The sequence below is a fragment of the Mustela lutreola genome, chromosome X, assembly GCF_030435805.1.
Source record: "Mustela lutreola isolate mMusLut2 chromosome X, mMusLut2.pri, whole genome shotgun sequence".
Classification (NCBI taxonomy): domain Eukaryota; kingdom Metazoa; phylum Chordata; class Mammalia; order Carnivora; family Mustelidae; genus Mustela; species Mustela lutreola.
In genome coordinates, this window is record NC_081308.1 from 83,520,078 (window position 1) to 83,592,166 (window position 72,089).

A 72,089-nucleotide genomic window follows, 5' to 3' on the forward strand; every position below is an offset into this window, starting at 1 on the left:
ACGTGTCTACACACTCAGATCCTGACTTCATGTACACAAAAGAAATAAGAACAGTGGGAGAAATCATTAGTTATAATTGAGGTACTAGATCCCAACGCTGAGAAAAATTATTTTCAGATGCTGAGATGGTGAGGATCAGACTACTGATACAATTCCTGTACCTCTTGGTATTGTTTCAGGAACTAGTACAGGCTTATACTTGCAGATAAAGCTTATCAATGAGACCAGTTTCAGGGAGTAGAAGATAAAGGTAGGTAAACTAAAAAGATCCATATTAAATGTTACCTCTTTTTAAAATATTTTTCTTGTCTCTGTAACCAGATGTGAGCTCTCTATTCTTTGAACTCAACATAAAATTGTGTCTATGTATCTTGATAGCAACACTGAGTATAAATCATGTGCTCTACACTGAACTATTCAATAATATGCTTTATTTAATTTAAGTCTTCTAAAAATCATATGAGGTAAGAACTACTTTTATCTTTATTTTATAGATGGAGAAACTAAGACTTAGTAACTAGCCCACAATTGTACAGTTTAGAAATGGCAAAGCTGAAGTTATAAAACTAAACCTACTTGTAGAGCCAATGCTTTTAATATTTTTACTATGCCACCTTCCAAAGTTAGTCTATTTGATTTTGTACTATAGTTATGTGGTTTATTAGTTTCCTCTTTACAGGATTACAAATCCTTGAGGACAAGGATTATGTTCAACTTTGCCTGTAACCATGAAGTTAGCATGGAACTTTAAAAATATTCAGACCTATTTTAAAACATGGCATTAATTTAATGTCTTATTTCCATAACTACAGTATAATTCCCTGAAAAGAAAGGATTATATCACAATATAGATTCAGATGAATGAATAAATATTCTTTTAATGATTAACTAAATAAAAATATATCATACTGTCTTCATTACTGTAGCTTTTGAGTAATTCTTTAAGTTGTGTAGTGTTAGTTCTCCAATTTTATTCTTCTTCAATATCGTGTTGACTATTCTGGGTCTTTCCCTTCTCCATATAAACTTCAAAGACAGTATGTCAATAACTTGCAGGGACTTCAACTGGGATTGCATTAAGTCTATTGATCAAATTGGGAAGAACTGACATTTCAGCCTTTTTATCCATGGTTTTCTAAAGTGTTTGTTTCAGTAAATTGATTATTTGTATTTATTTCTCTTTCTAATTTTGGAGGTAGCATCTTGTCCTGTGACCTCATTTCTCTGACAGATCTAAGAGGAGTTGTTGATTTTTCAGTTTATTCAGCTTTTCACATTTTGTTAGGATGGAATGGCAACTTCCAAGATCCTTACATGCTAAATTGAAATCTGGAAGTCCCCATGTGTGCTCTCTTTTCAGCTTTGTGATGATGCTATGACTTAGGTGCTACTTTTAGCATTCTCCTAGGGATGAGAGGCTTAGGCTCAAATTGTTTATGTGACTTTTTTAAGGTCACAGAGTTACTACTGATAGAGCCAAGACTTAAAATTGTCTGCCTAATTCAAATGTTTGTATTCCAGACCTCTACCCTCTACTATGCTAACATTATTAGCTTAGAAGAGGGTTGTAGAATTAATTACAAGTTTGTTTCACTTTCACATCCAATATAAATCCTGTCCATATTTTAATCTCTCTTCAAAGTGCCATTCATGGTTTATCTCCCTCAAGAGACTTACCCAAACCTCTGATATCTTGATGTTTTGTTGATGTGAAAAGCAGAATAGTGTCCCTTCCAATCCCTGGAAGCTGTGCATATGTCAGGTTTAATGGCAAGGAGGAAATATGGTTGTAGATTAGAATTAAGTTTGCTAATCAGTTTACCTTAAATAGGTTCCCTTGGATTATTAATGTAGGACCAATGTTATTGCAAAGGTCCTTAAAAACAGAAGAGGGTGTTAGTTAAAATAAGATGGGAATATGAAAGAAAGGCACAGACAGCTGCACATTTGCTGGCTTTAAAGATGAAAGAAGTTACAATCCAAGGAATCCAGAAGACATCTAGAAGCTGGAAAAGGCAAGAAAATGAGTTCTCCATTAAAGTCTCTAGAGTGGAATGCAACTTTCTCAACACTCTGATTTCAGCCCAGTGAGACCCATATCAAACCTTTAACCTACAAAATTGTAAGATAATAAATTTGTATTGTTCTAAACCACTAAATTTGTGATACTCTTTGAGAGAAGTAAAAGGAACCTAATACACCTGAGCCTTGTGAACTCCTGCTACAGTACTGACTGTCTTAACCACATATCCATCAGGTCTTTAGTGAGACAGTCTTGCATTGATATGCAGCTTTTAAGGTATATGATTTTTCCCTCCACAATTAGAATGTACATCTTAGAAAGCAGGGGATATATTACATCTTTTGTTATCCATCACAATAAGTATACTGCTTTGCACACACACACACACACACACACACACACACCAATAATACTGGAAGTGGTGCCACCTTACATGGGTAAAGGATACTATTTATTTCCTTCTAAACAAATATTTCCCCCCCACTTCAATTTAGGTGGTTTGAGAAGTCATTATGTGAGATATTCTTCTCTTCAGTTTCTAATCTAGAGATGTGAAGACTCTTTTATGAATGATGGTTTCAGGTAGAAATGTGATGTCTGCAATTCCTTTTTCTTAAAGCTACATATAAGGCCAATTATTTTTAAAAATCAACATAAAGTGAAAAATATCAGCTTACTTTCCAGTTATTAAAGCACAAGCTAGACATTTGAATGTTTTGCCAAACTTCAACTGAAAATTCGCTCACTTAGAAAAACACAATTTTCCTGTTTGCCAGGTAGTTTTTTTTTTAAATGTGGAATACTGTCTGAGGATATTTTATATTAGGAGAGAGAATTGTTTAAACAAAATAATCACTAAATATAACCAGTAATTGCTTATCAGGACTTTAAGTTTCTTTTTGGGAGAGAGACAGAGAGAAAGAGAAATAGAGAGAGAGAATAAGATGAGAGAGGAGCAGAGGGATAAGAGACTCCCTGCTGAACAGGGAGCCCAATGCAGGACTCAATCCCAAGACCCTGAGATCATGATCTGAGCTGAAAGCAGATGCTTAACTGACGGAGCCACCCAAGCATCCCATACAATACTGATTTTCTGTGCAATTTAATTTAACATTTATGATGTTAACTATCTCATAATAACTTCAATGAAAGTCTACAGGGACCCAGATATTATGCCATTTATAATGAGAAATAAAATGGGAAAGTTCATAAGGATGCAATTCCAAAAATAATCCATTTTGATGCCAATTTGATGACACAATGAATTTGATGGCCCAACTATTACAGGGTAAGTCTTTGGATAACACACATTGAAAGGCATAATTATGAAAGGATGTTAGTATATATTGCTGTACATGTATTAGAGCTATACTGTTATGCAGTTAAATAATGGCTCATATATCAATACATAAACCACAGAAATGCTAAGACCAGGCCTCACTCTAATGCCGTTGCAAGCATCAGTGAGAAGTAAGATACCCGACAGAGAGTGGTATGTAAGTCAATCAACAGTGCTACCAAACTTCATTAATCATGAACGTGGGAGCTGAAAAGTCCTTCATGGTGGCATATATCTGTTCAACATGGTTTATATTCAAAAGTCCCATGAACTTCCTGAAATTGTATACACAATTTTATGTGAAAATGCACATAAATATTTGAAAGTGGTCGTGGGATGTGTCCTGGTAATTTTCATGAGATTCTCAAAGGGTCACTGATCCAGAAAGGTTTAAAACACTGGTGCATGAGACCTTGTCTGTTTCAAAAGTCAAGCAATAAAATTACTGAAAATCTAGAGCACAAAATATTGCCATTCATCAACTACAGATATCTAAAATGAAGGGAAATACACTTGTATGGTATAGTTTGATGTATGGAATCATTGAATGGAATTGTTGAATCACTATATTGTACACCGGAAACTAATATAACATTGTATGTTAGCTAACTGGAATTAAAATAAAAACTTGAAAACAAATAATTGCAGTGACAAAAGTGTATCCTCAGGTAGGAGCAGAATGAAATAACATACCATTATTTTTTAATGAACATTGTGTCTGGAATGTTATGACGGTATAGAGTATGAATTCCCTCCTTAAAAATGCTTTCTGATTTACTCTAAGGTTTCAAGATATAAATGGGGTCATTTTTGGATAAAAGAACCAGTTAGAACACCAGAAAAGCAAAGTCTGGTTAGTAATGAGTCAGAAGCCAGGTAGGCAATAAAAATCAAGAGTTTATAAATAGCACAGCCCAAATAAGTACAAGTTATACAGTCATCAGTCAAGAGATCTATAGATGATGTAATAGAGTAAGATAAATGATCAAATGGTTACAATAAAAAGCAAACAGAAGCCCTAAATGAATTGGAAGTAAAATAATACATCAGGCCAGCACAATACCAGCTGCATAGCACTGATTGGAGAAAATGACTACTATTATTGAGCACTGGCCAGACACTCTACATGCATTATCTCTACTGTTCTCAATAATCCTGTCAGACAGCTTTTACATCTATTTTAGATGGAAGGAAATAGAGGCTTTATGAGTCTGCTGTGGCTACCATAACAAAATACCATAAACTAGGTGGCTTAAATAACAGAAATTATTTCTCACAGTTCTAGAAGTTTGAAGTCCAAGATCAAGGTGCAAGTCTGTATTTTTGTTCCTGGTGGGGACTCTCTTCATGGCTTGCAAAGATCTCCTTCTCACTATGACCTCACATGAACTTTTACACCCATGCAGGTGTACACACACACACACAATCACTTCCACTGGTTATAAATCCATTAATTCTGTCATGAGGATGACATGCTGATATTCTAATCTAACCATAATTACCTCCCAAAGGCTTCAACTTTAAATATCATCACATTGAGAATTAAGAGCTCAATGTGTGAATTTGGGGAGATACAAATATTTAGTCCATAAGAGAGGTCCAAGCTCACGTAGCTTGTAAGGGCCTTTTCCATCCTGCAATCTCTTCCCTTGCATTTCACCTCTTTATTTCTATCTTTAAATGGTCCTTTTTTTCTAATTTTTTTTTAATGTTTGCCTTCACGTTGCTTGACCCTCTCTTGTACTTGGCATTGTTAACTTTCCTAGACCTTACTTAATCAGTATTCTTGGAACATGTGCCAAACCTTAGGTTTAGTTTGTTAAAGTAACCAAACTGAACAAGACACAGTTCTTGCTCACAAAAAAAGCTGCAATCTTGTGGGGGTAAATAATGGGGTAGGGTAGGAGAAACAGTTAATAAAACGGAAAACAAATAAGAAACAGCATATGTGGTACAATTGGAGCATTTCTCTCTGATCAAAAATTCATTTGATGGTAAATGAAATATAGCAATGGGCATGTGTTCATGAGATTCCTGGTCTTACTGTGTTTGCCATTACCCTGAAGCAGTTGGTCTGGTAGAAGAGTGGAACAGCTCTTTGAGGAATCAATTATGATTCCATCTGTGTGGTGAGGATAGCATTCTCCAGGATGCAAATTATGTTCTATTCTGGTGATCTATATGGTCCTGTTTCCCCCATAGACAAAATTCATGGGTCCATGAAATAAATTATTCCAAGTAATTTTCAAGAAAAATTTTGTTTACATTTTCATCATTTTGGGCTCTGCTGGTTTAAAAGTCTTTAGTTCCCAAGGGAGAAGTACCTCCCCCCAGAGAACAAGACAATGTTTCCATTAAACTGCAAGATGAAACTGCTCCCTCTTCCCTTTAAGCTTCTGGTGCCACTGAATATACAGTCAAAAAGATTACTATACTAGCTAGGGTATAGGATAGTGACTATCAAAGGTATATTTTGGATTTATCCTTCACAGGGAGAAGGGTAAGGAGGAATATGTCTGATATGCAGGACATCCTGATACAAAACTAGTTTAAAATTTCACCAAAAACTAAAAAAAAAAAAAAAAAAAAAAACAAAAAAAAACAAACCTCAGTGCAGGCAGTACTGCTAATGGTCTAGACACTTTACAACTGAAGGCTTTGATTCTTCACCCTACCAGGCAAAGATCAGTCAAGATGCTTACTGAGGACAAAGGGAATATTCAGTGGGTAATAGATGTAAGAAATTATAAATTCTTGCTATGACCACACAACCAATTGTAGAAAGGAGAACTATTATGAGTTTTTTTTCTAATTTGGATATTTTTTTTTTTTTTGTTATGTTCTTTTTTTTTTTTTTTTATTTTTTATAAACATATATTTTTTATATACATATATTTTTATCCCCAGGTCTGTGAATCACCAGGTTTACACACTTCACAGCACTCACCAAATCACATACCCTCCCCAATGTCCATAATCCCACCCCCTTCTCCCCAACCCCCTCCCCCCGGCAACCCTCAGTTTGTTTTGTGAGATTAAGAGTCACTTATGGTTTGTCTCCCTCCCAATCCCATCTTGTTTCATTTATTCTTCTACCCACTTAACTTCTAATCACTCTCCTATTTCTCTACCATCTAACAGAAGGTATAGTAATAGTAGTTAACCTTTAGATCTTATCATTTAATTTCCAGGAAATCAAAGGCATAGGAGGTGTATGGGCTGAATAGTGACCCCCCCCACCATTTTATATGTTGAAGTTCTACTCCCTGTACTTGAGAACATGACTGTACTTAGAGATAGGACCTTTAAAGAAGTGATTCATTTAAATGAAGTTGTTAAGGCTTTCCTTAATTTGGCATCCTTATAAAAAGAGGTCATGGGCACAAAAAGAGACATTAAACGTGTATGTGAATGGAGGAAAGACCATATAAGGTGGTAATATCCAAGCCAAGGAAAGAGGTCTCAGAAGAAACCAGACATGTTGACATCCTGCTCTTGGACTTTTAGCTCCCAAAACTGTGAAAATTATTCTGTTGTTTCAGCCACTGAGTCTATGGTACTTTGTTATGGCAGCTGGAGCTGACTAATGCAGGGTCTATGATTCAGTTAGAAGATGAATAAATATTACCCAAAGATGGTAAGTATCCTCTTTTAGCTAATCTTTTTTTTTTCCAGTGCTTTGGCAGATAGTTCAATCATGTTGCTATTATTTTTATATGGAAGATAAACGTGATTAAGAGAGATGTATATGGATGCCATGTTGACAAGGGTCAGTCTTTGGGGTTTTTTTTGTTTTTTATTTTTTTCTTGTATCGAGGAAGTACTCTACTTCCTAGAATTCCCTTCCCTGCTTGCTTCTAAGTTAGTATTGACTTCTAGGGGAAAAATGTGATATTTGGAAGGTGAAAGTAAAACAGCAGTCATCGTGCTCTCAGGGCTGGTATAGGTTTAGGGATCCAGGAACCACAGCTAATGCACATTATGGCTGATCTGCTGACCCACTTTGTTAGCTTCTGGGTATGCAGCATCTGGGTATGCAGGTAATCTACATCTTACCAGATATCCTTCAACTTCCCTGTGTCCTGGGCCAGGTACAGGTGTCCCTCCATGGCAAAAGTTGCCAGTTCCTTCTGCAAGTCCCCTGTGTTGATGAAGTCAAAGGCAGAAAAAGATGAACATGGGATCCAGTTTGTCCTCTTTGCTTTCTTTTAGTCTTTATGGATTACAATCTGCCCTAACACTCTTCTGCATCAGGTCATAGTTTCTTTCTCAAATATGACCATGTTGATCCTTAGCAAATTTAGACTCATCATCAGCTGTTGAGTTATCAACCTTAGTCTTGTGCATCAGCTCCCACAACTGCCTAAGATCCAATACATATAATAAGTATCTTATTCCATATCACTCAGGGAGGTTCTGATTCCCTGATCAAATCCTAATACACTCTGCCTTAAATCTCAACCTCTCAACACCCACATTTCACTGAGTTTCTCCACATCTGTGTTTATATCATTTACACCTTGGTGAATATCTCTAGAGAAAAATCTGCTTGAACTGTGAGATTTACTTTTCCATTCCTTCCTTTTCTTTGGGATCTTTGCCAGTCATTTATTGGATGTTTTCATAGGTGTGAGGTACATTTTTTTCTCTCTCAACCTCATGAGACTGCCAAAAATCTCTGCAGACCCTCTGACTCTTAACAGCCACTTCTACACAGCTACTTTTATCAGCCTTTGTATCCATGCCTTTTTTGAATCAGAAAATTTCTTTGAGGAAAATAGAAGGTAAAATATTTGGCATATGCAGGGAAATTTTTTTATTTTCTCTTGAATTTTGATTCCTCAATTCTGTCTTCCTTGTTAGCTCTCCAATGCCTCCAAACAGGAGGGTTGTTTTTTGTAGGTTTTATTTGTAATTTTCAGGTTTTTCTTTTTAAATTTTCTTTCTCCTTTTCTTTCAAGATTTTGCACATGCAACATTTCTCTTATCAAAGTTTCTCTAAGAACTTCCCTTTTCCCACCCAAGGCAAACAGTGGCTCAATTATTGGTATTTTAATAACACTCTGCACATGGCTCTTTTGGAATTTACCTCACTCTACTATTTTTATCTGTTTATCTATATCTATAGCCCCCATTAAAATGTGAATTTCTTCAAGGTGAAAACTATCTTATTCAACTTGCATCCCTGATCCAGTGCAGAGTATCTGGTACTTAGGATGGTTCAATATTTAGTGAAGGAATTGATGAATTATATATAAATGTTTAATAAATGGCTTTTCACTGACTTTAGAAGTTGACAAAGTTGACATTGCCATTTCCTTTTTTTTTAAAGATTTTATTTATTTATTTGACATACAGAGATCACAAGTAGGCAAAGAGGCAGGCAAAGAGAGAGAGGGAAGCAGGCTTCCCGCTGAGCAGAGATCCCCATGCGGGTCTCTATCCCAGGACCCTGGGGTCATGACCCAAGCTGAAGGCAGAGGCTTTAACCCACTGAGCCACCCAGGTGCCCCTTCCATTTCCTTTTTTAATATTTATAATTAATACTTGCTGTTTTAAAATATATTGGTAATTGAGGGAGGCAGTATCTAAAATTCCTCACGTTTTTATTTCTCTATTTTATACCTGTTAATTCCATAATAGCTTATAAAGTTTTAATGAATCAATACATTTATTAAAAAAGAATAAGCAATAGGATTTTGAGAAGAAAATAATTTTAGAGTCAAGATGGCAGAGAAGTAGCAGGCTGAGACTACTTCAGCTAGCCGGAGATCAGCTAGATAGCTTATCTAAAGATTGCAAACACCTGTAAATCCATCGGCAGATCGAAGAGAAGAAGAACAGCAATTCTGGAAACAGAAAAACAACCACTTTCTGAAAGGTAGGACTGCTGTAGAAGTGAATCCAAAGCGACGGGAAAATAGACCCCGGGGGGAGGGGCCGGCTCCAGGCAAGAAGCAGAGCAACGGCGCACAAAATCAGGAATTTTAAAAGTCTGTTCCGCTGAGGGACATCGCTCCAGAGGCTAAACCGGAGCAAAACCCACGCGGGGTCAGCGTGGCCTCAGGTCCCGCAGGGTCACAGAAGGATCGGGGTTGTCTGAGTGTTGCAGAGCTTGCGTGTATTGGAACGGGAAAGCCGGCTACAGAGAGCAGACAGTAAGCTCACAGCTCGGTGTTACCTTGAACCAGTCGCAGGCTCGGTGAGCTCCGAGCGCGGCCGGAAGGTCAGGCAGACGGGAGTTACTGGGCGCTGTTCTCTGAGGGCACACTGAGGAGTGGGGCCCTGGGCTCTCGGATCCTCCGGGCCGGAGAACAGGAGGCCGCCATTTGTATTCCTGTCCTCCAGAACGCTACGGAAAGCACTCAGGGAACAAAAGCTCCTGAAAGCAAACCCCAGCGGATTACTCATCCCGGCCCCTGGTAAGGAGGTGCAATTCCACCTGGGGCAAAGACACTTGAGAATCACTACACCAGGCCCCTCATCCAGAAGATCAACAAGATCCAGCCGAGACCAAGTTCACCAACCAAGGAATGTGGTTTCAATACCAAGGAGAGCAGCAGAATTCCAGAGGAGGAGAAAGCAAAGCACGGAACTCATGGCTTTTTCCCTGTGATTTTGTTTAGTATTGCAGTTAATTTAATTTTTTTTTCTTTTTCATTTCTTGTTTTTTTTTTCTCGCCTTCTGGTAAAATTTTTTTTAACTTTTACCTTTTTCTTTATTAACGATTTTTAACTAGTTTATCTAATATATATATATATTTTTCTTTTTTATATTTTTCTTATTCGTTTTCTTTTTTTAAATTCTTTTCATTTATTTTCTTTTTTCTTTTTTTCTTTCTTCCTTTTTGAACCTCTTTTTATCACCTTTCTCCCCCTTAAGGTTTGGGATCTCTTCTAATTTGGTTAAAGCATATGTTCCTGGGGTTATTGCCACCCTTTTAGTATTTTCCTTGCTCCTTCATATACTCTTATCTGGACAAAATGACAAGACGGAAAAATTCAACACAAAAAAAAAGAACAAGAGGCAGTACTGAAGGCTAGGGACCTAATCAATACAGACATTGGTAATATGTCAGATCTAGAGTTCAGAATGACAATTCTCAAGGTTCTAGCCGGGCTCGAAAAAAGCATGGAAGATATGAGAGAAACTCTCTCGAGAGATATAAAAGCCCCTTATGGAGAAATAAAAGAACTAAAATCTAACCAAGTTTAAATCAAAAAAGCTATTAATGAGGTGCAATCAAAAATGGAGGCTCTCACTGAGAGAGTAAATGAGGCAGAAGAAAGAATTAGTGATATAGAAGACCAAATGACAGAGAATAAAAAAGCTGAGCAAAAGAGGGACAAACAGCTACTGGGCCAGTAGGGGAGAATTTGAGAGATAAGTGACACCATAAGACGAAACAACATTAGAATAATTGGGATTCCAGAAGGAGGAGGAGGAGAGAGGGGAGCAGAAGGTATACTGGAGAGAATTATTGGGGAGAATTTCCCCAATATGGCAAAGGGAACGAGCATCAAAATTCAGGAGGTTCAGAGAATGCTCCTCAAAATCAATAAGAATAGGCCCACACCCCGTCACCTAAGAGTAAAATTTACAAGTCTCAGTGACAAAGAGAAAATCCTGAAAGCAGCAAGGGAAAAGAAGTATGTAACATACAATGGTAAAAATATTAAATTGCCAGCAGACTTATCCATAGAGACATGGCAGGCCAGAAAGAGCTGGCATGATATTTTCAGAGCACTAAACGAGAAAAACATGCAGCCAAGAATACTATATCCAGCTAGGCTATCATTGAAAATAGAAGGAGAGATTAAAGCTTCCAGGACAAACAAAAACTGAAAGAATTTGCAAACACCAAACCAGCTCTACAGGAAATATTGAAAGGGATCCTCTAAGCAAAGAGAGAGCCTACAAGTGGTAGATCAGAAAGGAACAGAGACCATATACAGTAACAGTCACCTTACAGGCAATACAATGGCACTAAATTCATATCTCTCAATAGTTACCCTGAATGTTAATGGGCTAAATGCCCCTGTCAAAAGACACAGGGTATCAGAATGGATAAAAAAACAAAACCCATTTATATGTTGCCTCCAAGAAACTCATTTTAACCCGAAGACACCTCCAGATTTAAAGTGAGGGGGTGGAAAAGAATTTACCATGCTAATGAACATAAGAAGAAAGCAGGAGTGGCAATCCTTATATCAGATCAATTGGATTTTAAGCCAAAGATTATAATAAGAGATGAGGAAGGACACTATATCATACTCAAAGAGTCTGTCCAACAAGAAGATTTAACAATTTTAAATATCTATGCCCCCAACGTGGGAGCAGCCAACTATATAAACCAATTAATAACAAAATAAAAAAAAAAAAACACGTCAACAATAAGACAATAATAGTAGGGGACTTTAACACTCCCCTCACTGAAATGGACAGATCATCCAAGCAAAAGATCAGCAAGGAAATAAAGGCCTTAAACTCTACAGCTAGAACTCAACCATAAAAGGAAGTTTGGAAAGAACCCAAATACATGGAGACTAAACAGCATCCTTCTAAAGAATGAAAGGGTCAACCGGGAAATTAAAGAAGAATTGAAAAAAATCATGGAAACAAATGATAATGAAAATACAATGGTTCAAATCTGTGGGACACAACAAAGGCAGTCCTGAGAGGAAAATATATAGCAGTACAAGCCTTTCTCAAGAAACAAGGAAGGTCTCAGGTACACAACCTAACCCTACACCTAAAGGAGCTGAAGAAAGAACAAAAAAGAAACCCTAAGCCCATCAGGAGAAGAGAAATCATAAAGATCAGAGCAGAAATCAATGAAATAGAAACCAAAAAAACAATAGAACAAATCAACGAAACTAGGAGCTGGTTCTTTGAAAGAATTAATAAAATTGATAAGCCCCTGGCCCGACTTATCAAAAAGAAAAGAGAAAGGACCCAAATAAATAAAATCATGAATGAAAGAGGAGAGATCACAACTAAAACCAAAGAAATACAAACAATTATAAGAACATACTATGAGCAACTCTACGGCAATAAATTTGACAATCTGGAAGAAATGGATGCATTCCTAGAAACATATAAACTACCACAACTGAACCTGGAAGAAATAGAAAGCCTGAACAGACCCATAACCAGTAAGGAGATTGAAACAGTCATTAAAAATCTCCAAACAAACAAAAGCCCAGGGCCCGACGGCTTTCTGGGGGAATTCTACCAAACATTTAAAGAATAACTAATTCCTATTCTCCTGAAACTGTTCCAAAAAATAGAAATGGAAGGAAACTTCCAAACTCATTTTATGAGGCCAGCATCACCTTGATCCCAAAACCAGACAAGGATCCCATCAAAAAAGAAAGCTATAGACCAATATCCTTGATGAACACAGATGCGAAAATACTCAACAAAATACTAGCCAAAAGGATTCAACAGTACATTAAAAGGATTATTCACCACGACCAAGTGGGATTTATTCCAGGGCTGCAAGGTTGGTTCAACATCCGCAAATCAGTCAATGTGATACAACACATCAATAAAAGAAAGAACAAGAACCATAGGATACTCTCAATAGATGCTGAAAAAGCATTTGACAAAGTACAGCATCCCTTCCTGATCAAAACTCTTCAAAGTGTAGGGATAGAGGGCACAAACCTCAATATCATCAAAGCCATCTATGAAAAACCCATCGCAAATATCATTCTCAATGGAGAAAAACTGAAAGCTTTTCCGCTAAGGTCAGGAACACGGCAGGGATGTCCATTATCACCACTGCTATTCAGCATAGTACTAGAGGTCCTAGCCTCAGCAATCAGACAACAAAAGGAAATTAAAGGCATCCAAATCGGCAAAGAAGAAGTCAAATTATCACTCTTCGCAGATGATATGATACTATATGTCGAAAACCCAAAAGACTGCACTCCAAAACTGCTAGAACTTGTACAGGAATTCAGTACAGTGTCAGGATATAAAATCAATGCACAGAAATCAGTTGCATTTCTCTACACCAACAGCAAGACAGAAGAAAGAGAAATTAAGGAGTCAATCCCATTTACAATTGCACCCAAAACCATAAGATACCTAGGAATAAACCTAACCAAAGAGACACAGAATCTATACTCAGAAAACTATAAAGTACTCATGAAAGAAATTGAGGAAGACACAAAGAAATGGAAAAATGTTCCATGCTCCTGGATTGGAAGAATAAATATTGTGAAAATGTCTATGCTACCTAAAGCAATCTACACATTTAATGCAATTCCTATCAAAGTACCATCCATCTTTTTCAAAGAAATGGAACAAATAATGCTAAAATTTATATGGAACCAGAAAAGACATCGAATAGCCAAAGGGATATTGAAAAAGAAAGCCAACGTTGGTGGCATCACAATTCCGGACTTCAAGCTCTATTACAAAGCTGTCATCATCAAGACAGCATGGTACTGGCACAAAAACAGACACATAGATCAATGGAACAGAATAGAGAGCCCAGAAATAGACCCTCAATTCTACAGTCAACTAATCTTCGACAAAGCAGGAAAGAATGTCCAATGGAAAAAAGCGTCTTCAATAAATGGTGCTGTGAAAATTGGACAGCCACATGCAGAAAAATGAAATTGGACCATTTCCTTACACCACACACCAAAATAGACTCAAAATGGATGAAGGACCTCAATGTGCGAAAGGAATCCATCAAAATCCTTGAGGAGAACACAGGCAGCAGCAACCTCTTGAACCTCAGCCGCAGCCACATCTTCCTAGGAACAAAGGCAAAGGCAAGGGAAGCAAGGGCAAAAATGAACTATTGGGATTTCATCAAGATCAAAAGCTTTTGCACAGCAAAGGAAACAGTTAACAAAATCAAAAGACAACTGACAGAATGGGAGAAGATATTAGCAAATGACATATCAGATAAAGGACTAGTGTCCAGAATCTATAAAGAACTTAGCAAACTCAACACCCAAAGGACAAATAATCCAATCAAGAAATGGGCAGAGGACCTGAACAGACATTTCTGCAAAGAAGACATCCAGATGGCCAACAGACACATGAAAAAGTGCTCCATATCACTCGGCATCAGGGAAATACAAATCAAAACCACAATGAGATATCACCTCACACTAGTCAGAATGGCTAAAATAAACAAGTCAAGAAATGACAGATGCTGGCGAGGATGCGGAGAAAGGGCAACCCTCCTACAGTGTTGGTGGGAATGCAAGCTGGTGCAGCCACTCTGGAAAACAGCATGGAGGTTCCTCAAAATGTTGAAAATAGAACTGCCCTATGACCCAGCAATTGCACTACTGGGTATTTACCCTAAGGATACAAACGTAGTGATACAAAGGGGCACGTGCACCCGAATGTTTATAGCAGCAATGTCCACAATAGCCAAACTATGGGAAGAACCTAGATGTCCATCAACAGATGAATGGATCAAGAAGAGGTGGTATATATACACAATGGAATACTATGCAGCCATCAAAAGAAATGAAATCTTGCCTTTTGCGACAACATGGATGGAACTAGAGCGTGTCATGCTTAGCGAAATAAGTCAAGCAGAGAAATACAACTATCATATGATCTCTCTGATATGAGGAAGTGGTGATGCAACATGGGGGCTTAAGTGGGCAGGAGAAGAATAAATGAAACAAGATGGTATTGGGATGGAGACAAACCATAAGTGACTCTTAATCTCACAAAACCAACTGAGGGTTGCTGGGGGGAGGGGGTTTGGGTGAAGGGGGTGGGATTATGGACATTGGGGAGGGTATGTGCTTTGGTGAGTGCTGTGAAGTGTGTAAACCTGGTGATTCACAGACCTGTACCCCTGGGGATAAAATATATGTTTATAAAAAATAAAAAAATTTTAAAAAAAGAAAATAATTTTAAATGCTCAACTGTTGTTTCATTACAAAACAAAGAGAATGGCACTGATCTTTAAGGATTTTATGGAACAAACTAATCATAGTTGTCATGTAATCACTTCTTCTTCTGTAAGATCTCATGAACCATCTTTTGAATTTTTATGACTGTCTACCTTCCCAGGGTGCCAGATGGAGTAATCTATTCATGTTAACTGTGAGGATGAACAATTCATTCAATCATCTGGAATCTTTGTCTAACCAACACAAAGCATCTGGATATTTAGAAACATCTAGATGATTGACTACATTTTTCACTTTGCATCCAGATGTCTTGGTATCATGTAGACACAGTCTATTGCTCACAATAATATAATCTTGGTGTAAACATTAACAAAAGAATTATGATTTACATTACTGTCATTTTCTTATGACTGAAATACATTTTTTCATGTTTCTAATGTAGGCTAAACATCAGTAAACTAAAACCATACTACGCACAAACACTAAGAACTTTGCGAATATATCAGGAAAAAATTTTGTTTCCTGAGAAACTTCATAAATCAGATGATGTTATTTATTCATGTCCTTGCTGTGTGTTTATACATATACACACACACACATATACAGCATATATATGTATGTATGTGTGTGTGTATATATATATACATATATATATATATGGCAATATGCATATATATGTGGCAATATGCATATTACCACATTTTGAGTTTGCTCAAAACATAAAAAATAACACAGTAGGAACACCATATTTTTGACAAAGAAGAGATCATCCTGTGGGTACAACATGACTACAACTTCAAACAAGAAAGATCTACAAGACTCTCAAATTCCTGTCAAAATAAATTAACACATTCTGGGAAATTTACACTCCTATTCTTTAACTTACCAAGAGAAAAGAATGAAATATCATTGAAGAAAAACCTTTGAACTATTCATGAAGCCTTTTATGTGCATAAATTGCTAAACCGACATGTTGTTTGCACTTAATACATATAAATTTATAAGAGCAACAACCTTTTCCACTTATTTTTTAGTTCTTGGAACCAATCACATAACCTGTGATGCATCATATTTCCAACTTTGTAATCTTTTCTGGGATGGACTTACTGTTAAAGTACTTTACAGTAAAGCTGACCAAATCTGTCATATAGGCAGTAGTAATAGCTGTATATAATGAAGTCCACTCATTCGCATTTCTAGGTATACAAATTTACCCTTAATCATATGACAAATGATCTCATAATTTACAGTGTGGGTGTGTAGTGTACCATTTTAGATAAATTTCATTATCTTACATTGTTTAAAGGTCCTTCATTCCCTGTGACTGTGTATCTACCCAGTAAAAATCTGTAACATATCACTTTGTTCTATAATCCATTAATTTATAATAATTTTACATATGTCAGTTTTGATAATTATGGTGCTGTACAATCTGAATCAGTTGACAGTACTTTGGCAGAAGCAGCCATTATTATTATTATTATTATTATCATTATTACATGCTAATTTCAGCTTCATTTTTATTTTCATTGCATCCACAATTATCCTCTTTGGTGATTTTTCATACAATTGAATAAAAATGGCTACTCTTACTTGATCTGCGTCATTACTAGTGAATGTAGTATTCTTCAGCAATTTAATATTTTTAAGTTAAAATAAGATTTTTTCTCATTGAGTGAGAAGTACTGAAGTTTTGCTTGAGTTTAAATCATATAAAACACTCAATATTGCTTTATATTATTTAATCCCCTTTGGTCTTCCTTCTTTAAGTTATATTTCGACAGCCTTCCTATAAGAAATTTTACTAGAAATCTTCAATGAAGTTGAGTTTTGAGATATGGGTGAGGATAAGGAAAAGACAAGTACAACAATGTGTTTGCTTTCATTATTTTCCTATAAGTCCATATCTTGCTGTTGAAATAATTAATATATTTTAATTCTAATTATTACCTAGTGCATATTTTTATGTCAGGTTATTATTGATTACTATTTGTATAACACAGTTTACTTGATTCTTCCTGAAATGGAGGGCATTATAGATTGAATACATAATTATACCTTGGCTAGAATATTGATGAATTATTTTACATGTGTAGTTGTCATACACAACAGTAAGTATTTATTGTCAGGTAGACCTCCAGGGTTGGTTGAAAGCTTTCTGCAAGCTCTTGAAACAGGTTATGAACTAGAAGTGCAGGTATATTGGATGTCGTTACCTTCTTTGTAGGAAAATATATAATCCTGTATATATATATATATATATATATATATATATATATATATCAAACTGGAAGCTCCAAATTCACAAGAATTAACAATATTTCAAAATTTATTCTCAGAATAATTAAATCAAGAGAAAAATCACAACAGTTTAGAATAATTATTTGGTATCAAGTATACAAAAGTTTAAAATGCCTTTAATATTATTTCCTTTTCAATTGACTCTTGAGATTGTAGACATACTGCCAGAGTCACATGATCCAAAGAATTTTGTGGTCAGGAATTATGTCCTCTCTCTCTCTCTCTCTCTCTCTCTCTCTCTCACACACACACACACACACACACACACAGTCCATCTGACCATTACTAATAGTCACTCAGGGAGAGTGTGCTGAAGACTGGACATGTCAAATAATGGCTGTCTCTTTCCAGTTCCAATTTTTTATTGCTAGATCTAAAGCTGATGTATTGTGCTGCTGCAGTAGAATGTTTATCATGATCCAGCCCACAGACATCCTGGTTACACTAGTGGTTAGCAAAGTATTTCAGGATCTTTATGCTTAAATGATGCCTGATAGCTCAGGTTTCATTATCACCTCAGGAAACAACTTCTTACTCTTTCCATGACCTTGGATGGTAAAAGGACATAAAGGGGAGTCTAACAACCTTTTATATCTAAAAGGAAATGACATCTTTAAAAAATGATCTCATCTCTTTCTGCAGAAAATAGAGTCATTATCCTCCCTTCTCCTCCCTTTAGCCACAGCCATTTTCTGCCCTCCAATATGTGAGGCCACCCATGGCATGTAAAATTTAGTGAAGGAAAATTCAGCTCACTCGTTGAATGACCACAAAAAAAAAAAGAAAATGCTGAATAAGCCCATTGATTTCTGGTGCACTGAAACTAAAACAGTCAGGAGAAAGAACATCAACCAGCAGAGTGCATTTCCACATTGGGAGAGCAAGAACTCTCACAGGGAGTGAGAAAATGACAGGGAAGAGTAAGAACTGCCCTCAGGGAGAAGGTTGAGGAAGAACTGAGACAATTTGTACTTCTAAGCAACAATCCAGTCAGAGAGATGTGACTATTAAGACAACTACTGGATAAACAAAGGAGACAGAAATTTACTTTGAAACTTGCCTAAATTAATTTGAGAACAAGCATGGTCATGGGGATGATCACTTGTCCAGTAGTTAGGCACCTTGGATTTGTAACTTTGTTACAAACACTAGTAAATTGCTTTTGCACTGTGCTTTGTTCTCAAGATGTTTCCAAGATGTGAGATAAGTGGGGTGCCTGGGTGACTCAGTGGTTAAGCCTCTGCCTTCAGCTCAGGCCTTGATCTCAGGGTCCTGGGTTCGAGCCCCACATCGGGCTCTTTGCTCAATGGGGAGCCTGCTTACCCCCCCCCCCGACTCTCTGCCTACTTGTGACCTCTGTCTGTCAAATAAATAAATAAAATCTTAAAAAAAAAAAAAGATGTGAAGTGTTTGAAGCTCCACAGAGAAAAGCTGTAAGTTTAAATATTCAATCCATTTTACAAATATTTTGGAGCTGTTACTAGGTAAACAGACTGGTTTGGTGTTAAGGAAAGAAGGGAATAAATAAACCTAAACTTTTATATTGAAGAAGCTAATGATTGAGTAGTAAGACCACTCACACAGTACAAATAACTGTCACTTAAGAAATATAGGGCTCGTGCGATAAGAATAATAGATAGCAGTCTGGGGAACGAAATTTGCAATTACTTTTTGCCCAGGAGAAACAGGAAAGACTATTCAGAAAAAAGGAAATTTTATGTGAACCATGAAGGGTGTTTTGGATCTCAAAGAACAAAGATGTAGAAAGGGCCTTTCCAAAGGAGAAAAATACATTGGCTGAACAGTAGTAGTGATTGAGTTATGGGATGAAAAGTAACCTAGTTTGGCTAGAAGGGAAGCATTTGGGGATAAAGTTACAAAATATAGGTTAAGATAAAACTATAAGAACTCCCATACTAGGCTAAGGAATTTGGACTATACTCATTTGGTAAGGAGAAGCCATATATTGTGTGGTATTGAGCAAAATGGCTGAAGATTTACTTCTGTAACTGAAGAGACTGGAATGTGGATACATCAGAGGTCAGGTTACAGATGTACTGGAATATGTTCAGATGTGAGGTATTAGAAAACTGAATAGAAATAATGGTAGTGAGAATGAAAATAGGAGAGATGAAGAGAAAGAGGGAGAGAAAAAGAAAGCCTTTAGAGATAGAATTAATAAGAAATTCTGATTGACCAGTATTGGTTGAGGTAGAGTGAGAAATTTATTTTTTTTTGTCTAAACATTTTATTTATTTATGTAACAGAGATTATAAATAGGCAGAGAGGCAGGCGGGGTGGGGTGGGGAGCGGAGCAGGTTCCCTGCCAAGCAGAGAGCCCAATGCAGGGCTTGATCCCAGGACCCTGGGACCATGACCTGAGCCAAAGGCAGAGGCTTTAACCCACTGAGCAAGCCAGGCACCCATAGAGTGAGAATTTTAAAGATAACTCATGAATTTATGAACCTGGGGAATATGGAAAATGTAAATAACTAAATGCAGAAAGTCTGAAGATATAACTATAGTAAGCCAACTTTTGGGCATGTTGAGTTTTAGGTTTTAACAGTTATCTAGGTGAAAACATTTAAATGTTAATTCAGCATCTGAAACTGGGGTTCTGAGATCTAAAGAAGGATGCTGTTACTGATGTTTCAAATCAGAAAAATTATTTTAAAAGAGACGATATTTGAAATCATACCTATGAATAAGATTATTATAATGGGTATTATTTAAAGATAATTGAAGAAGTCAAAAGACAGAATCTTTGGTCATACCTACAATTCAGGGACAGGAAAAAATGAATTAACAGAAGAGACAGAGACAAATGACCACAACAGTAGAAGAATTCAGAAGGCTGAGGAATTATGTGAGCCAAGAAAGTGGGATAATTTCAATAAAAAAGGGTTACTGTAAAGTATTATAGTAAAGGTTGCAGAAAGGTCAAGCAGAGTAAGGGATAAGAAAAGACTGAAATCTAGCAGTTAGGAGAATATTAGTAACTTAAAAAACTAGTTTCAGTAGAGGGTGAGGAAGAAGCAGTCTGAACATAAATGGGTTGAAAAGTAGATAGTGACAAGTAGAAGTGAGTACAGATAATAGTTTTGAGATGGTTGGTGGTGGAAAGAAGGCTAGATTTCTGCCATAAACTTCAGTGAACAGCAAGCAGTTCATTAAAAAAAGTCTCTGTTAGTTTTATTATTTTTGTTTATCTTCCTTTTGCTTTCTCCCAGATGAATGTATATTAGCAGGCATAGAAAAATACTAAAGGTGAATGAGAAAAGGAGATAATAGATTAAATAATGGTACTAAAATATAACAGAAGGAATGGGCAGATGGATTAATGTTTGAAAAGAAGAGGGACGCCTTTTCCTCACAGATAAGACGGAGGGAAAATATAATGAATAAAAATCCAGAGAAGCTTTGAGTTGAAGGTAGGGACAAGAAGTGAATTCATGCAAGGTGTGTTTTTTTTTTTTCTTAATAAAATAAGAAATTTAGTTATTTACTGTGTGAAGAAATAGAGTTGTGGTTGAAGATTTAAGGAGACTGGGGATGATTTAGAATAACCATTGCAGAGATTACAGAATGGCATCAAGAAAAGATAAAGGAAAGAATACTTGAGCTGCAACCAAGGACCAGATGAAGGCAAACCTAATCAGTACAATTTCCTGACTTTCTTTACCATTCTTTGCAACCTATCTGAAAGTGTGGAGAAAACAGACATTAGAAAGTTTTCAGTTTAGTGGCACCTGGGTGGCTCAGGTCATGATCTCAGAGTCCTGAGACCAAGCCCCACATGGGGCTCCCTGACTCTGCTTCTCCCACTTCGATGCCCCCTGTTTGCTCTCTCTCTGTCAAATGAATAGCTAAAACCTTTAAAAAAGAAAAAAAATCAGTTTAATAATCTATGCAGCAAATATGCAGAAAGCCAAGGGGACTAAGAATTCTAATGTGCTATAAAAAATATGATTTAAATGTTTGACTGTGGCTACCAGAATAAGAAACAAAGCCAATGAAACTAGAAGTAGAGTGCTATCTGAGAAAGTAGGAAGAATTTAAATGACGTTTAGCCATGATGATGGTTAAGTATTAGTTAAGTAAATATAACAATGTCAAATATAAGGGGGTTATAACATACGAAGCAGAATTTCAGAGGTCACAACTTATAAGTCACAAAATTCTAAATCACAACTGATAATGGGCTTTTACCAGATTGATGAATGAATGACTGACATAGCATAAATTATATATGTATTAATATAATTTCTATTTCCTGTTAAAAATATAAGATTATTGAAACATAAATTCAAAGTTACTGAGTTATTCCCAGTGCCATTATATATCTGAAAATAGATTATAATTCAGAAAAACGTCTTGAGGCACCAACTTCAGAACATCAAGTCACTTCACTGTTAATAAAATGAAGGTGTTAGGACATTCATGCAGTAAGTTGCCTCAACCTTTAAATAATTGGGTAAATCCCTAGGGGCATATAACACTACAGATTAAGGGAAGCTCTAAAACCTGGGGAAAAGTAATACTGCTATGAGAGTTCTCTGACAAGCCGGTAAGTGTTGCTTTGCCAACCCAAAAGTTCAAAATCATGTATTTCATGTGTAAATGTCATTGTATGCATCTATGTGTTTTTAAAATTAAGATATATCTTCTTTTTTAAATAAATGAATTTAAGTAACTTGACCAAATGCTTATAGTTATTAAGTGGACAATGCAATTTGAGATCAGGTTGGAATTTATGTTATTATTTATCAAGTAGGCTATGTTTTCTTAAATAATTTGCCCTAGCATAAACTGGGTATAAATAGACTGATGATCCCACAGTTGTTTCTGTCCCCATTATATCTGGTGTATACAGTAGAGGTAGAAACTATGGTCAGTATGTCATTTCCTTGCCTTACCTGGAGATATTTGGCAATCTAATGTAACCTGTAAATATGAGCTTTACTATGCTTACAGGGTCATGGAGATGGATAATGATGAATTGAACCTGGTGAAAAAGTGACTCTCCAGAGAATCACTTTGCACTTTGAAAGAATATTTAGATTTAGCCTTAGGTAGATGACAGTTTTGGGTTTTTTTGTTTTTTGTTTTAATTTTTTATTTTTTATAAACATATATTTTTATCCCCAGGGGTACAGGTCTGTGAATCACCAGGTTTACACACTTCACAGCACTCACCAAAGCACATACCCTCCCCAATGTCCATAATCCCACCCCCTTCTCCCAACCCCCCTCTCCCCAGCAACCCTCAGTTTGTTTTGTGAGATTAAGAGTCACTTATGGTTTGTCTCCCTCCCAATCCCATCTTGTTTCATTGATTCTTCTTCTACCCACTTAAGCCCCCATGTTGCATCACCACTTCCTCATATCAGGGAGATCATATGATAGTTGTCTTTCTCTGCTTGACTTATGACAGTTTTAATTGTTTAGCTCAACCTGTTTGAATTTAGTCTGCATCTATATGACCCCAGAGATAAGAAAGAATTGAAAAGTTTTCCAAATATATTATAAACTCAGTAGCTCATTTCCTCCACATGTTAGCATGACAGGAAAAGCAAATATTTCTGGGTTTTCAACTGATCTTGCACAGAGAAGATAGAGCATTTTGGTTGATTTGACAAAAAAAAAAAAAATTGCTAAAGTATCCCTAAACCTTAAATCCTATTATTGGCATATGAACAACCATAACTTTAACTTCACAGAACTGTGTTCATTTTCAAACACTCTTGACATGGCTGTAATTTCAAGTCAGATTTTAATGCAATTGATATGAATATATACATAGTCACAAACAAAAATTGTTCTATTTCAGCTTTGTTCTTCTTATCAAAAGGAATGATACTTGATCTGAGGCTTATAGAACACCTCTAACTCAATTAACTGGTCAGTTGAGTCACTCAGTCATTAGTCAAACTATAGGTTTAATGATTTTTTTTTCCTCACTTAAATGACTGGTTATTTGATCAAAGTCACAATTAATATTTCAGGTTTGAGTGAACAAAGGTTGAGCAGGCAAATTACCCTGATATTTATGTAAAAAGATATATATATATATATACTTATTGATATAATTAATTCTATATTATATATAGAATAATAAATTATGCAAATATATATTATATAAGACATTTGCATATATAATATATAGATATATATGTATATATTAGATTATAGATTAGATTAGATATATATATAGAGAGAGATCTAATATATAGATAGATATATTCTGATATATATTAAAGAAGCAGCCAGACAAATGCAAAACTAGTCCTTAAAATGTATCAGTGTAGGAATGGTCTTTGTTTCAGTTTATTCTATTTGGATTCATTGCCGCCTTTAACTTTTATAAGCTTACATTTCTCAACAATGTATTTGGCAACCAGCAAAGATAAAATATTTATGAGCATTTACACAGTCATAAGTTATGGACATTAAGTACATGTAATGATGCCAAATTACAGAACGAAAAAAAAAAAAAAAACACAGTTTGCATATTTATCTGAAGTTTTGCACCACTAGTAAAAAGTAAAGTTATTAGATAAGTTATTTGCACACATGGAAGATTTATCTTAAGCTTAGGAATGAACCAGTGCATTTATTGATTCCAGTGACTGTTCCATTCATTAAATGCCTCCTAATAGTCTGTGTTTCTAGTTGCAAAGTTATCATGTGTCATTAAGGTCTATGGAAAATGTCAGCATACTATGATTCAACATTAAAATGCTAAAAACAAGGACAAGTAGAAAAATGAATCAAAACCAAATTTAAAAAAATCTCTAATAAATTTGAGATCCTAAATTTAATTAACTTCAATCAAATGACATAAATAAAATTTAAGTTTGGTGCTAGTGCTGTCATTTCAGTCTCAAAAAAAAAAAAAAACTGTAGTAATTCTTTCCAGATTTGGCCAATCTAATGGTTTCTTGAATATGGGGTTACTGAAATAATAATCTGCATGCCAGCTACATGTGTTGTGGCTCATCTAACTCCCAAATCTTTGGTTCATACTGGCTTTGTTATTGTCATGTATTGTACAACTCGATTTCTTTTCTCTGAACTAAAACTGGACTTCTTTGCCTTCAGAGTAGTCTTTGAAGGTCTCCATAATGCTTTTCATGTCCCGTGAAAAGCATTTTTCCTTTCAGTATTTTAGCCCCTCTAAGAATTGCACTATGAAATACAATGGCCAGTATATTTAATTTAATAAATTAAGAATTTATTAAATCATTAAATTAATTAAATTTAAATAAAATCCAAAATTTTGTTTCTCATTTATACTAACAACATTTTTATGGCTACAAAAATATTCTACTGGACAATGCTGCTCTAGAATTTTATTTGTATATGTCATTGTTTAGGACTCATATTTCTAATAAGGTGGAAAGTGTGTTAACATATTACTTTACCAAGATACATTTGCGTAATCATAATAGAGCTTTAGAACAGCAAATGGTCTTCATAATCCAGACTGTAAATAGTGGAAAACTAGATCTCCCCTCAAAAAATTGGTGAGGGAATTATTTTAGGGAAAAGATTTGTTCTAGCACTGTTTAAATTATATCACAACAAAGGTGGCCTTGCAGTTACTGATATGTGGAACTCTTTGATTGTTTATGTATTCTTTTATCCTTTCCATCATTCCATTAATTTCATTTACTGTGTGGATATGCGTCTTTCTGTGCTGGGGACACAGTGATAGTCAAAACAGATGTTTTTATCCTCAATGAGCTTATAGTTTAATAAAGGGATAACAGCATTGAAAACAATTATAATATCATATGGTATATGGTGTGAGATAGTAAGAGGGAGCACAAAGGAAACCCAGCCAGCATGGCCTTGGAGCAACAGAGAGATGGAGGTAGCCAAAGAAGGATTTGTTGTTGTTATTGTTGTTGTTGTTGTTGTTGTCATTGTTGTTTGAAAGTGAAATCTAACATAGGGCTTGAGAGATGCTCAAGAGTTGATAATAGAAGTGAGGGAAGAAATAATTCAGAACATATACAAAGGCTTAGAGGCAAGGGAACATTGAACATATCAGTTTGTGGTTAAGTTTGTACTGACAAAGCACTCTATGAATAGAGAGGAGAAGGCACCAGATTTTTATTTTTTCCTATTTCCTTTGATGATAAGGTTAAATGTTCTCTACTATTTGTTATGATATCTCAAAGCATTGTGTCTAGCAGACTTCAGAGGCATGTATTTGTCATTTATATTTAATGCATCTATTATGCCTATAATAGGTGCTATATTATCTATTTAGAAATTGCTTCCAAGAGTTAGCCTTTCAAACTTAGGACTTTTTAAAAGTTTGGAAACACGTTAGGATAACCTGTTACAAGCCTTCCTATATATTGAGATGTTGTTATTTCCCCTTGTTTATTGATCTGATCAAATCTAAGAATGCTTCTCTAACACCTTTTCTTGGTTTACATGACATTTTGATATACTTTTGTGACATGAGCCATATACATAGTTCCAACTTAAATCACTTTAGAGTTCTTCCTTTATATGAAATACAGAAAAAAAAATGAATTTCTTTTCATCATGAAGTTGTCAGAAGAAAATATATGTGGTGGCAAATTATTTTGAGGGACTTCAAACTTTCTTTATCAACCTATTTGCATTTTTTCTTGCCTAGCACATCCATTCAACTTCTAGCTATCTTTGTTCCTTATATTGGAGCTTGCCAGGCCTGTTCTAGACATTACCAAGTTTTCCAATTTGCTTGATAACAGTTCCCTTTCTAATTAAAATTTGCTTGTCTTGTGTCTTGCTTTTCATTGTCTTTTGCTAGGAGAACAGTTAAATAATTTAATTATGGATATAGAAGTGTAAAATAGCCTACTGTATTATAATTTTAGTATAATATATGCATTTAGAAGGGCTTCTTGTGTTCTAGACTAAAGAAAGGACCCGAAAAGTGGGGTTTTGTGGGGCGCCTGGGTGGCTCAGTGGGTTAAGCCTCTGCCTTCGGCCCAGGTCATGATCTCAAGGTCCTGGGATGGAGCCCTGGATAGGGATCTCTGCTCAGCAGGGAGCCTGCTTCCTCCTCTCTGCCTGACTCTTTCTCAACTTGTGATCTCTCTCTCTCTCTCTCTCTGTCAAATAAATAAAATCTTTAAAAAAAAGTGGGTTTTGTGCAAACTGTCTTTACAACAGACTAAGTCTGTGGTTTTCAAACTTTGTTTCGTAAAATTTAAAGGCAGTGGAGGTGCCAGTGGGCACTCTGGAATGGGTGAAAGATAAGGAAACACTAAGAAAATATGGTTTCATGTCATTTTTCTTCCTGTTTAACAAGAGAAACTTCTCTTTTTTCTGTTTTCAATCAGGATTCCATGTAAGATTTCATAAAATTCACAAATCTCTGGGCTACAATTCTCTTTAGGGTACAAACTTTCTTGTATATATTCTGTTCTTCTCCCCATGCTAGTACAGTCTGTTGAATTGCAGGTACTCAAAAAATATATTGAAAGGGTGAGTGAATGAGAAAATTAATAAAATAAATGTTATAAGAATTTTAGCCCTCTTACTACTTAACTGAGTTACTGAATTTGCACTATAGTTCTTATGAACTTTAGGTAACATATATCTTCCTCAAATTCATTTCCTGAGTTTTTCCTTCTAATATTTAAGTGACTTTACCTAATTTCTTTTTCTGTAACATTTCAGATCTAAGTAAACTTGAGGATTATCATCAAGTTCAGTATCATGCATGTTATTGCTGTTTCTACTAATAGTAACAAAGTTATCATTGAATGCTTATTTTACATATGTTATTTCCTTTAATATTTGTAAAAAATCTATAGAATAAGTGGCATCTCCATTTTACAGATGGAAATAAAGATAAAATAATATGTCCAAATTATATATATCTAGTAAAAGGAGAATCTGGGATTCAAATCCAGATTCATCCAATTCCAAATCACATGGTCTAAATGACTACAGTAAACTAAAGAGGCTTCCTCTACACTACACTGCTTTTTACCCGTTTTAAACGGGTATCAACAAATGTTTTCTGTAAAAAGACAGATAGTAAATATTTTAGATTTTATGGGCCACATATGGTCTCTGTCACACATTCTCTCTCTCTTTCTTCTTTTTTTAAACAACCCATTAATAATGCAGAAGTCATTCTTGGTTTGAGGGTTGTATAAAAACAGGCCACAAGCTGAATTTGGTCTGTGGATGTTTCCTGACCCTTATTTTAGATAAAGATTAGACATAGCATTGTTTCTTCTTTCAGATTCCTTTCTCTTTGTTTTCCTACTTGGCCTACAGTCTCCCTCTTCCTTCTCAATTTTTCACAGTTCATGCTAGATTCTAACCTATCTCTGTTAATGAAAATTGTAAGAACCTAGGTAAGTCACTTCTGTTGATAGGACTTCTTTGTTGGGAGAATAAATAGATTGAACTCTACAATTGTTAAGGTACTCCCTATTTCTAACATTCTTTGATTGTATTTTTAACCAATGGATGGAATAATAAACAGAACATTTTCAGAGATATATGCTGGGAAAACCAAAGTTTCTAAAGGGGAAAATGGATTTTACTAAGGATTTAATCCCCAAAATGTATTTATTTCCTCTTACATGGGATTCAGAAATACTTACTCTGCTAAAGAAAAAGAGGAGACAATATGTTACTATATTATTGAAATAGGCCATTCCATATGCCTTATTTTAAGCTTGTTATTTTCTTCAAGATTCAGTGGAAATCATGTCTTCTGCCCATTTTTTGACTTCATTATCTGTTTTATGAGTGTTGAGTTTGAGAAGTTATTTATAGATCTTGGATATCAGCCCTTTATCTGTAATGTCATTTGCAAATATCTTCACCCATTCTGTGGGTTGCCTCTTAGTTTTATTAACTGTTTCTTTTGCTGTGCAGAAGCTTTTTATCTTGATAAAGTCCCAAAATTTCATTTTTACTTTTGTTTCTCCTGCCTTTGGTAATGTGTCTTGGAAAAGTTCCTGTGGCTGATGTTAAAGAGGTTACCGCCTACTTTCTCCTCTAGGATTTTGATGGATTCCTCTCTCACATTGAGGTCTTTCATCCATTTTGAGTTTATCTTTGTGTATGGTGTAAGAGAATGGTCCAGTTTCATTCTTCTGCATGTGGCTGTCCAGTTTTCTCAGTAACATTTATTGAAGAGACTGTATTTCTTTCTTCCATTGGATATTTTTTCCTGATTTGTCAAAGATTAGTTGACCAGGGCGCCTGGGTGGCTCACTAGGTTAAGCCTCTGCCTTCGGCTCAGGTCATGGTCTCAGGGTCTTGGGATGGAGCCCTGCATTAGACTGTCTTCTCAGCAGGGAGCCTGCTTCCCTTCCTGTCTCTCTGCCTACTTGTGATCTTTGTCTGTCAAATTAAAAAAAAAAAAAAAGATTAGTTGACCATAGGGAGGGTCCATTTCTGTAAATTCTCTTCTGTTCCACTGATTTATGTGTCTGTTTTTGTGCCAATACTATGCTGTCTTTGTGATCACTGATTTGTAATGTAGCATGGGGTCAGACAAGGTGATGCCACATGATGCCCCCAGATTTGTTTTCCTTTTTCAATATCCCATTGGCAATTTAGGGTCTTTTCTCGCTCCATACAAATTTTAGGATTGTTTGTTACAGCTCTTTGAAAAATGCCAATGGTACGTTAATAGGGATGGCATTGAAAGTGTAGATTGCTCTGGGCAGCATAGACATTTTAACAAAGTTTATTCTTCCAATCCATGAACATGCAGCATTTTTCCATCTTATTGTGTCTTCCTCAATTTCTTTCCTAATAGTTCTGTAGTTTCTTGAATATAGATCTTTTATCTCTTTGGTTAGGTTTATTCTTAGGGATCTTATGATTTTCGGTGCTGTTGTAAATGGAATCAATTCCCTAATTTCTCTTTCTATAGTTACCTTGTTAAGGTATAGAAAAACAACTGATTTATTTGCATTGATCTTGTATCCTGCCACATTGCTGAATTACTGTATAAGTTCTAGTAATTTGGGGTTGGGTCTTTTGGGTTCTCCACATAAAGTATCATGTCATCTGGGAAGAGAGAGAATTTGACGACTTCTTTGCCAATTTGAATGTCTTTTCTTTTTGTTGTTTGATTACTGAGGCTAAGACTTAACAAGAGTGGGCATCCCTTTTGTGTTCCTGATTTTAAGGGAAAAGTTCTCAGTTTTTCCCCATCGAGAATGATATTCACTGTGGACTTTTCACTGATTTTTTTTTCATAGTACTGAGGAAATTTCCCTCTATCCTTACACTCTAAAGAGTTTCATTCAGGAAAGGATGCTGTATTTTGTCAAATGTTTTTCTGCATCAATTGAGAGGATAATATAGTTCCTGTCTTTTCTTTTATTAATGTGCTCTCTCATGTTGATTGACTTGTGAATATTGAACAGACACTTCTCCAAAGAAGATATACAAATGGCTAACAGGCACATGAAAAAATGTTCAACATCACTAATCATCATGGAAAATTCAAATCAAAACCACAGTGAGATACCTCCTTACACCAATTAGAATGGCAAAAATTAACAAGGCAGGAAGCAACAAATGTTGGCAAGGATGTAGAGAAAGGGAATCCTCTTACATTATTGGTGGGAATGCAAGCTGGTAAAGCCACTTTGGAAAACAGTATGGAGGTTCCTTGAGACATTAAAAATAGAGCTACTCTATGGCCTAGTAACTGCTGTACTAGATATTTACCCCAAAGATACAGTCATAGTGAACAAAAGGGGTACATTCACCCAATGTTCATAGCAGCAATGTCCACAATAGTCAAACTGTAGAAGGAACCAAGATGCCCTTCAGCAGATAAATGGATAAAGAAGACATGATTCATATATACAATGAAATATTACTTAGCCATCGTAAAGGACTGATACCCACCATTTACATCCACATGGATGGAACTGGTGGGGTTTATGCTAAATGAAATAAGTGAAGCAGAGAAAAACATTTATCATGTAGTTTCACTTGTATGTGGAACATAAGGAATAGCACAGAAGACATTAAGGAAAGGAACAGAAAAGAAATGGGGGGATCAGAAAGGGAGACAGACCACAAGACACTATGGATTCTGGAAAACAAAGTGAAGGTTTCATAGGGGAATGAGTTGTGGAAGGGAGAGCTGAATGATGGATATTAATGAGGGCACATATTATAATGAGCATTGGATGTTATATGCAACTAATGAATCATTGAACACTACATAAAAAATTAATGATGAACAGTATGCCCAGAAGAGACCCCAAATTGTTAAGAAAATGTTGAAAAAGAAAAACAAAACTAGGGGCATCACATTGCCTGATTTCAAGCTTTACTACAAAGCTGTGATTAGCAAGATGGCATGGGACTGGCACAGGAACAGACACATAGACAAGTGGAACAGAGTGGAGAGCCCAGATATGGACCCTCAACTCTAAGGTCAAATAATATTTGACAAAGCATGAAAAAATACAGTACAGTATACAGTAGAAAAAAGACAATCTCTTCAATAAATGGTGCTGGGAAAATTGGACAGCTATGTGTAAAAGAATGAAACTTGACCATTCGCTTACACCATACACAAAGATAAACTCGAAATGGATAAAAGACCTCAATGTCTTTTATCTATCAACAAGAAGGCAGGAATCTATCAACATCCTAGAGGAGAACATAGGCAATAACCTCTTCGACATCGGGCACAGTAACTTCTTTCAAGATATGTCTCCAAAGACAAAGGAAACAAAAGTGAAATGTACTTTTGGGACTTTCATCAAGATAAAAGCTTTTGCACAACAAAGGAAGCAGTCAACAAAACAAAGAGGCAACCCACGGAATAGGAGAAGATACTCACAAATGACAATACAGACAAAGGGCTGATATCCAGGATCTGTAAAGAACTCCCCAATCTCAACACCCACAAAACAGATAATCATGTCACAAAATGGGCAGAAGACATGAACAGACACTTCTCCAAAGAAGTGGCTAACATACATATGAAAAAAATGTTCATCATCACTAGCCATCAGGGAGATTCAAATCAAAACCACATTGTGATACCACCTTACACAAGTTAGAATGGCCAAAATTGGGGTGCTAGGTGGCTCAGTGGGTTAAAGCCTCTGCCTTCTTCTCAGATCATGACCCCAGGGTCTTGGGATCAAGCCCCACATAGGGCTCTCTACTCAGCAGGGAGCCTGCTTTCTCCTCTCTCTCTCTGCCTGCCTCTCTGCCTTCTTGTGATCTCTGTCTATCAAATAAATAAATAATACCTAAAAAAGGAATGGCCAAAATTAATAAGACAGTAAGAAAACAAGTGTTGGAGAGGATGTGGAGAAAGGGGAACCCTCTTATACTGTTGGTTGGAATGCAAGTTGGTGCAGCCACTTTGGAAAACAGTGTGGAGATTCCTTAAGAAATTAAAAATGGAGCTACCCTATGACTCTGCAGTTGTACTACTGGGTATTTACCCCAAAGATACAGATGTAGTGGAAAGAAGGACCATCTGTACCCCAATGTTCATAGCAACAATGACCACAGTCACCAAACTGTGGAAAGAGCCAATATGCCCTTCAACAGACTAATGGATAAAGAAGATATGGTCCATATATACAGTGGAGTATTATGCCTCCATCAGAAAGGATGAATACCCAACTTTTGTATCAACATGGATGGGAATGGAAGAGATTATGCAGAGTGAAATATGTCAGTCAGAGAGAGTCAATTATATGGTCTCACTTACTTGTGAAGCATAAGGAATAATATGGGAGATACTGGGAGATGAAGAGAAGTGAGTTGAGGGAACCTGGAGGGGGAGACAAACCATGAGAAACTGTGGACTCTGAAAAACAAACTGAAGGTTTGGGGGTGTGTGGGGAGTGGGGTGAACCTGGTGGTGGGTATTATGGAGGGCACGTATTGCATGGAGCACTGGGTGTGGTGCATAAATAATGAATTTTGGAACACTGAAAAATAATATTTTTTTTTAAGAAAAGGAACTTACGGTTCCAGAATGGCATAGTTTTTCATAGATGGTGTATTCAAATAATATTTTATCATCCAGAATTGAAACAGATACTAAAAATGTGAGAGGCTGATGACCAGCCTCTGAACTTATTACAACTGGAAAGTTAATATTATAAATCAATCATACAATGCTTTTCCTCTATGAATTAAACATCTGTCAATTGTTCTATTTTAAAACAATGATGTATTGCTTAGTGGTTAACTTAACATAATAAAAAAATAATTTTTTTAAAAAGATTCAGTGGAAGTCTTCCAACTGGACCCTTTCCATTTGCTGCTCACCATGGTACCCAAAAGAAATTTGATAGGTTCAGATGTTCTCCTCCTTTCATTCTAGAAAACAAAGTAAAATATATTTCTAATTATTTTAGTTGGAAAGATACCCTATTCCCCAAATTTTACATTTGAAGCCATATTTGTTGTCCAGAATGTAAAATTAAATCCTAGCTTGTCAATTTTATCTTTAGTTATTATTCTTGAACAAAAAACTCATTCCTTTTAGGCTCCTAGATTACATTTTTTTTTCAATCTTAGTTAGATCACTAGTTGATTTTTTTTTAATATCAGGCTTCAAAAGTGCTTATTACCCATATTTCAGAATAAATTATGAATACACCGAATAAAAAATTATGTATCCCCTCATCTTTAACTGTCTCTTAGATCACTGTGCAACTTCTACATGGTATCAGTTCACATGTAGTTCAGTGGAATATTAAAACTGAAAAATTTGTAACTCCAGTTTCTTTATTTTGAGGTGATACTAAAGCTAAGATGTAATGGTTCTACTTAACCATTTATTTAGGGTTTGAGCCAGGACTAAAATCCAGGTCTTCTAACTTTCAGTTTGAACTTTACCCATCATACCATGCCACATGGTTACTCAAAGTAACTTAACAAACTATCTACAAGACTCATAAGTCCATGATTGTGAGTAACAGAGAGTGTGTGTATATATATATATATATATATATATATATATATATATATATATGCTTATGACTTGTTTTTTAATAGAAGTGTAAAAATCTACCTCAAAGATTCTAGGGTAAAATGTATGGGGGGTAGTTGTTCTTTCAAACAGTAAGCTCTAGGTCTCCACAAAGATTAATGTTCTCTTCCTTTGGCTGCTGATATTAATAAAAAATGCTCTATGGAATTTCTAGTTAATACATCAGATGCTTAGACACTTCTGCAAATAATTAGTAGTAGAAAGGCGCAGATAGTGAACTTGCCACATCTGCATCTCTCACCCAGCCTAGCACATAAAGAGTAACCTCAATAGCCTATCCTTCAGGGAGAGATATATAACCTTCATGATCTGATTTGGCCTTTTAAGCACTCTGTTACAGAATTTGAATCAAAGGAAGATGTAAACTGGCAGATAACAGGGACCACATCTATTTAATTTGTATTGTGAAGTACTTAGCATGGCACCATGCATATATGGGCACTTGATAAATATCACTCGAGGAGAAATACATTCCAAATGCATTTGTTGGCAATAGACTTAGTTTTCATCCCTTTACTGATTGGAAATCTAAACGTCACATCCTTTCCACTTTATGCTTCTTAAAGACTTCACTCTTCCTTTTGGTACAAGAGAAGATTTTTAATAAGAGTAAATCAGTCTTAAAAGTAAGAGAGCTTTTCAAGGAAGCAGAATGAGAATAAGTCCTAAAAGATTTGTCTCAACTACCCGTCACCCAAAACAGAAGATTTGGAAACCGTAGCTGAAATCCCTCAGGGAAATTACATTTACCTTTCACTTTTCTCAGCAGTAGGCAAGGAATTTTCTCAGTTTCAACAACATATAGAACATAAATTATTAAATAAAATTTATTATTAAGGAAATATTTACCAATTTTACTGAGATCCATTTTTTTTCCTTTGTCTTAGCTATCTACATCCATTAGCTTGAGTGGGGACTCAATTACAGACAATAAGGAATTGGTTACATAAGTGAATAAAAACATTTTCATATTTTTTTCTTAGATCTCTGTAAGTCAGTGTGGGTCACTGTAGAGAAGCCAAATTTTAATGACATCAAACCAAGTGGACTCTGAAATAAAAAAGGAAAACACCAAAGTGAAATAACCAATCTCATTTAATTATCCAACCTACAGACAGAGTAGAATAGTAAGAAGTTATTTTGATTTAAAATGTTCCTTCCTTAGTAATATAAGCTAGAATACTTCTGGGACACCTGAGTGGCTCAGTGGGTTAAAGCCTCTGCCTTCAGCTCAGGTCATGATCTCAGGGTCCTGGGATAGAGCCCCACATCGGGCTCTCTGCTCAGCAGGGAGCCTGCTTCCCCCCTTCTCTGTCTCTGCCTGCCTTTCTGCCCACTTGTGATCTCTGTCAAATAAATAAATAAAATCATAAAAATTTTTAAAAAATAAGCAGGGATACTTCCAAATAGGGACTTCTTATTTCACTTATCTCTTTAAATAGCTTTTGAAAAAGAATCAGTGAAACAGCTATCATCAGTTTTGAACAAATATACCTAATCCCAAGTCAATGTTGACAGAAGCCTCACTGCAGTGCCTGCTATTACATTCATGTGAGTAACACAGCTATACAAGACAAATATTTTGTCCTTGTAAAATCTATCTATCTACCTATCATCATCTATCATCATTATCTATCATGAATTTATTTAATGTTCTTTTGCAATGAGCAGCTGGTACAGAGTCCAGCTATCTTCTATAGAATGCAAACCAATAGTCCCTTGTGATAGTCATACTACATTAAGCATTATAGATGATTTGGGAAAGAAATTTACAGGTAGATAAATGTAGAAGACAAGCTTGCTCATGGGAGAATTTCTTTTACTAAATGGCCTCTAGAATGCGGAGGGAGTTTTCAGAGCTTTTGCCCTAAGTCATTTATTCCCCAATGCATATTAGATATGAAACACATTGTAAAAACCTATTTTATAATTGAATTAATCTCACTCATATTATGACTAGAAATGAAACTGCATAAGTGATGCTATTTATCAAAGCTATTTCTCCCCTCTCCCGAGGAACAAATGGCTAAGTCCTCGTTGTTATCCATGGGGGAAAAAAAATCCAAAAAGGAAGCATAGGCCAATTAGCAGACTGAAGAAAACAGTGAAATGTGGCAAAAATCCAGACAGAAAGTTACAGAAATTAATCTGCTTTGGCTGAGTACATAGCTTTAATTGGCAATTTAAGCCAATACTGTCCATTAAGAATGTGCTTAACACATCCCAGTAGTATGGCATGGTGCATAGTCATAGAATGGGCTCCTTAAGCTCCTTAAGCCACATTTCCAACTTTGTGAATTCCTGCATCTGCTCTTGCAGGATATTTCTTCCAGATCTGGGTTCAAGGCCACAATGCCTCTGCAATAAAGGTGGAGAAGCTTCAACTCCTAAAAGCCTACCCAGAAGGCAAAGCATCAGAACCAGACATAGAAGAATAATTACATCTGCTTCCATGTCACCAGGAGATCATTTAACAGAATAATTAATAGAATGTGTTTCTGACTTCTCTGTGTTTGTCAGAGATCTAACATCCTCTTAGGATCAAAATTGTTACCTGACTCTTTGTTCTTTTGTTTGTTTGTTTGTTTAGCTTTTTGTTTCTGTTTTTGTTGTTTTTGTTTGTTTATCTTCCACACTGAGGTCATTTAAAAATTTCTGTTGGTTTTCCCTTCATTTCTTTTTTCCTGACACTAGTCTCTCTTTTCGCACTAAAACTCTAATCCAGGGTCTTGTTATCTTAGGTCCAGATTACTAACTAATCTTTTAGCTAGTTGTTCTGTTCAGTCTTTCCCAAACTTAACAACATGCTCCATTACTGTGTTCCTTACTATTCACCCTACTGTTTATCATGTTACTCCCCTGATAATAAATAAATAAATAAATAAATAAATAAATAATAATTCCAACTGGCCAACACAAACCTTTCCATTTGACTTTTAAGGTACTTGATAACATTCTCTGCACAAATGTTTTAGTGTGTATGTGTGAATATGTTTTCTCATTTTCATATCCCTGTGTATATTTAACCAACCACTTAGAACTTCTCTGTACCTTAGTTCCTCTATAACATGAGGTTGATAATTTTTTCTAAAAATTAAACTACTTGGTGTGTCTGGGCGACTCAGTCAGTTAAGTGTCCAACTTTTGGTTTTGGCTCAGGTCATTATCTCATGGGTCCTGGGATTGAGCCCTGTATCAGACTCTGCACTCTGTCTCGCTCTGCTAGAATACTCTCTCCTTTTTGCCCTCCCCCCACCCTACTTGGTCTCTCAGACATTCTCTCTAACATAAATAAATATATCTTTAAAAAAAAGTTTAAAAAACTAAAAAAAAAAAAGAAAGAAAAGAAAAACTTAAACACGTTGCCTGAAATAGTGCCTGGAATATTCTAAGTGCTATATTAATGTTTCTTAAATACATAAATAAAATGACTGACCATTTCCCTTTTCCATATGTTTATTAGAACCCTATTAACTCAGGGCTCCTGGATGGCTCAGTTGGTTAAGCATCCGAATTTAGCTCAGGTTATGATCCCAGAGTCTGGGAATGGGGCCCTACATGAGCATCCCTGCTCAGCGGGGAAAACTGTTTCTCCTTCTGCCTCTCCCCCTGCTCATATTTGCATTCTTTCCCTGAAACAGATAAAATCATTTTAAAAATCCTATTAACTACAGACCCACATCCTCTATAACTGATTATACATTTGCTACTTCATTGTTCACCAAGCTGAGGGCCCTTGAACCCTTACCTGTATTACCAAATATAGTGTTCAATTATATTCAAATATAGAGTTCAAATATAGTGTTCAATTATATATAAAATTATATATTATATATTATATATACATATACATACATTTATGTGCATAATATATACATATATGTATATAATATAGATAAATTATATATATTATATATATATAGTTTTGTATATATCAGTGTTGCTTCAATGATAAGTATTTGATCATTCTGAACCAATTATAAGTTATTTGAGGTCAGAGATTTTTTATTCTCCAACTTTCTTTAGTGCAATATTTAGTAAACAGTGGACACAAAAATATCTAATGACTATTAGAGTAAGAGACAAATGTATAAAATTACTGGTCATTTAATACAAGACAGGGTACATCCTGAACCAGTTTCCCCTCCTTTTCCCTATGAAATCTTTGTGAAACTTATCTGAAAGTCAACACAATTTACATGCTTCTCAACTTCATCCTTTTCCTCTGGGAAAATTCTATTTATTTATTTATTTATTTATTTATTTATTATTTTTGAGATTTCTATTTAAATTCAGGCTAGTTAATATATAGTGCTATATTTGTTTCAGGAGTAGAACTTAGTGATTTATCACTTACATATAACACCCAGTGCCCCTCACAAACACCTTCCTTAATACCCATCATCCATTTAGCACATTCCCTGCCCACCTCCCCTCTAGCAGCCCTCAGTTTGTTCTGTATGATTAAGAGTCTTTTATAGATTACTTCCCTCTCCTTTTTCCTTCTCCTATGTTCATCTTGTTTCTTAAATTCTGCTGTGGGAAAATTTTAAAAGATACAGAACAGAAAGCAGTAGACCAAAATCAACATTTAAGATATTGGCAAGACTTGCCATTATTGTTCTCTTTTTCATTATTAAAGACCAAGTGGACATCATTGACTATCCTTCGAAAGTAGTTCTGCCTCCATTTTGCCTATCAACTGATACCAACTCTGCTTAACAGAAGACTCGTCTTAGAAACTCTATAATCTTACAGTACACTAAGTGCCTTGATCTTTTCCATTTTGCTCATGTAGATCATATATTACATTGATATTAAATGATGGCACATGAAACCATACTAAAAGGATGTTTAGTTATGCGGCTTAGGAACTACACTGAGGATGAGTTCTACCAATGTTTCAGATATAGCACTATGTAAGTCATATTATTTCATCTTTGTATCAATTCACCCCATTAATATACCACACCAAGTAGATATCTGCGGCAGTTCAATGCTCAGAGAGATTAAGAAACTCTCGAAGTCACACAGCAAGTAGAGCTGGGCTTTTGTACTGGAAAAAATTATTTTTAATAATAGATCATAGTTTTTGAGAACTCATTATGTGGCAGGCACTGTGTTAATTAATTTATATGTGCTTTCTGTTTAACATTAACTATGGTCTCCCTGACCCCTGCAACATATCACCTTCCATGTATAGCTAACAGTTACTACTGAATGTTTTGAAGAGGGTGCTTTGAGAAAATGAATTTTAGTAAGTTTTTTTAAAATTTCACTAAGTTTTAACATTTGTACAGATTTGTGCATTAGTATAAGTGACTGAAATTGTGCAAAGACAACTAATGACTTATTTTAATGTTAAAACTATGCAATTTACAGAGTTGATTTATCTAACACGGATTGGTGTGGAAATCTCTGAGATATGAGTCAGTATTCAAATGTAGAATATGGTCAACAGATCATGCAACACAGAGAGTGAAGGAGGAATACTTGACAAAAGTGGAACAAAATCATTTACCTTGGTCATACCAAAATACTCAATTCCCTACTGAGGAAGAAGTAACATTTATATTAGATTTACACTTTAGCTATCTCTTATTTTAATAGTACTTAAGTTAATAATAAAATAAATTAATTACCAATAAGTCATGTATAGTTTATTCAGTAGTATGACTTCTGCTATTATAAAAAGTTCTCTTTGCTGGTATTTATATAAACCTTTCAGTTTAGAAAGAGTGTTTCAGATTTGATGAAAAAAGAGTATCTGAATGAGGTGAACCTGACTAACTATCCAGGATTCTAACACCCTGAGGAGTCTATTTAGGTAAGCAGTATAACTTAAAAATAATACCTTAGGACAGGTTATTTCTCTTGGATGAGCCACAAGTGATATTGACCTAGGATCATTGTTTATCTTGTATATTTATAGTAACACAGAAATTAATTTTATTGTTTTAGATCTCTGATTTGTGACAAAGGCAACAAATGTTTATTTCCCTATAGAAAGTGTGTTTCACACTGTTGGAGTTAGCAGAAAGGTAAACATATTGAAACGCTTCAGTTGTGTGCCCTTTGCTCTTTTTTATACATATGCTTGCTCTAAATGAACCCATTTATTTCCACAATCTCATATTCAACAAATGTCTTTGGATAGGTGATTTTTTTTTAACATAAAACAAATGTATCAGAATGAATACTTCCCCACTTCAGTAACCACACTCACTTCTGTTTAATTTTATTCTCAGCTACCCTCTGGCCATTGCTGGATAACTGCCAAAATGCACACTGGTGAGGTGCAATTTTTTTTTCCCAGCTTGCTCTACTTAAGTGCCTTAGAAAAAAAATAAAGTGTAATTAACATACAATATTATATTAGTCTCAGATGCACAGCATAATGATTTGACCTTTGCATACATCACAAAATTATCACCTCAATAAGCCCAGTTACCATGTGTTACCATACAAAGTTAATACAATATTATCCACTATATTCCCTATGTTGCACATTGCATCACCATAACTTATTTATTTTATAACTGGAAGGTGGTATTTCTTGATCCCTTTCACCCATTTTAACTCTAACAACCTCCTTCTTCTCTGGCTTTCCTTCTTCACCAGTCTGTTTTCTATCAGTAAGACTGGGTTTTGTTTTGTTTTAGAATCCTCATGTAAGTGAAATCACGTGGCATTTATCTTTCTCTGTCTGACTTATTTCATTTAGCATAACACCCTCAAGGTCCATCCATGCTGCAATAATAAGATTTCACTTGTTTTTATGGCTGAGTAGTGTTTCATTGTATATACAGTTGATCTGTGAACAACATAGATTTGGACCTTACAGATCCACTTACATGTGGATTCTTTTTCAGTATAGTACTATAAATGTATTTCTCTTCTTTACGATTTTCTTAATAACATTTTATTTTCCCTAGCTTACTTCACTATAAGAATACAGTATATGATGAATATATAATCTATGTGTTAAATGACTTTATGTTATCAGTAAATCTGCTCAGTAATAGGCTATTAGTAGTTAAGTTTTTGGAAAGTCAAAGTTGTACATGGTTTTTCACTGTACAAGAGGTTGGCACACTGACCCCCATGTTGTTCAAGGGTCAACTTCATACCACTTCTTTTGTATATAACTTATGCACTGATGGACACATAAGTTGTTTCTATATCTTAACTATTACAAATAATGCTGTAACGAGCATAGGGTGCATACATCTTTTTGAATTTATGTTTCTGCTTTATTTAGCTAAGTACCCAGAGGTAGAATTGCTCGATCATAGGGTAGTTCTGTTTTTAATCTTATGAGGAATATCCATACTGTTTTCCATAGTGGCTGTACCAATTTACATTCTCACCAACAATGCCCAAGTGTTCCCTTTCCTTCACATCCCTGTCAGTACTCGTTTTTTCTTGTGTTTCTTTGTTTTGCTTTGTTATGTTTTGCTTTTAATAATAGCTATTCTGACCAGTGTGAGGTAGTATCTTATTGTGGTTTTTATTTGCATTTCCTTGATGATTAGTGATAGTGAGCATCTTTTCATGTGCCTGGTGGGCATCTGTGTGTCTTCTTTAGAAAAAAAAGTCTATTCAGGTCCTCTGTCCATTTTTTTTTTCTTCTCTATTTTTTTAATCAGATTCAGTAGTATGTGTATGTGTGTGTGTGAGAGAGAGAGTGTGTGTGTGTGGGGGGGAGTTGAGTTTTTCACATATTTTGGATGTTAACCCTTTATCAGATATATGATTTGCAAATATCTTCTCCCATTCTGTGGGTTGCATTTTATTTTGTTCATGGTTTCCTTTACTATGCAGAATTTTTTTAGTTTAATGTAGCTCCACTTGTTTATTTTTCCTTTTATGCCATTGCCACTGAAGTCTGATTCCCCCACCCAAAAAAAATCACAAAAATTGTTGTCAAGGATTTTACTGCTCATGTTTTCTTCTAGCAGTTTCATGACTTCAGGTCTTACATTCAAGTTTTTAATCCATTCTGAGTTACACAATTTTTTGTGTATGATGTGAAATAGTGGTCCAGTTTCATTCTTTTGCATGAAGCTATTCAGTTTTATCAATACCATCAATAGAAGATAATATCCTTTCTCCATTGTATATTATTGTCTTTTTGTCATAAATTAATTGATATTGATAATATCAATTATTGATATCATAATACATCAACTGTCAGTATCAAAATAGTCGTAAATTAAAGGATATTAATAATATCCTTTCTCCATTGTATATTATTAACTTCTTTGTCATAAATTAATTGCCCATATATATATGGTTTTATTTCTGGGCTCTCTTTTCTGTCCCATTGATCTAGGTGTCTGTTTTAATGCCAATACCATACTGTTTTTACTATAGCTCTGTAGTATAGCTTGAACATTGTTGATTGATTGATTGACGATTGATTTTCAAGAGTAAGAGAGAGTCAGAGGTGGGAGAGGCAAAGGGAGAGGGAGAGAGAATCTCAAGCTGGCTTTCCACTGAGCATGAAACCCAATGCAGGGCTCAAACTCATGACCCTGAGATCCTGACCTGAACTAAATGCTCAACTGACTGAGCCACCCAGGCACCCCATGTACTATAGTTTGAAATTCATAGGTATGACACCTCCATTTAGTTCTTCTTTCTCAAGAATACTTTGGCTATTTGGAGTCTTTTGTGATTCCATACATACTTTAGAATTATTTGTTCTAGTTTTGTAAAAACAATACCACTGGAATTTTGATAGGGATCCCACTGAATCTGCAGATTGCTTTGGGTACTATGATCATTTTAACAATATTAATTCTTTAATCTATGAACACAGAATGTCTTTCAATTTATTTGAGTGTTCTTCAATTGCTTTATTCAATTTCTTATAGTTTTGAGCGTATAAGTCTTTTACCTCCTTGCTTAAATTTATTCCTGGGTATTTATTCAGTTGTAAATGAGATTGATTTCTTTATTTATTTTTCTGATGCTTTGTTGGTAGTGCATAGAAATGCAACAGATTTTCATATGTTAATTTGGTATCATGAAAATTTCCTAAATTCATTCATTAGTTCTAACAATGTTTTGGTGGAGTCTTTAGTTGTTTTTTTTTTTTTTTTTTAATAGTTTCATATTATCTGCAAGTAGTGACAGTTTTACCTCTTCCTTTCCAATTCAGATGACTTTTATTTCTTTTCCTTGCTCAATTGTTATGGCCAGGACTTTCCAAACTACGTTGAATAAAGGTGGGAACAGTGAGCATTCTTGCCTTATTCCTGATCCTAAAGGAACATTTTTCAGATTTTCACCATTGAGTATAATGGTAGCTATGGGTTTGTTATATAAGACCTTTACTGTGTTGAGGTATGTTTCTTCCATGCCTATTTTATTAAGAGTTTTTATCATATAAGTGTGTTGAATTTTGTCAAATGCCTTTCTGAATTTATCAAAGTGATCATATAACTTATCTTTCTTTTGTTAATGTGGTATATCATATTGGTTTGCAGATGTTGAACCATTCTTGCATCTCTGGGATAAATCCGACTGATCATGTGTATGATCCTTTGAATATATAGTTGAATTCAGTTTGCTGCTATATTTTAGGACTTTTGCATTCATGTTCATCAGGGATATTGACACATCATTTCCTTTTTTTGTGGCGTCCTTGTCTGGCTTTGGTATCAGAGTAATGTTAGCTTTGTAAAATGAGTTTGGAAGTCTTAAGTTTTAATTTAAAAAAAAGTTTGAGAGATATAGGTATCAAATCTTCTTTTAATATTTGGTGGAATTTACCAGTGAAGACATTTGGTCCTGTATATTTATTTTTTGGGAGGTTTTGATTACTGATTATATCCCATTACTAGTAACTGTTCTATTCCACTTTTTCTATTCCTTCCTGATTCAGAATTAGAATTGTTTCTTGAAATTTTTCCATTTCTTTTAGTCCATCTAATTTGTTGGCATATAATTTTATAATAGTTTCTTGTAATCCTTTACATTTCTGTTTTATCAGTTGTAACTTCTCTTTATTTCTGATGTTATTTATTTGAAACTTCTCTGTTTTGTTCTTGGTGAATCTAACTAAAAATTTTATCAATTTTTCTTATCTTTTCAAAGAAATATCTCTTAGTTTCATTGATTATTTTGATTTTCATTTTAGTGTCTATTTCATTTATTTCCTCTTCGATATTTATTATTTTCTTCCTTCTACTAAAGTTATATTTTGTTTGTTCTTTGTTCTCAAGTTCCTTAGAGTATAAAGTTAGCATATTTGATTTTTTTTTTTTTGTTTCTTCAGGTAGGCATATGCTGCTATGAACTTCCCTTTTAGAACAGCTTCTGCTCCATTCCATTGATTTTAGTAGGTCATAATTCTGTTTCCATTTGTCTCTAGATTTTTTAAAATATTGTATCTATTTATTTGAGAAAAAGAGAGAGAGCGCACAAGTGGGGGGAAGTCAGAGGAAGAAGGAGAAGTAGACTCCCCACTGAGCAAGGAGCCTAACACGAGGCTCAATCCTGGGACTCTGGAATCATGACCTGAGCTAAAGGCAGACCCTTAACAGACTGAGTCACCCAAGAACTCAGATTTTTTTTTTTTTCATTTCTCCTTTGATTTCTTCAAGGACTCAGTGGCTGTTCAGTAACATGCTGTTTAACCACCATGTATTTGGTGTTTTTCCACTTTTCTTCTTACAATTGATTCCTACTTTCATCCATTGTTGTTGGAAAAGTTGTTTGATATGATTTTAGTCTTCTTGAATTTATCAAGACTGGCTTTGTGGCCTCACATGCAATCTATCTTGGAGAATATTCCATGTGCTCTTGGGAAGAATATGCATTCTGCTGCTGTGGGATAAACTGTTCTGTATACATCTATTAAGACTATCTGGTTTAATGCCATTAATGCTGAAGTTTCCTTACTGAGTTTCTGTCTCACTGTGTTCAAATATAAGTTGCTATCAACCTATGCATACAAAAGTTTATTTTAGGTCGATAGCAACTTATATTTGAACACATTTTAAAACTTTGAGTTTTTACTCCTCTCACCCACATTTTATTTTTTATTTTTTTTAAAGATTTTATTTATTTTATTTGACAGACAAAGATTACAAGTAGGCAGAGAGGCAGGCAGAGAGAGAGAGAGAGAGAAGAGGAAGCAGGCTCCCTACTGAGCAGATAGCCTGATGCAGGACTCGATCCCAGGACCCTGAGATCATGACCTGAGCCGAAGGCAGCAGCTTAACCCACTGAGCCACCCAGGCACCCCCACATTTTATTTATTTATTTATTTTAGATTTTATTTATTTATTTGACAGAGAGAGATCACAAGTAGGCAGAGAGGCAGGCAGAGAGAGAGAGAGGAGGAAGCAGGCCCCCTGCTGAGCAGAGAGCCCGATGCGGGACTCGATCCCAGGACCCTGAGATCATGACCTGAGCCGAAGGCAGCGGCCTAACCCACTGAGCCACCCAGGCACCCCCCACATTTTATTTTTGATGTCACATTTTACCCCTTATTATTTTATGTATCCCTTAACTAATTATTATAGTTTTAGTTAATTTTACTACTTTCATGTTTTAACCATTATACTACTCTTATAAGTGATTTATACACTATCCTTACTATATATTTACCTTTTCCAGTGAAATTTTTAATTTTGAATGATTTCTTATTTTTAATTAGTATCATTTCTTTACAACGTAAAAAGTTCCTTTGACATTTCTTGTGAAGTTAATTTAGGTGTGATTTTCTTTTGCTTTGCTTATATGGAAAGTCCATTTTTCAAAATTTTCTTTTTTATATTATTTTGTTTATTTTTTTCAGTGTTCCAAGACTCATTGTTTATGCACCACACCCATTGCTCCATGCAATATGTGCCCTCCGTAATATTCACCACCAGGCTCACCCCACCCCACCTCCAAAACCCTCTGTTTTTTTTGTTTGTTTGTTTGTTTTGTTTCGTTTTTTGTTTTGGTTGTTGTTTTTGTTTTTGTTTTGTTTTGTTTTGTTTTGTTTTGTTGGGTTTTTTGGCCAACACATTGCATGATTCTATTGTTATGAGGTTTCTATAGAGACACAAAGTAGACGAGTGGTGGCCCTGGTGGTGGTGTTAAGGTGGAGGGTGGGATGATGAGCATTTGCTTAATGGGTGTGGGGTTTCCTCTTAGGGTAACAAAAATGTTCTGGATCTGGAAGGAGGTGATAGTTGCATAATATCGTGAATGTACTAAGTGCCATGGAATTTTCCAATCTGAAACAGTTAATATTATGAAATATGAATTTCATCTTTGTGGAAAAGGAGATGTTGATCACCTGAGGTAGTTCCTTAATAAAGCTTGGTTTGTTAAGGGAAAAGAGCCAACAGGTACACAAAATATCCTCCACCAAGCAGGTCACCTCCAAGGAACAAAAATAAAAGGCCACCAAAGTCCCAAATATCCTGGTTTTCTTTCCTAACTGAAATTAAATAAATAAAACTTTCTAGAGAAGACCCAGTCAGGGTCAGTAACTGGCACTTCTCTCTTCAAGAAGGTTCTGTTTTCTCTTCCCAGGAAGGTTCCAAATGGTTGATTTAAAGTTTCTGGAGTGCAAGTTCCCTGGGGATGAGACTAAAGAGTTGGTCGCTAAGGACCTTCCAAGATCAGGAGTACAAGACAAAGATGCCCAAAAATTCTAGGTGGACCTCCCCTTCACTGAGCCATGGCATTCTAAAATGAAATGCCAGAATCTTTCTCTCAGCATCTCAGACTCCTGGGAAGAGTGGAGTTAGTCCTGTGAGCCATCTGGGGGATCAGGGTAACTCAAGGATCAAAGTATATGTAGACATCTCCCCCAGTCTGATGAGGTGGAAGCTCTGGAAATGGCTGGTGTTCACAGTCTCTCATTGTTTGTTGGTCCCCCTCCAATTTCCCCCAACTCACTTCTCTCCTTCTCCCAGTGTCCTCCATGTTATTCCTTATGCTCCATAAGTAAGTGAAATCATATGATAACTGACTCTCTCTGCTTGACTTATTTCACTCAGCATAATTTCTTCCAGTCCCGTCCATGTTGATACAGAAGTTGGGTATTCATCCTTTCTGATGGAGGCATAATACTCCATTGTATATATCAACCATATCTTCTTTATCCACTTGTCTGTAGAAGGGCGTCTTGGTTCTTTCCACAGTTTGGTGACTGTGGCCATTACTGCTATGAATATTGGGGTACAGATGGCTATTCTTTTCATTGCATCTGTATCTTTGGGGTGAATACCCATTAGTGCAACCGCAGAGTCATAGGGTAGCTCTATTTTTAATTTCTAAAGGAATCTCCACACTGTTTTCCAAAGTGACTGCACCAACATGCATTCCCACTAACAGTGGAAAAGGGTTCCCCTTTCTCCATATACTCTCCAAAACTTGTTGTTTATTGTCTTATTAATTTTGGCCATTCTAACTGGTGTAAGCTGGTACCTCGATGTGGTTTTGATGTGAATTTCCCTGATGGCTAGTGATGATGAACCTTTTTTCATGTGTCCATTAGCCATTTGTATGTCTTCATTCGAGAAGTATCTATTCATGTCTTCTGCCCATTTTTTGGACGTGAATATCTGTTTTGCGTGTGTTGAGTTTGAGGAGTTCTTAATAGATCTTGGATATCAGCCTTTTGTCTGTACTGTCATTTCCAAATATCTTCTCCCATTCCGTGGGTTGCCTTTTTGTTTTGTTGACTGTTCCCTTGGCTGTGCAGAAGCTTTTGATCTTGAGGAAGTCCCAAAAGTTCGTTTTCACTTTCGTTTCCTTTGCCTTCAGAGACATGTCCTGAAAGAAGTTGCTGTGGCCAATGTTGAAGACGTTACTGCCTATGTTCTCCTCTAGGATTTTGATGGATTCCTGCCTCACCTTGAGGTCTTTCATTCATTTCAAATTTATCTTTGTGTAGCGTGTAAGAGGATGGTCAAGTTTCATTCCTCTCTATATAGCTGTCCAATATCCCCAGAACCATTTTTTTAAAAAGATTTTATTTATTTAACAGACAGAGATCACAATTAGGCAGGGAGTCAGGCAGAGGGAGAGGAGGAAGCATGCTCCCCGCCAAGCAGAGAGCCCAACATGGGGCTCAATCCCAGGACCCTGGGATCACGACCTAAGCCAAAGGCAGAAGCTTTAACCCACTGAGCCACCCAGGCGCCCCCAAGCACCATTTAATAAGAGATTTTGTCCACTGTATATTTTTTCCTGCTTTGTTGAAGATTATTTGACCATAAAGTTGAGGGTCCATATTTGGGCTCTCTACTCTGTTCCACTGGTCTATGTGTCTGGTTTTGTACCAGTATCATGCCATCTTGGTGATAACAGATTTGTAGCCAAGCTTGAAATCAGGCAACGTGATATCCCCAGTTTGTTTTTCTTTTTCAACAATTCAGGGTCTCTTCTGGTTCCATACAAATTTTAGGATTGTTTGTTCCAGCTATTTGAAAAATGCCAGTGGAATTTTGATTGGGATGACATTGAAAGTATAGATTGCTCTATGCAGTATACACATTTTAACAATGTTTATTCTTCTGATCCATGAGCATGGAATGCTTTTCCATCATTTTGTGTCTTCTTCAATTACTTTCATAAGTGTCTGTAGTTCCTCAAGTACAAATCCTTTACCTCTTTGGTTAGGTTTATTCCCAGGTATCTCATGGTTCTTGGTGCTTTACTAAATGGAATCAATTCTCTAATTTTCCTTTCTACAGTTTCATTGTTAGTGAACAAGAAAGCAACCAATTACATTTATTTTGTATACTTGTAAATTCTTAATTTCTCTTTCTATTCTGGATGATAATCTTGCTGTGTGACATATTCTTGGTTGGAAGCTTTTATCTTTCAACACTTTGAATATGTCATACTGCTCCCTTTTAGCCTGCAAAATTTCTGCTAAAAAATCTGTTTATAGACTTACAGGGTTTCCTTTGTATGTAAGAATTACCTTTTTTTCTTGCTCCTTTTAAGATTTTCCCTTTATTCAATTATTTATATTTAATGTATCTTGGTGTAAATCTTTTTGGATTCATTTCATTTTAAACTCCCTGGGTTTCCTGGGCCTGGGTGTCTAATTTCTTCCCCAAATTATGGAATTTTTCAGCCATTACATATTCAAATAAGTTTTCTGACACGTTCTCTTTCTCTCTTGGACTTAAAAATCCAAATTTTATTCCACTTGATGTTATCCTATGGGTCACATAAGTTATCTTTCTTCGCCCTGCTTTGTCTATGTGAATTTTAATGGTTTGTCTTCCAGCTCACTGATTCATTCTTCTGTTTCTTGCAGCCTGTTGTTGAACACTTCTAGTGTATTTTTTTCAGGTCTGTTAATGTATTATTCAGCTTCATGACTTCTGTTTGGTATTTTATTTTTTTAACATTTTCTATCTCTTTACTAAATTCTTAATGTGTTCATCCATTCCTCCATTGAATTCAGTGACAAGCATTATGACAATTACTTTGAAATCTTTAACTGATAGATCATTCACCCTTGTCTCATTAAGGTCCTTTTCTGAGTTTTTCCTTGTTATTTCATTTTGAACATATTTTTATGCTTTTAATTTTTGTTGACTTTCAGTATTTGCTTCTATGCATTAGGCAAAGCTACCTCGCTTATTTGTAAAGGAGTGGCCTGGTGTGACTGATGATTCGTCTCACTCACCCTTGTTTCTAGTTCTTGATAGTCTATCAAACCTCTGTGATTACCTAAACAATGTGATTTATTCTTGATATGTTTCCACTGTTGGGTTTATGCCAAGATCTGTCAGTGTTCTACGTGGAGAAATCTCATTTAGCACCTACTTTCCATCTGCTTGGAACCCAAACCCCAAGCAGCAACTTTTAAAGTATTCAATATAGGCAGTCCTATGGAACTGTAAACATAAACTTTCCTGCCTCCAGATTGAAAGATCTACAGATGACCCTTGGGTGAATGTTGAAAAAAAAAATAAAGGCTCCAAATGAGTGTATAAACTTCTTTCTCAAAAGTTTTATCAAGGTGCCGTAAGGCCAAGGGGGTAGACAAGAATGGAGACACCATACTTGGTATCTCCTTGCTTATATTTCCTGGGAGTGCTTCCTTAGCCTCTAGATAAGTGGGAAACCTGAAAACTATCCCTTAGGATGAAGTTCCAGTTTAAGTAACTAGGGCTTCTTTTTTTAACAGGAAGACTGGACATTTGTTACCTTCTGCTGTGATGTGAGGATTACTGCAATTTCTCATGTTCAGCGTGCACAGCAAGACAACAGGACAGTGCCACACTGCTCTTCCTTGTTCATTTTGATAAAACAGTGGAAGTGTGTCATGCCTGTGCTAGCAGGCAGAGAGGAAAAAATGAAATCCAACAGCATCTCCATCTTTGGAGAAGGCCCCAACTATTCTCTGCCCTTCCTGATGTCCCCAGATCACCAAATAAATCTAATTTACATATGATGCTTGCACTTTTCAAATTGGTGACTTTACACTGGATCCTGACGTGAGTGAGACTGTATCCTAGCCCCTTAAAAGGAGAATCTGTTTCCTATAGCCTATAGAACTTTGGGTCTCCTGGATGTCAGCCCCATTGGTCTTCTAATTCATATGTTTTGGAGAGCTTGTCTTTCCAGTGTATATCCCAAGGATTCAGTTGCCTGATGTGGGGACACGAATCTTTCAGTCATCTGAGAGAAGTGTTGAGCTGGTGATATCTTACCCTATTCTCTGTCACTGCACTGGGCTGGGGGTTTTGCAAAATTGCTCCTGTACCTCTCCAATCCATGTTGATATAGTCCTTTTATCCTTTGTTGTGGAGAAGCAGTTCATCTGGTTTTACAAATTTTTTTAAAGAAATGATACACAACACACACAAAACATACAATCATATCAAAAAGTGGGCAGAAGATATGAACAGACACTTCTCCAATGAAGACATACAAATGGCTATCAGACACATGAAAAAATGTTTATCATCACTAGCCATCAGAGAGATTCAAATTAAAACCACATTGAGATATCACCTTATACCAGTTAGAATGACCAAAATTAGCAAGACAGGAAACAACATGTGTTGGAGGGGATGTGGAGAAAGGGGAACCCTCTTCCACTGTTGGTGGGAATGCAAGTTGGTGCAGCCTCTTTGGAGAACAGTGTGGAGATTCCTCAAGAAATTAAAAATAGAACTTCCCTATGACCCTGCCATTGCACTCCTGGGTATTTACCCCAAAGATAAAGACATAGTGAAAAGAAGGGCCATCTATACCTCAATGTTTATAGCAGCAATAGCCACAGTCACCAAACTGTGGAAAGAACCAAGATGCCCTTCAACGGACAAATGGATACAGAAGATGTGGTCCATATACCCTATGGAGTATTATGCCTCCATCAGAAAGGATGAATACCCAACTATTGTGGCAACATGGATGGGACTGGAAGAGATTATGCTGAGTGAAATAAGTCAAGCAGAGAGAGTCAATTATCATATGGTTTCACTTATTTGTGGAGCATAACAAATAGCATGGAGGAGGGAGATGGAGGGGAGGAGGGAGTTGAGGGAAATTGGAGGGGGAGATGAACCATGAGAGACTATGGACTCTGAAAAACAATCTGATGGTTTTGAAGGGGTGGGAAGTGGGAGGTTGGGGTACCAGGTGGTGGGTATTATAGAGGGCACGGATTGCATGGAGCAATGGGTGTGGTACAAAAACAATGAATACTGTTATGCTGAAAATAAATAAATACAAACAAACAAATAAATAAATAAATAAAATGATAAGAAATTAATAAAAAAGAAAAAAAGCAAATGATTCATATATAGCTGTAAATTTGGTGTGTTCCTAGAAGCAGGTATGTTTAGGATCTTGTCATGCCACCATATTAGACACCATCTCTAAGATGCAATAGTTTGTTAAATAATTAAAACCTTTTTTTCCATATAATTAGAGGGAAAAAATGATCAAAAGATCAGCAATAGCTTAACAACTTTCAGAAATTCATATGAAAGCAGAAAAAAACTAACTTATAAGATATTGAGCAAACTGCATGTATAACAGACTTGGTCTCATGCTGAGACACAGCAGGAGATTTGCAGAGGAAGATTTAGTCCTAATTTAGATGCTACCATGATAGTTATGCTTTATGTCTCCACATCACACTACTTATGGGAATCATTTTTCCTTTAGCAATCACGACTGGCCAGTAGTCTCTCTGTTTATGACAGAACCATAAATAGTTGCAATATAAAAAGTGGGCTTAGGAGGAAGTGGCTATTTCCCTAGGAAGTTAAAATGAAACATTTAACAATATTATTGATTAGACTTTGGTAACAAATTGCAATTAGTTAAGCAAAGTTTCAGGTATGTCTAAAACATACATTCATATGTGTTAGAAAACTGAATTTTCAATTTTTTACAGGAAAACAACCTCACATATGTGATTTGTTCAGCTAATCTCAGGAGATACATCAAACAAAGATTAATTCCTAGTCTTCAAGTCTTATTTAAATAGGGTAATACAGTAATCTTTCCATACTCTTGAAGATTTAAGATGAAACTAGAAAATACATAGTATTTCTCCACATTTTATCTATTTAGATGCCCATGGAATTGATAACATGGTACATTGTTCTCTGCATTTTTCTATACCAAGAGATATCAGAACCATTAAAAAAAAAAAAAAAACTTGGCTTTCTTTGGGATCAGTTATTATGTTTATTTTTATGCTGCCATTTGCAGAATATACTTTAGTATACACAAATATGAGTAGCACAATAAGACTTTCCTCAAATAAATGAGGAAATCATGGTGAAGGGTTTAGAAAGTTTAGTAAAGTAAAATTAGTACAGAGGTGAGATTCGTTCCAAAATTGTATGATATGAAGTACAGAAAGAAACATAACATGTTACATGAAGTGTAGCTCATAAAAACAAAGCAAAATAAAACAAAAAAGCCCTCCCCCCCAAAACAAAACTAAACTAAACCAAACTAAGATTGGCAAGGATACTGTGAAAGGAGAACCCTCTTATACTGTTGGTAGGAATGCAAACTGGCACAGCCACTCTGGAAAACAGTATGGAATTTCCTCAAAAAGTTAAAAATAGAACTACCATATGATTCAGCAATTGAACTTCTAGGTATTTACCCAAATAATACAAAAATACTAATTCAAAGGAATACTTTGATAATATAATTGAATAAACACAAATTAAGTATGTTTATAGCAACATTACCTACAATAGATAGCCAATGTTTGTAGCAGCATTATCTTCAATAGCCAAAATATGGAAAAAGCCCAAATGCCTGCTGACTAGTGAATGGATAAATATGTGGTATATACATGTATGTATGTATGTATGTAGTGTATAATATGTATATATACACATATATACATATTATCCACATAATATCCACACATACATATGTATGTATGTATGTGTATATATACACATATTTATACACACATACATACATACATGTATATACAATGGAATATTTTAACCATAAAATGAATGGAATATTGCCATTTGCAATGATGTGGATGGAGCTAGAGAATACTCTGCTAAGGGAAATAAGTCAGAGAAAGAGAAATACCATATGATTTCACTCTTATGTAGAAACAAACAATCATAGGAGGAAAAATTAGAGGAGGAAGGCAAACCAGAAAGCATATTTTTCCTTTTTTTTAATTTAAATTAGCCAAGGTATTGTACATTAGTTTTTGATATCATGTTCAATGATTCATTAGTTGAATATATCACCCAGTGCTCATCATGTCACTGAAACAGAATCTTAACTATAAAGAACAAACTGATGGATACCAAAGAGAAGGTGGGGGATGAAGTGGTGGGTTAAATAGGTGATGGGGATTAAGGAGGGCACTTCTTTTGATGAACAGCTGGTGTTGTATGTAAGTGTTGGATCACTAAATTGTACAGCAGAACCTAATATTACACTGTATGTTAACTAACTGGAATTTAAATAAAAACTAAAATAGAAAAAAAAACTAACAGAATTAAAATCATTTTCAAAAATATAACCAGATTGAAAATTTTATTGTGATTTTTTATATATATTACAGTGTATAATGTCCTCAACAGTTTTAAATAAAACAACAAACACCACTAAGGTGTTTTGTAGTATCTTTCATGTATAACACTGGTATTATGCAATTATGCTTAAACCTAGTTACATAAAAGAAATTTTGCCTGTGTTTTGGACTAGATGAGAGGGGTAATAGAGCAAGCAATAGTGTCAGTTCTGGCTTAAACCATAATGAAATCAAATATTATCTAGAAGAATGGGTTGCCTTTAGTTCTTTCAAGCAGTCTTCCAGAGATATTCCCTTATCTAAATTTTGACATATATTTCATGATAGATATTTTTAGGTAATACTCTCTGGCAAGTGATATTGAAGCTAATCTGATTGCTTTTTAGATGTAAGCAGATATGTGTTAAATAATCCACTGAACTGTGATAGAATCTAAATCCTCTTACTAAAATTGAGGACACTTACCTGAACAGGAGTTCTTTGACATGTTTTACAAAAATGAGTCAAAAGAGAACCTGTGAAAAGGAGCAAAATTTCCCCCCACCAAATAGTTAAAGTTTGCTTTATCCCATAATTGAACAAGCAGTCAAGTCTCCAAAGTTCTGTATCATAGTGCATGTACTTACTATTTGTTCACTTGGATTATTTTTTTAAATAGGATATAAGCAAATATTTACTCATCTATAAACCAAAACTCATTAATAACACTCATAAAACTTGAGCAGTGTCATTCTCTGGTGACCTCTCTAAGACTGGTTGCCTATACAGCAATATAGGGTGATTATCAATAAGCCTGTAAAATATTAGTAAATTCTTACCAAAAAATGATGAGTTTTTCAATAGTGGATTTTATACCACCTACTTGGAAGCATAGAGACACAGGAGCATATTTATCTTTTCAGCTTCTATAGGAACAAGAGGGTATGTGTTTGAGCATTATAAACAAGTATATTTTGTGTGCTTAAAATAGTACTTTGATTAGAATAAGCATGAAATAATTTTATATGATTAGATAGCTTTGTGAGATAATGGGAAGAATCACCTACTTCCCAAAAGGACTGTTTCCTCCATTTTGGGCCATGGTACCTTTAAATCTGTCACTAGAGGTTGACTTTAGGTATTTATTAAGTGAGGAAGGGAAATACCATAAGTCAGTAGTTCCCAAACTGTATTTCACACCAGAATTACCTGGAGAACCTAGGAAGGTTTTGTATCATACCTCCAAATCTTCTGATTCAGAAGTTCTGAGGTTAGACACAAGGAGTTGAATTTTAACAGAAAACTTAGAGATAATTCTAATGTAAGGAATCAACAGACCTCGCTGTGAGAAACACTTTTTAGGAAATGATTCCCTGGAACCATAATGGAGATAAAAAACCATGCCCTGGAAAAATGGGGCACAGAAGACATCTAAAGTATGAAAGTAGTGAACACTAAGAATGGTTATAGAAAAGTTGCAAATGGCATCACCTACTTCATAATATAGCTCATGGTAATCTCTGGCTACTTGAGCACCCAGAATTCTGCTGTTACCAAGAACTCTATGATCTAATTTTTCACATTTTTATTTAAATTCTAGTTAGTTAACATATAGAGTAATATTGGTTTCAGGAGTAGAATTTAGTGATTCATCATTATGTATAACACTCAGTGTTCAATATGACAAATGCACTCTTTAATACACATCAACCATTTAGTCCATCCCCACCCATCTCCCCTCCATCAATCCTCAGTTTGTTTTCTATGGTTAAGAATATCTAATGGTTTGTGTACCTCTCTTTTTTCCTCTTTCCCTATATTCATTTGTTTTATTTATTAAGTTCCATATATGAGTGAGATCATGTTATTTGTCTTTCTCTTATTGACTTATTTCATAAGTCATTATCATACACACTAGCTCCATCTACATCATTGCAATTAGCAGGACTTCATTGTTTTAATGGCTGAGTAATATTCCATTGTCTGTATACACCACATCTTCTTTATCCCTTCATTAGTTGATGGATATTTGGTCTCTTTCCATAATTTGGCTATTGTTGGTAATGCTGCTATAAACTTTGGGGTACATGTGTCCCTTTGAATCAGTATTTATGTATCATTTGGGTAAAGACTCAATATAATTGCTTGATCATAGGGTAGTTCTATTTTTAACTTTATGAGGAACCTATATAGTGGCTTCCAGGGTGGCTGAAACAATTTGCATTCCTAACAACAGTGTAAGAGTATTCCCCTTTCTCTGCATCCTTACCAATATCTGTTATTTCCTGTGTTGTTAATTTTACCCATTTTGACAGGTCTGAGGTAATATCTCATCATAGTTTTGATTTGTATTTCCCTGATGGTGAGCAATGTTGAGCATCTCTTCATGTGTCTGTTGCCATCTGGATGTCTTCTTTGGGAAATAAAAAAAAAAGCCTAGTCATGTCTTTTGTCCATTTAACTGGATTTTTTTTGAATGTTCAGTTTGATAAATTTCTTATAGATTTTGAATACTAACCCTTTGTTAGATATGTCATTTGCAAATATATTCTCCCATTCCATAGGTTGCCTTTTATTTTGTTGATTGTTTCCATCGTTGTACAGGACTTTTTATCTGGATGAAGTCCCAATAGTTCACTTTTGATTTGTTTCTATTGTCTCTGAGGACATGTCTAGTAAGAAGCTGCTATGACAGAGATCAAAGAGGTTGTTGACTGTATTGTCCTCTAGGATTTTAATGGTTTCCTGTCTCACATTTAAGTCTTTCATCCATTTTGAACCTATTTTTGCATATGATGTCAGAAAGTGGTCTAGTTTCATTTTTCTGCATGTTTTGTCCAGTTTCCCCAAAACCATTTGTTGAAGAGAATCTCATTTTCCCACTGGATAATCTTTTCTGCTTTGTCAAATATTAACTGACCATATAATTGTGGGTTCATTACTGGGTTTCCTGTTTTGTTCTACCAATCTATGGATATGTTTTGTGCCAGTACCATACTGTCTTGATCACTACCACTTTGTAATAGTGCTTGAAGTCCAGAACTGGTGATGCCTCCAGCTTTGTTTTTCTTTCTTTCTTTTTTTTTTAATAAACATGTAATGTATATTTATCCCCAGGGGTACAGTTCTGTGAATCGCCAGGTTTACATAGTTCACAGCACTCACCATAGCACATACCCTCCCCGATGTACATAACCCCACCCCTCTCTCCCAAAATCCCTCCCCCCAGCAACACTCAGTTTGTTCTCTGAGATTAAGAGTCACTTGTGCTTTGTCTCCCTCCCAATCCCATCTTGTTTCATTCATTCCTCTCCTATCCCCTTAACCACCACCCCCGTTAAGATTACTTAACGCTCCCACATTAGGGGCATGTTGCACCTTCACATCCTCATATCAGGGAGATCATATGATAGTTGTCTTTCTCCGATTAACTTATTTCACTAAGCATGATACCCTCTAGTTCGATCCACGTCATTGCAAATGGCAAGATTTCATTTCTTTTGGTGGCTAGATAGTATTCCAATGTGTATATATACTACCTCTTTGTTATCCACTCATCTGTGGATGGACATCTAGGTTCTTTCCATGGTTTGGCTATTGTTGACATTGCTGCTATAAACATTCAGGTGCACGTGCCCCTTCGGATCACTACATTTGTATCTTTCGGAAAAATACCCAGTAGTACAATTGCTGGGTAATAGGGTAGTTCTATTTTCAACATTTTGAGGAAAGCTGTTTTCCAGGGTGGCTGCACTAGCTTGCATTCCAACCAACAGTGTAGGAGGGTTCCCCTTTCTCCACATCCTCACCAGCATCTGTCATTTCCTGACTTGTTAATTTTACCATTCTTACTGGTGTGAGGTGATATCTCATTGTGGTTTTGATGTGTATTTCCCTGATGACGACTGATGTGGAGCACTTTTTCATGTATCTGTTGGCCATCTGGATGTCTTCTTTGCAGAAATGTCTGTTCATGTCCTCTGCCCATTTCTTGATTGGATTATTTGTTCTTTGGGTGTTGAGTTTGCCAAGCTTTTTATAGATTTTGGACACTAGCCCTTTATCTGATATGTCGTTTGCAAATATCTTCTCCAATTCTGTCAGTTGTCTTTTGGTTTTGTTAACTGTTTCCTTTGTTGTGCAAGAGCTTTTGATCTTGATGAAATCCCAATAGTTCATTTTAGTCCTTGCTTTGCTTGCCTTTGGCAATGTTCCTAGGAAGATGTTACTGTGGCTGAGGTTGAAGAGGCTGCTGCCCGTGTTCTCCTCAAGGATTTTGATGGATTCCTCTCTCACATTGAGGTCCTTCATCCATTTTGAGTTTATTTTTATGTGTGATGTAAGGAAATGCTCCAATTTCATATTTCTACATGTGGCTGTCCAATTTCCCCAACATCATTTGTTGAAGAGACTGTCTTTTTTCCATTGGACATTCTTTCCTGCTTTGTCAAAGATTAGTTGACCATATTGTTGAGGGTCTGTTTATGGGCTCTCTATTCTGTTCCATTGATCTATGTGTCTGTTTTTGTGCCAGTACCATGCTGTCTAGATTATGAGAGATTTGTAATAGAGCTTGAAGTCCATAATTGTGATGCCACCAACGTTGGATTCCTTTTTCAATATTCCTTTGAATATTCGAGGTCTTTTCTGGTTCCATATAAATTTTAGGATGATTTGTTCCAATTCCTTGAAAAAAATGGATGGTATTTTGATAGGAATTGCATTAAATATGTAGATTGTTTTAGGTAGCATAGCCATTTTCACAATATTTGTTCTTCCAATCCAGGAGGATGGAACATTTTTCCATTTCTTTGTGTCTTCTTCAATTTCTTTCATGAGTACTTTATAGTTTTCTGAGTATAGATTCTTGGTCTCTTTGGTTAGGTTTATTCCTAGGTATCTTATGGATTTGGGTGCAATTGTAAATGGGATTGGATCCTTAATTTCTCTTTCTTATGTCTTGTTGGTGTAGAAAAATGAAACTGATTTTTTTGCACTGATTTTATATCCTGAGACTTTACTGAATTCCTGTACGAGTTCTAGCAGTTTTGGAGTGGAGTCTTTTAGGTTTTCCACATATTAGTATCATATCATCTGCGAAGAGTGATAGTTCAATTTCTCTTTTGCTGATTTGGATGCTTTTAATTTCCTTTTGTTGTCTGATTGCTGAGGCTAGGACTTCAAGTACTATGTTGAATAGCAGTGGTGATAATGGACATCCCTGCCATGTTCCTGAGATTAGCGGAAAAGCTCTCAGTTTTTCCCCATTGACAATGATATTTCCAGTGGGTTTTTCATAGATGGCTTTGATAATATTGAGGTATGTGCCCTCTATCCCGAAACTTTGAAGAGTTTTGACCAGGAAGGGATGCTGTATTTTGTCAAATGCTTTTTCAGCATCTATTGAGAGTATGATATGGTTCTTGTTCTTTCTTTTTTTTATGTATTGTATCACATTGATTGATTTGCGGATGTTGAACCAACCTTGCAGACCTGGAAGAAATCCCATTTGGTTATGGTGAATAATCCTTTTAATGTACTGTTGAATCCTATTGGCTAGTATTTTGGTGAGAATTTTCGCATCTGTGTTCATCAAGGATATTGGTCTGTAGTTATCTTTTTTGATGGGATCCTTGTCTGGTTTTGGGATCAAGGTGATGCTGGCCTCATAAAAATGAGTTTGGAAGTTTTCCTTCCATTTCTATTTTTTCAAATAGTTTCAGGACAATAAGAATTAGTTCTTCTTTAAATGTTTGGTAGAATTCCCCTGTGAAATCTTCTGGCCCTGGGCTTTTGTTTGTTTGGAGATTTTTGATGAGTGTTTCAATCTCCTTACTAGTTATGGGTCTGTTCAGGCTTTCTATTACTTCCTGGTTCAGTTGTGGTAGTTTATATATCTCTAGGAATGCATCCATTTCTTCCAGATAGTCAAATTTGTTAGCGTAGACTTGCTCATAGTATGTTCTTATAATTGTTTCTATTTCTCTAGTGTTAGTTGTGATCTCTCCTCTTTCATTCATGATTTTATTTATTTGGGCCCTTTCTCTTTTCTTTTTCATAAGTCTGGCTAGGGGTTTATCAATCTTATTAAATCTTTCAGAGAACTAACTCCTATTTTTATTGATTTGTTCTATTGTTTTGGTTTTTTTTTTGTTTTGTTTTGTTTTGTTTCTATTTCATTGATTTCTGCTCTGATCTTTATGATTTCTATTCTCCTGCTGTGTTTAGGGTTTTTTTCTTGTTCTTTCTCCAGCTCCTTTAGGTGTAGGGTTAGGTTGTGTACTTGAGACCTTTCTTGTTTCTTGAGAAAGGCTTGTACAGCTATATATTTTCCTCTCAGGACTGCCTTTGCTGTGTCCCACAGATTTTGAACCATTGTGTTTTCATTATCATTTGTTTCATGAGTGTCTTAAATTCTTCTTTAATTTCCTGGTTGACCCATTCATTCTTTAGAAGGATGCTGTTTAGTCTCCGTGTATTTGGGTTCTTTTCAAATTTCCTATTGTGATTGAGTTCTAGCTTCAGAGCATTGCGGTCTGAAAATATGCAGGGAATGATCCCAATCTTTTGATACCTGTTGAGACCTGATTAAGGACCCAGGATGTGATCTATTCTGGAGAATGTTCCATATGCACCAGAGAAGAATGTGTATTCTGTTGCTTTGGGATGGAATGTTCTGAATATATCTGAGATGTCACTCTGGTCAAGTGTGTCATTTAAGGCCTTTATTTCATTGTGTATCTTTTGCTTGGATGATCTGTCTATTTCAGTGAGGAGAGTGTTAAAGTCCTCTACTATTATTGTATTATTGTATTATTATTGTATTATTGTATTATTATTGTATTATTGTTGATGTGTTTCTTTAATTTTGTTATTAATTGGTTTATATAGTTGGCTGCTCCCACGTTGGGGGCATAGATATTTAAAATTGTTAGATCTTCTTGTTGGACAGACCCTTTGAGTATGATATAGTGTCCTTCCTCATTTCCTATTATAGTCTTTGGCTTAAAATCTAATTGATCTGATATAAGGATTGCCACCCCTGCTTTCTTTTGATGTCCATTAGCATGGTAAATTGTTTTCCACCCCATCACTTTAAATCTGTAGGTGTCTTCGGGTTTAAAATGAGTTTCTTGTAGGCAACATATGGATGGGTTTTGTTTTTTTATTCTTTCTGATACCTTGTGTCTTTTGATTGGGACATTTAGACCATTAACATTCAGGGTAACTATTGAGAGATATGAATTTAGTGCCATTGTATTTCCTATAAGGTGTCTGTTACTGTATATTGTCTCTGTTCCTTTCTGATCTACTACTTTTAGGGTCTCTCTTTGCTTAGAGGACTGCTTTCAATATTTCCTGTAGAGCTGATTTGGTGTTTGCAACTTCTTTCAGTTTTTGTTTGTCCTGGAAGCTTTTAATCTCTCCTTCTATTTCCAATGATAGCCCAGCTGGATATAGTATTCTTGGTTGCATGTTTTTCTCGTTTAGTACTCTGAATATATCATGTCAACTCCTTCAGGCCTGCCAGGTCTCTGTCGATAAGTCTGCTGGCAATTTAATATTTTTACCATTGTATGTTACAGACTTCTTTTCCTGGGCTGCTTTCAAGATTTTCTCTTTGTCACTAAGACTTGTAAATTTTACTATTAGGTGACGGGGTGTGGACATATTCTTATTGATTTTGAGGGGGGTTCTCTGCACCTCTTGGATTTTGATGCTTGTTCATTTTGCCATATTAGGGAAATTCTCTCCAATAATTCTCTCCAGTATACCTTCTGCTCCCCTCTCTCTTTCTTCTTCTTCTAGAATCTCAATTATTCTAATGTTGTTTCGTCTTATGGTGTCACTTATCTCTCAAATTCTCCCCTACTAGTCCAGTAGCTGTTTGTCCCTCTTTTACTCAGCTTCTTTATTCTCTGTCATTTGGTCTTCTATATCATTAATTCTTTCTTCTGCCTTATTTATCCTAGCAGTAAGAGCCTCCATTTTTGATTGCACCTCATTAATAGCTCTTTTGATTTCAACTTGGTTAGATTTTAGTTCTTTTATTTTTCCAGAAAGGGCTTTTATATCTCCCGAGAGTTTTTCTCTAATATCTTCCATGCCTTTTTAGAGCCTGGCTAGAACCTTGATAATTGTCATTCTGAACTCTAGATCTGACATATTACCAATGTCCGTATTGATTAGGTCCCGAGCCTTCGGTACTGCCTCTTGTTCTTTTTTTTGTGGTGAATTTTTCCGCCTTGTCATTTTGTCCAGATAAGCGTATATGAAGGAACAAATAAAATACTAATAGGGTGGCAAAGACCCCAGGAAAATACTTTTTAAGCAAATCAGTAGAGACCCCAAATTGTGGGGGGAGAAATGGGATAAAAATAGGTTTAGAAAAAAAATAAACAATTAAAACAAAAATAAAGAAAAAATATAAAAAAGAAAATATATGTATATTAGATAAACTAGTTAAAAGACGTTAAAAAATAAAAGGGTAAAAGTTAAAAAAAAATTTAGGAGAAGAAGAAAAGAAAATTGAAAAAAAAATTAAATTAACTGCAAGACTAATGAATCATGGGGAGAAAGACCTGAATTCTGTTCTTTGCTTTCTCCCCCTCTGGAATTCCATTGTTCTCCTTGGTATTGAACCTGAACTTCTTGGTAGGTGAACTTGGTCCTGGCTGGATTTCTTGTTGATCTTCTGGGGGAGGAGCCTGTTGTAGTGATTCTCAAGTTTCTTTGCCCCAGGCGGAATTGCACCAGCCTTACCATGGGCCAGGCTGAGTAATCCGCTCGGGTGCGCTTTGGGGAGCTTTTGTTCCTGAATGCTTTCCGTAGAGTTCTGGAAGACAGGAATGAAAATGGCGGCCTCCCAGTCTCCGGCCCAGAGGAGCCAAGAGCTCGGGGCCCCACGCCTCAGTTTGCCCTCAGAGAATAGCGCCCAATAACCTTCAGCCATGCTCCAAGCTCACACAGGCTGCGAACAGTTCAAGGTAACCCCAAGCTGAGAGCTCACTCCTTGGCTCTGTCTCTGTAACTGGCTTTCCCGTTCTAATACCTGAAAGCTCTGTGACACTCAGACACCCCCGATCCTTTTGTGACCCTGTAGGACCTGGGGCCACATTGACCCTGCATGGGCTTCACCCCAGTTTAGCCTCTGGAGCGATGTCCCTCAGTGGAACAGACTTTTAAAAGTCCCGATTTTGTGCTCTGTTGCTCTGCCACTTGCCAGGAGCCGGCCCCTCCCCCAAGGGTCTATCTTTCCATCGCTTTGGATTCACTTCTCTACCAGTCGTGTACCTTTCAGAAAATGGTTGATTTTTTGTTTCTAGAATTGCTGTTCTTCTTCTCTTCGATCTCCCATTGAATTTGTAGGTGTTTGAAATCTTTAGATAAGCTATCTAGCTGATCTCCTGCTACCTGATGTAGCTTCAGCCAGCTACTTCTCCGCCATCTTGACTCCTCCCCAGATTTGAGTCTTTGTTTTTCTTTTTTAAGATTGCTTTGGGATCTTTGTATTTGGGATCTTTTGTAGTTACATACAAATTTTATTTTTGTTCTAGCTCTGTGAAAAAAGTGCTGGTAGATTTTGATAGGGATTTCATTAAGTGTGTAGACTGCTTTGGGTACTATAGACATTTTAACAATATTTGTTCTTCCAATCCATGAACATGGAATATCTTTCCATTGCTTTGTGTCCTCTTCAATTTCTTTCACAAGTGTTCTATAGTTTTCAGAGTACAAATCTAATACATCTTTGATTAGGTTTATTACTTCATATCCTACGGTTTTGGTGCAATTGTAAATGGCATCAATTCTGCAATTTCTTTTTCTACCTCTTCATGATTGATGTATAGAAATACAACAGATTTCTCTGTGTGTCCTGTGACTTTCTTGAATTAATCTAGCAATTTTAACAATTTTTGGTGGAGTCCTTCAGGTTTTTTACATAGAGTATCATGTCATCTGTGAATAGTGAAAGTTTCATTTCTTCCTTGCTGACTTGGATGTCTTTAGTTCCTTTTTCATTGTCTGATTGCAGAAGCTAGGACTTCCAGTAATGGTGACAGTGAACATCGTTGACTTGTTCATGACTGTAGAGGAAGAGCTCTCAGTATTTTCCTGTTGAGGATGATACTACTTGTGGGCCTTTCATATATGGACTGTATGATTTTGAGGTATGTTCCTTCTATCCCTATTTTGTTGAGGGTTTTTATCAAGAATGGATGCTGTGGGGCACCTGTGTGGCTCAATGGGTTAAGCCTCTGCTTTCAGCTCAGGTCATGATCTCAGAGTCCTGGGATCAAGCCCTGCATCGGGCTCTCTGCTCAGCAGGGAGCCTGCTTCCCCTCTCTCTTTGCCTGCCTACCTGTGATCTTTTTCAAATGAATAAATAATAATAATTAAAAAAAGAATGGATGCTGTTCTCTGTCAAATGCGTCTTCTGCATTAAGAAAATCATATTGTTCTTCACCTTTATTTCATTAATGCAGTGTATCACATTGATTCATTTGCAAATATTGAACCATAATTTCAGCCCAGGAATAAATTCCACTTGAATGTGGTGAAAATTCTTTTAATGTACTGTTAGATTTGATTAGCTAGTATCTTCTTGAGAATATTCGCATCCACGTTTATCAGGGATAGTGGCCTGTAATTCTCTCTGTTAGAGGGGTCTTTGAATGGTTTTAGAACCAACGCAATGCTGGCCTTTCATGAGTTTGGAAATTTTCCTTCCATTTCTATTTTTTTTAATAGTTTGAGAAGAATAGATATTAACTCTTATTTAAATATCTGGTAGAATTCTCCTGGGAAGCCATCTTCCCAAAGACTTTTGTTTGTTGGAAGATTTTTTATTACTGATCCAATTTATTTGTTGGTTATGGTTCTATTAAAATTTTCTATTTCTTCCTATTTCAGGAAATATATTGGTTATGTAAACAAAATATAAAATGTTTTTGTTACATCTCAAAAGTTCTGGACTGCTGTGTTTACATTTTCATTTGCTTCCATGTATGTACTTGTGTGTGTATATATGTATGTGTGTGTGTGTGTGTGTGTGTGTATAATTTCTCAATTTACTAGTTAACATAGTCATTCTTTAGTAAGATCTTCTTTATCCTCCTAGTATTTGTGGTCTTTCTAAAATTTTTCTCATGGTTGACTCAAGTTTCATTGTGCTATGGTTTAAACATATCCATGGTATGATCTCAATTTTTTTGTTCTTGTTGAGGCCTGGTTTGTGACCCAGCATGTGATCTATTCTGGGATGTGCACTTGAAAAAATAATGTGTATTCTCCTGCTTTAGGATGAAAATGTTACAAATATATCTGTTAAGCCCGTGTTGTCCATTGTATCACTCAAAGCCACTGCTTCTTTGTCATTTTCTGTTCAGATGACCTTTCCACTGATGTAACTGGGGAGTTAAAGTCCCTTATTATTATTGTATTATTAACAATGAGTTTCATTATGTTTGTTTTTAATTGATTTTTATGCTTGGGTGCATAAATGTTTACCACAGTTAAATCTCCTTGTTGGATAGAACCTTTTATTATGATATAGGGTCCTTCTTCATCTCTTATTATGGTCTTTGGTTTAAAATATAGTTTGCCTGATATAAGTATGGCTACTCTGTCTTTCTTTTAATGTCCATTAACATGATAGATGGTTTTCAAACCCTTTACTTTCAATATGATGGTATCTTTAGTTATAAATAAGTCTCTTGCAGGAAGCATATAGATTGATCTCTCTCTCTCTCTCTCTTTTATCCATTCTGATGTCCAGTGTCTTTCAATTTTAGTAATTAGTGTATTTACATTCAGAGTGATTATTGATAGATATGAATTTACTTTCATTGTATTACCTGTAAAGTCTGCTTCTAGAGATTTTCTCTGTTCCTTTCTAGTCTTTGTCATTTTTTTTCCCCTTCCCACTCAAAGAGTCCCATTTAATATTGCTTCCAGAGCTTATTTAGTGGTCATAAACTCCTTTAGTTTTTGTTTGTCTTGGAAACTCTTTCTCTCTCCTTTTATTCTGAATGGTAGCCTTGCTAAATGAAGTATTCTTCATTGTAGATTTTTCCCTTTCAGCACATTCAATGTATTCTGTTCTACCAGGTTTCTGTGGAGAGATCTGCTGCTAACCTGATTCGTCTTCTCTTGTAGGTTTGGGATTTCTTTTCTCTTGTTGTTTTCAGGATTCTTTCCTTATCTCTGTATTTTGCACATTTTACTATGATATGCAATGGTGTTGGCCAGCTTTTGTTGATTTTGATGGGAGTTCCCTCTGTCTCCTTGAAATAGATGTCTGTTTCTTTCCCCAGATGACGTAAGTCTTCAGCTATAATTTCCTCATATAAACCTTCTGCTTCTTTTTCCCTTTCTTCTTCTGGGAATTCTATGATACAAATGTTATTATGTTTCATATAATTGGTGAATTCCCTAAGTATGTATTCAGGATCCAATATATTTATTTCCCTCTTCTTTTTAGCTTCATTGTTTTCCATAATTTTAACTTCTATTTCACTTAGCCATTCCTGTGTTTCTTCTATTTTTGTAGTCATTACATACAGTCAGTTTTGCGTGTTAGTTATAGCACTTTTTATTTCAGGCTGACTAGCTTTTAGTTCTTCTATCTCTGCAATAAAGATCTCTCTGCTTTTTTTCTGTGCTTTTCTCAAGCCTTGGTGGTATCCTTATGGTTTTTGTTTTAAATTCTGGTTCAGGGGTATTACCTATATCTATTTTGATTAGCTCCTTGGTGATGACCTCTTCTTGCTCTTTCTTTGGGGATGAATTCCTCTGTCTTGACATTTTGTCTAGGTCTCTGTTTTTTTTTTTATTTATTTTTTATTTTTGGTTTGTTTATTTGTTTTGTTTTGTTGTCATTGCTGTTTTTAATGTTAGGAAAGCCTGTGTCTGGTCCTATTCCCACTAGAACTGTAGCTTGCTGCAATGTGTGATTACTAGGCCTGTTATGTGTGTGTGAGGGGGTGGGGGTTGTGCTGGTCTTCTGTGGGAGAGGCCCACTGCTGCTCTGACTCTCAATCATAGTTGCCATATTAAAAAGACACCTGCAAAGTGCAGGGACAGAACTTGGTGTAAGTGGCTCAAGACTCTGCTGTGTGTACTATGCCATTTGCTGAAGTCCATCTGTTCTGATGGCGGAGGTTGTGAAAATGTCATTGGCCTACTTTTTTCATTGATGAAGGATGTTCATGTCTGCTGCTTTTCAAGAAACCCTCACAGATGAGTGAGTAATCTTTCCTATTCTGTCCAAGGCTACTGTCCCATCCCCACTTTCACTCTGTTTCTACACTGTCCACCTGCCTAGTGATGGCATTGTGCTCCTGTGTTTTATCTCAGTCTCATGGGTGGGTTTCAAAAATCCTAATTTTAGGGATCTGGCATAGCAGAGACCTGCCTGATTCTTCAGGAGAGGGCTTGCCATGCTATTCCTGGTACAGGTTTGTCCCAGAAAATTAGTTGCAGGATATTCAGGGGCTTGAAGTTTGTGGGAAAGCATAACAAACAAACAAACAAACAAACAAAAAACCAAAACAGCATTCAGGTTAGCTGTCCTCAGCAGGTGTCTCTGCTTATATTCTAATGAATGATGACTGGGAGCCCTTTTGTCTCCTAAGAGGCAGTGCATCTTCTCCCAAGTGCACCCCAAGAGGGGGAACTGTCTCTACCAGTGTGACCAAGGGATCCTCAGAACATGCCTTCTGCCCCCAGGTCTCTGTCCTCCTTATCCAAATGAGTATCACTACAACTGCCAGGCTCGACCCTGGCAATGGTGTGGACCTCTAAATTTCAGACTTTCAGCTCCACTGCAAGTAAAATCTCGCAATAATCAGCCTGTCTTGTTTTCCCAGTCAATGGTTTTGGGGAAATGTTTTTCTTGTGCAATCCCCTGTGTGGTGTCCTACTTTCTCTTGGTCACTCTTTCTCTCTCTCTTTTCTCCATGATCAGGGCTCTCTACCTTCCAAAGCACCCATTTCCTTTCTCCCCCAAGTCACATCACCACACTCCTACCTTCATGATATGACCTCTTTTCTCCCTCTAGTAGTGCAGTTTGTTCTCTCAGTCCTCAGATAAGTTTGTGGTGTTCAGAATGATTTGATGATTATCTACCTGTGTTTAAGGGACAAAGAAAGAATAAAGTCTTCCTACTATTCCACCATCTTAACTCCTTGTTTTTATTCTGACAAATACATGAATTTGAAGCATAATTTCTCTTGGTATTTGCATACACTTTCAAAATCAGGAGAGCAGGTATGAACAGTGTAGTCATGCAAAAATATGTGTATATCCACTATGGAGTATTATGCCTCCATCAGAAAGGATGAATATCCAACTTTGGTAGCAACATGGACAGGACTGGAAGAGATTATGCTGAGTGAAATAAGTCAAGCAGAGAAAGTCAATTATCATATGGTTTCATTTATTTGTGGAGCATAATAAATAACATGGAGGACATAGGGAGATGGAGAGAAGAAGGGAGTTGAGGGAAACTGGAGGAAGAGGTGAGCCATGTGGACTCTGAAAAACAATCTAAGGGTTTTGAAGGGGCAGGGGTTGGGAGGTTGGGGGGATCCAGGTGGTGGGTATTGAGGAGGGCACATATTGAATGGAGCACTGGGTGTGGTACAAAAAACAATGAATTCTGTTGTGCTGAAAAGAAATTTAAACAAAATTTAAAAATATGTATATCAGAACCTTCTATACTTCACTATAGCAAATGCCATAAGAAAGATTTAATAATGATAACAATTCCTTAACAGTATGTTTCTCCTCTTATCCTTCAGAATAAGAATCAGTTCATTTACTCCTTACTGATAAGATAGTTTCGTATTTTTTTTTTATTTTCTTCAATGTAGTAAAAATACTTAATAACACACCTTATTAGATATTTTTCATGCCAGTCATGTGATAGATCAATACAGCTAAAATATTCTTGCAACAGGCCTTTCTGCAATATGCATCCATTTTCAAACCTTGGACTATAATGTGAAATATAAAAATACAATAAAATGAAAAAGTGGTATTATTTGTCATCACAAATAATGAAGTGATGAAGTAGTTGGTGTAATATATCTAGTAATTCAGGAAATGAGATTTTAAAGAGAAGGGTATAATGGAAAGACAGGAAGAAGTCTTAATGTTTGCAGACATAATGATAAAGTGCCCTTTAAAATAAGGACTACACAAAAGTAAATGCCCAATTTTTCAGGTTATACTACACCAGTTTACATTTTAGACAAGACCAGTGCTCTTAGTCTATAACATCTCTTGGGAGAAACCTGAAAACCTAAAAAATGAAAAAACTCAAACCATAAGTAATGGATAATGATTCCTTTAAACATTGAAATTCTTCACTTTGTCAAGTGTAGTCATCAGTTCAGAATTGGTATATATATATATATATATATATATATATGGCAATATATATATACATAAATATATATAAAGATATAAACATATATTTATATAATATATAAAGATATATATAAATATAAGAGTTTATTATTAATATATAATTAATTATAAATACAAATATTCATAATTAATAATTAATATATAGTTAAATATAAGCATTATATTTATATATTTATTTAAATTTATATATCTTTATATATTATATAAAGATATCTTTATATATAATATGATATATAATACAATATATATATTTTATATAAATTTATTTTATAAATTATATTTTATATAAATATAAATTCTATTTTTATATAAAATATAAAGATATTTACAAATATAAATATAAATCTACATATAATATATAATTTATTTATATATAAATAAATTTATATAAAATACAAAGATATTTATAAATATAAATATTTATATTTAAAAATATTTATATTTATAAATATCTTTGTATTTTATATAAATTTAGATATAATATATGAATATGAATATAAATATAAATAGATATATAATATATAATATAAAATATATATATTATAAATTTCTTTTAATATATTTTTATTTTATATTTATAAATATAAAGATATTTATAAATATATTTATAAATATAATTATAAATCCTTAATAGATATATATCTATTAATATATTTATGTATAAATATTTACATGAATAAATAAATATTTATTTATTAATTATTATTATTATATATTTATTATTTATATATTTATTATATATTTATTTATATTATTAATATAAATAAATATTTATTCATATAAATATTTATATAGATATATATCTATAAATATGTTTATGTAGAAATATTTATATGGAGAAATATTTATTCATATAAATATCTCAACTTGCTTATATATATAAATATAAATTTATATAAATATATATCTATAAATATATTTATGTAGAAATATTTATATGGAGAAATAAATAAATAATAAATAAATATTTAAAAATTTTAAATATTTTAAAATTTATTTAATAAATAAATAAATATTTCTCCATATAAATATTTCTACATAAATATATTTATAGATATATATTTATATAAATTTATATTTATATATATAAGCAGGTTGAGATTTATATATAAATATATTTATAAATATAAGGATATATATATATATTTATATAAAGATATATATCTTCTGCCGCAAAAGAGAAGTTAGTCTATTGGAGGAGACAAAGAAGATGACAAATAATTATACCACAGTGTTATTAGTATAGTTGTAGAGACTCAGAACTTATAGTCAAGCTCAGAACCAGGAAATAATTACACTGTGTATGAAGAGAGTAGGGTAAGGATTTATCATTAGAGAATTTAGCTTTTGAATGCTGACCAGGAATTTGTAAAGTGTACAATGCTTGAGGAAGGGCATAATCCCATGGTACTATAACAAAGAATAGCTGGTATCAAGATGTGGACTGGAATCTATAAGAATAGGACAAATAGTGGTGTGTCTGGGTGGCTCAGTTCATTAAACATCCAACTCTTGATTTGGCTCAGGTCATGATCTCTGTGTCCTGGGATCAAGAAGTGTGTGGAGCTTCATGCACAGTGCAGAGTCTGCTTGAGGATTTCTCTCTCCCCCCCTCTGTTCTCCTCCCTTCTGCTCATGGTCATGTGTTGTCTTTAATATTAATAATTAAATCTTAAAAAAAATAAGACAGAGGGAGGAGTCAAGATGGCAGAGAAGTAGCAGGCTGAGACAACATCAGGTAACAAGAGATCAGCTAGATAGCTTATCAAACCATTCTGAACACCTACATATCCAACAGGAGATTGAAGAGAAGAAGAGCAACAATTTTAGAAACAGAAAATCGACCACTTATTGAAAGGTAGTACTGGTAGAGAAGTGAATCCAAACTGATGGGAAGATAAACTGCAGGGGGAGGGCCCCGCTCCCGGCAAGCTGTGGAGAAATGGAGCACAAAATCAGAACTTTTAAAAGTCTGTTCCACTGAGGGACATCTCTACAGAGGCTAAACCAAGATGAAGCCTACTCAGGGTCAGTGTGGCCCCAGGTCCCATGGGGTCACAGAAGGATCAGAGGTGTCTGAGTGTTGCAGAGCTTGCAGGTATTACAGTGAGGAAGTCAGCTACTGAGACAGAGCCGAGGAGTGAGCTCTCAACTCGGTGTTACCTTAAATAAGTCACAGGCTGGGTGAACTTGGAGTGAAGCTGGAGGCCAGGGAGATGGGAATGATTGAGCACTTTTCTTTGAGGGCGAATGAGGAGTGGGGTCCCAAACTCTCAGATCCTCCAGGTCAGAGACTGGAAAGCTGCCATTGTCATTGCTGTCCTCCAGAAATCGACAGAAAGCATTCAGGGAACAAAAGCTCCCCAAAACAAACCTAAACAGATTACTTAGCCCGGCCCCTGGTAAGGGCAGTGCAATTCCGCCTCCAACAAAGACACTTGAGAATCACTACAACAGACCCATCCCCCAGAAGAACAACAATAAATTCAGCCAGCACCAAGTTCACTTACCAAGGAGAACAGAGGAATTCCAGAGGAGGAGAAAGCAAAGCATGAAATTCATGGATTTCTCCCATGATTCCTCAGTCAGGCAGTTAATTAACTTTTGTTAATTTTATTTATTTTTTCTTCTGCTAATTTTTTTAACTTTTACCCTTTCCACATTTAACATTATTTAACTAGTTTATCTTAATACATTTCATTAAAAACATTATTTTTGGGGGAGGAGTCAAGATGGCGGAGAAGTAGCAGGCTGAGACTACTTCAGCTAGCTAGAGATCAGTGAGATAGCTTATGTGAATATTGCAAACACCTGCAAATCCATCGTCAGATAGAAGAGAAGAAGAACAGCAATTCTGGAAACAGAAAAACAACCACTTTCTGAAAGGTAGGACTGGTGGAGAAGTGAATCCAAAGCGATGGGAAGATAGACCCCAGGGGTGGGGCTGGCACCCGGCAAGCAGCGGAGCAACGGAGCAGGAAATCAGGAAATTTAAAAATCTGATCCACTGAGGGTCATCGCTCCAGAGGCTAAACCAGGACAAAGACCAGGCGGGGT